Below are 72,089 nucleotides of genomic sequence, written 5' to 3'. Positions count from 1 at the left end.
ATTTTCTTTAGCTACCCTCACAGCTGGCGAATTAAAAAGAGAGCTATGTATGTTATGTAACCTATCGACAGCTGAATTTGAAGGCCTGTAAAACTACGGGACACTGCGTAAATCGTATGCCACCATTAGATCAAAGGAATTATATGAGAAAATGCACCTAAAAGAATTTCACAGAGATTTGCCACCTGGGGTAACATCCGGATACAGAATGCAGAGAATATCAATAACCCACGCCGATAAATCTGGGCAAAGGGGCATGCTGAAATGGCTGCCTTCCAAGACAAGCGACGATGATATAATGGCGATTCTGAAATCTATAAGCAGTCAGGACTCAACACCAACATTTAAGAGAATAGACAAATCACATGTGGTCCAATTCACCATCTCTCTGGAGAAAGAAGATGTGGAGAGTGTCCCACACTATATTATACTAACATATGAGGCCAACAAGGAGAGCAGAGTCCTTATAATCCTCAATGGGAGGAGGGTGCAATGTTGCCACTGCAACACAGACAGGCACCTGCATAAAATTAGTGAGCATTTGAGGACTCGCGATCTTGACGGCGTCCAGCTAGTAGATGGACAGTACAGGGCTATTGAGCCTTGGGATGCAAATGATAAAGAAGAAGTTAGGGAGCATCTTAGTAACAATAGAAATTCCTTAAAGCATTGGGACAGTTATGATGTTGACGGAGAAAGACAAAATGAAATGCTTAGAGAAGCAAGGCATAGAGAGGTAGAAGATGCCTTTGGAGTAGATGGCCAAACTGAAGCACATCATACTACTGCAGCATCACAGCAAGTTAACGAAAGCGTAACAGAAACCACCATAGAGGCCGAAGCCATGGAGACAATAGCGATCAGAAATTCCATGGTAACAGGGTCTCAAAAAGATGGGGATCAAGAAAATTTGGAGGCTGTCGACGAAACAATAAATGATATTCTTCAAGATAACACTAGTTCAGAAAACATAACGAAACTGCTAAAGGAAATTAAAAGCTCACAAAGTATATCAGCAACAAAGGTATCAGGTCAACTGTCATATAGTCAAGCAATCAGTTCAAGTAAAAATCAATTACCTACAGTAAAGCCACCTCAAAGGGTCGTGACCAGGGCCCAACGGGATAGCAAACCAGCGGCTGGAAAGTTTGGCGTTAAAAGACCACCACCATCCAGCCCTCCAGAAACAGATGTTCGAAAGAAAACCCCAAATAATTCATGCTAACTGGCAACATTTAACATCAGGGGGGCTAGGGACAAACACATTATATAAACAACATAATAAATAAACACAATATTGACATCCTACTTTTACAGGAAACTAACATTTGAACTACAGAAGAAGCAAATAAACTAGATGCATAATTAATATCGACAGTCTCGATCAGCCCTCAAGTAAATTAACATTAGAACAGTCTTCTGTTTCCCAGGTTTTTAAAAGTGCACAACCTGAATGGTAGAAAGAGATACACACCTCACCCCCCCCCCCACACACACACACACTTCCCCCCACTCAACCGGACTGGCGGATTTTTCAAGGTAGCGTGCCCTCTTTGCCAAGGGTCAATTTTATGTCATGGAAAGTTTTGGAATGATAGATCAGTATGTGTACTGCAGAGACACTTCTCCCACGGTCGTTTCTATTTCTGTCCATGGGTGGCTACAATGTAAACTTTTGACTCCTCAGCTAAGGACAAAGCACAGTAAACTAAGCAGTCAGGAGAAACCTAGTTGGCACACCTTATTTTAGTCTAGTTCTTATGCCATTTTATTTTCTCCATTTGATTATTATATATGCAATTGATGTTCATGTCTTTGATGCTGTGTAAAATATATCAAATAAATAATTATTACTGATTTAAATGTTTAAAACAATTGAATTAATAAAAAAAAGGAAAAAAAAAAACTGTTTGAGGACTGTATAGATATAGATGTTTGAAAGGGAAGAGTGTTTGCTTTTACGTGTCTCATTGTAATAACATTGCTTTTCCGATTGCTTAAAATTTGTATCATTTTAATTCTCTGTAATCCCAAATTCATTTCAGCTCTACTTTAAAAAAAAACAAATTCCCCATCTCCCCCCCTCGTCCCCTCAGCCCACCACGCCGAGAAAAAAAAATCCCTTGAATCATCATTTAATTAAACATTTGCATTTTCAGTTTCAGGTTGGTTTTTGATTTTAATTTTTTCTTTATATTTAGACGTTTTGTATTAGATCTATATATAAGTAAACCATCTCAAATGAATGAAAGCAGGCTACAAGTAAGAAAGAAATATTATTATTGTAAATCTGTATCAGTCCTCACAAGCCGATGATGAAAACTGTAATACTAAAGCGAACACACAACTGACGCTATAAATTACGTGTCTGAGGCAAAAAAAAAATACAGTATCGTGTATAGACATGCTTATCACTTTAAGAGTGAAAAGTAATGTTTAATATAAATCTACATCAGTCATCATGGACTCAAATGTCGAGTGACGACTTACTACAGCAGGGGTTTCCAAACTACGGCCCGCGGGCCGGATGCGGCCCGCGAGGTCCTCTCATCCGGCCCGCGGAGATCTTTTTGTCCACGAAAAAAAAAGTTGTTGGAGGTGGCTGAGGAAAAAATTCAAAACGAATTGATCATATATATAGCGTTGTGTGCTAAAGTACCATTGCCAACCGTGTTGCAGACATAGGTGAAAACACTGTGAATCAAATAGCGAAAATTGCAAATTTGCAAGCAAGTTTCGTCATTTTTCAATTGCAACTCATTAGTCACTGGACAGCTCTTCCACCTCTCAGCTGCTTGTGTTCATTAGAGGTGTGGATGAAGACATGAATATAACAGAAGAGCTGGCTTCCCTACATAAGATGTATGGCACTGTTACCGGAGAGGATATATTCAATGAGTTTGCTATTAATAACTTGGACTGGACTAACTGCTGTTACCTGACTGTTGATAGAGGAAAGTACGCGAGTGTCATAAAGAAAGGCTTGGTTCGACAACAAATAAGAAAAATATTCTACAACCAATTTTCCTGCACTATATTATTCACCAGCTAGCTGTGTGTTTTAAATATGTGGACATTAGCAGTGTACTGAATCCTGTGTTGAAGATGGTGCATTTGATACGGTCACATGGGCTCATTCATAGATAGTTCAGAGACATGTTGAAAGATACAAACATAGATTAGCAAAAATTACCATATTTCACAGCAGTGAGATGGCTAAGTTGTGAGAAAGTTCTGAGCAGAGTATTGAAATGTATATATATATATATATGTATATATATATATATATATATACTAGCCGTCCCGGCCAGGCCCTGCTCTGGCTTCTGTGAAAAACCTTTCTGTTAAAGACCATTACCTGTGTGTTTAGTAATCATCATAAACCCGGCATTGCCCACCCAAACCACAACCAACCAAAACAACAAAACGCAAACATAACGCTAACACAATTACAAATACAAACGAAAACAAAAACCTAACAACAAACCCAACCACAACCACAAACACCAATACAAACACAAAGAAAAAACAAACAAAAAAGCAAACGAAAACAAAACCTAACAACAAACCCAACCACAAACACCAATACCAACTTAAAAAAAAACAACGAAAAAGCAAACGAAAACAAACCAAATCCAAACGCAAAACCAACCAAAAACACAAATACAAACCCAAACAAAAAAACACAAACAAAAACGAAAAAAGAAAGAACAAAAACGAACCAAATCAAAACGCAACCACTAACGCAAACCCACCTAAACACAAAGAAAACACTAACGCGAACATAAACGCCCGTGGCGGAATCACCTGTTTTAGCTTAATGAACGACTATAGTACCCCAACTTATTCATAGTCTTTTGCACTCACTTAAACGAACGCGCCTGTTTCAATTTAATGAACAATTATAATACTCCAAGCTTATCCGTAAAATACCTACAACATTTGCACTTGATCAATCCCCGCTAATTATGTAATTATTTTTTTTCCCAACACCAAAACAAAGTAATAAAAAGTAAATTATTTTCCACTAATGCAATGGTTTTATAAAGGGAAGTAATTGTGTTTTCCTAATTTATCAAAGGGAAGTAAGTGCTATAGGACTAAATAAAGACATAATTAAAAATTTTGTAAAAGATGATATTTTTTTTAAACTTGTGTTTGATGAACATGCCGACAATTGTTACTATAATTTGAAAAATGAAAATTATTTCCCAACACTTTCAATAGTAATTTTTTAACTCATAAGTTTAGACAAATGCGCGCGATAATCGTCTAACACTTAAATCCATCCAAGACCAACGACAAACATATGCGTTACATACAGAACTGAGCTTTATATATTAAAATATATATATATATATATATATATATATATATATATATATATATATATATATATATATATATATATATATATTCAATATCGTTGGGGGGGGGGGGGGGTAGACGTTCTTTATGGGGTGAGGGGGGGGGAGGCTCTGCCACCCCGAAGAGATGCCTGGAAGAAACTCTGACCCCCGAACTAATATTTGATAGTTAATGCGGCCCTCGGGGTGAAAAGTTTGGAGACCCCTGTACTACAGCAAAGCAGTAGCGGAGGAGTTCCGGACTAGGAGGATTTACGCTACCAATATCACTGTCTGAGGCATATAAACAATAATAATCAAAAGATGGAAAAAGACAGTGTGGACCTATTCCATTTTGTCAAACCAGGGTTAATTATAATAGATTGTTGCACGTAGTTTTTAAACTCCATTAATTTCAAATAAAGTTATACTAGAAAAAAAAAGGTATTTTTTCCCCACACATTGATACCAATTGTGTGTCTCTAGCTTCATTAGTAGCTAAGAATTATAGTGAATGTATTGGACTGGTGAGATGATAGGACTGTTTCGGTGTAAATTGAGGGGTGATGATATACAGGGGTGGTTAGTGGGCCTGTGTCTGTCATGGGGATGGAAAACATTCATGATTTCGATTGAAAACATTCATGATTTCGATGGTAAACATTCATGATTTCGATGGAAAACATTCATGATTTCTATGGAAAACATTAATGATTTCGATGGAAAACATTCATGATTTCGATGGAAAAAATTCATGATTTCGATGGAAAACATTCATGATTTCGATGGAAATCATTCATGATTTCGATGGAAAACATTCATGATTTCGGTGGAAAACATTCATGATTTCGATGAAAAACATTCATGATTTCGATGGAAAACATTAATGATTTCTATGGAAAAAATTCATGATTTCGATGGAAAACATTCATGACTTCGATGGAAAACATTCATGATTTCGATGGAAAACATTCATGATTTCGAAGGAAAACATTCATGATTTTGATGGAAAACATTCATGTTTCTATGGAAAAAATTCATGATTTCGATGGAAAACATTCATGATTTCGATGGAAAAAATTCATGATTTCGATGGAAAACATTCATGATTTCGATGGAAAACATTCATGATTTCGGTGGAAAACATTCATGATTTCGATGGAAAACATTCATGATTTCTATGGAAAACATTCATGATTTCGATGGAAAACATTCATGATTTCTATGGAAAACATTCATGATTTCGATGGAAAACATTCATGATTTCGATGGAAAACATTCATAGTTTATCAGAAATATGACGTAATTCTATACCCCAAGAGGCTAACATAACAAAATCAGACAGCTAATTAACAATCAGCAAATATTACTCCGCAACTATGGCAGAGCTGACACCTCGACAAATCCCTGCCATCTACGCAACGTTATTCGGATTATAATAATCCAACAAATATTGCCGAATATTGCTACTTAGAGGGAGGTAAGAAAATGGCACCAAGAAGAACCTTTGTATCCGTGTCTGTGATGATGAGAAAAACGGTTGAATCTGATGGCTTCCCTTTCACATTTTCGTGGCATGGAACTTTTTCAAACATATCATTGACGATGCTCTCCGTTGTTTTCTCAATGCTTTGGTTATATGGGATATTATCTTTTGTTACAATCCTAACCTGTAACAGGTAGATTACTGTTACTCTTAATCACGAGCTATATATATATATATATATATATATATATATATATATATATATATATATATATATATATATATCTTCCTAATGATAGGCCCTTAAATATATACATATACATGTGTATATATATGTACATATTTATATATATACATGTATATATATATATATATATATATATATATATATATATATATATATGTATATAAAGTTTTATTGTTTGTTTATATTTTGAATAGTATCGGCCTGACCGATAGCAAACCATCACCTTCTTATAAATTGGTGTCAGCAGCTGAAGAGATTTCCACGATTCCTCTGGTGCTTTGGGGGCGGAGCGAGGCTTGCTCTCTCTGAAATACTTCAACATTGTCTGAAAATAAATAAAGCGAGAGTGATCTCTCTTAAACTTCCCCCATTATTCTTATATAATTCTACGTGGGATGGCATCTCGGGATATATACATGCTTTTTAATCAATGTTTACATACTAAAATTTCTAATTATAGAATAGAGGCTCGCAGAAAATAAGAATTGCGCGCCAAGTGAACAGCAAAATATGTGCGTATAATAGTGCGAAATGTTAATACTTTATAAATTCAAATGCTTTTTTGAGAAATCGAAAATAATGTAAAGTACTACTTCCTGTCACTGGAAATTATTCAAAATCTGTCAGAAAATAGATAAATAGATCTTTTACTTATATGTGAAATTTCGTTTACCAATCAGAAAAAGTACTCAAGTTATCGGCTTTTGAAAAACCGAACAAGTTCCAGTTCCGGTTAACGGAAATCACTGAAAAGCTGATACATAACTACACATTTTATGTTATACTTAAATAAGAAATTTCATCATTCTAACTCAAGTTATCGTGGTCACAGACACACATACACACACACATACACACTAAGACATACAGAGAAGATTGCAAAATTTAATTTTTTGAGACTCAGGGTCTCAAAACGTCAAGATTTGTAAAAATATCCATTTTTATTTTAACACGATTACAATACTTCCTCTATACTTTGTATACGAGAAAGTATACAAGACAAAAAAAATCATAAAAAAACGTTTTAATAACAAGCTTTTACGTAATTATGCACTAAAAAAGTATAAAATAAATTATACACTACTATTTAAATTACTATAAAGAAAAGCGTGGGTCTCTTCCTAAATATTAATAAAGGAATCCAATAGATACTAAAGTGACCCACGCTTTTCTTTGTACTTATTTAAATAGTAGTGTATAATTTATTTTCTACGTTTTAGTGCATTGTTACATAAAAAATTATTAAAACGTATTTTATGAATTTTTTTAGTGCTTACATGTTTTTATTTACAATAGAGTTACATGACTAAAACCCATTGCGCGCCTATTGAACGTGATGACGCGTGTGGTGGGGTTGGATATAATTTATTTTCTACTTTTTAGTGCATTATTACATAAAAGTTTGTTATTAAAACGTTTTTTTTTTTCTTCAGTACTTTACATGTTTCATTTACAATATAGTTACATTATTAAAAACCATTGCGCGCCTACTGAACGTGATGGCGCAGCCGTTCACGTGATGTCGCAGCTATTGAAGGTGATGACTCGTGTAGTGTGGTTGGATAGACATGCCTACTAATTCGGTCCAAATTTTAATTAATTCATAAAAAATTAATAAGGCATCCAATTAAGTCAAATTTAATTTCAGATTGCATTGTCTTCATGTCTTGACCCACGTGCCAACTGTGAACCGTATCTGTCAAGTAGAAGTGTCCGAATTTTCGCTCCGGCGTTTCGATCTAGACAGATGGACGACAGACTGACGATAGACTGACGAGGAAGTAAGTTAAATAAAAGCTTGTAAAAAAAAAATCATAAAAAAACGTTTTAATAACAAGCTTTTATGTAATAATGCACTAAAAAGTAGAAAATAAATTATAGACTACTATTTAAATAACTATAAAGAAAAGCGTGGGTCACTTTAGTATCTATGGGATACCTTTACTAATGTTAAGGAAGACACCCACGCTTTTCTTTCTAGTTATTTAAATAGTAGTCTATAATTTATTTTCTACTTTTTAGTGCATCATTACATAAAAGCTTGTTATTAAAACGTTTTTTTTTTCTTCAGTACTTTACATGTTTCATTTACAATATAGTTACATGATTAAAAACCATTGCGCGCCTACTGAACGTGATGGCGCAGCCGTTCAACGTGATGTCGCAGCTATTGAAGGTGATGACGCGTGTGGTGTGGTTGGATAGACATGCCTACTAATTCGGTCCAAATTTTAATTAATTCATAAAAAATTAATAAGGCATCCAATTAAGTCAAATTTAATTTCAGATTGCATTGTCTTCATGTCTTGACCCACGTGCCAACTGTGAATCGTATCGGTCAAGTAGAAGTTTCCGAATTTTCACTCCTGCGTTTCGATCTAGACTGACGACAGACAGAGGAAGTGAGTTAAATAAAAGCTTGTAAAAAAATTCATAAAAAAACGTTTTAAAAAACAAGCTTTTATGTAATGATGTACTAAAAAGTAGAAAATAAATTATACTACTATTTAAATTACTATAAAGAAAAGCGTGGGTCACTTTAGTACCTATTGGATACCTTTACTAATATTTGAGAAGAGACCCACGCTTTTCTTTATAGTAATTTAAATAGTAGTGTATAATTTATTTTCTACTTTTTAGTGCATCATTACATAAAAGCTTGGTATTAAAACGTTTTTTTATGAATTTCTTTTTCAGTACTTTACATGTTTTATTTACAATATTGTTACATGACTAAAAACCATTGCGCGTCTATTGAACGGGATGGCGCAGCTATTAAACCTGATGGCGCAGCTATTGAACGTGATGACGCGTGTGGTGTGGTTGGATAGACATGTCTACTAATTCGGTCCAAATTTTAATTAATTCATAAAAAATTAATGAGGCATCCAATTAAGTCAAATTTAGTTTCAGATTGCATTGTCTTCATGTCTTGACCCACGTGCCAACTTTGAATCGTATCGGTCAAGAAGAACTATCCAAATTTTCACTTCTGCGTTTCGATCTAGACTGACGACTGACGACAGACTGACGAGGAAGTGAGTTAAATAAAAGCTTGTAAAAAGCATGAGCGACGCGCAAAATAAAGGGAGTAAAATCTTGTTTTTCAGGTTGCATCCGCTGTTTCTCAAAGGGACTTATAGTCTTTTTAACTCTCTGGTGGGCCACAACTTGTTTTTTCGCTATAGAGATAAAATAGATAATGCTATTGGTTCGGGTTTGGATTTAGGGTTAAGGCAGGGTTTGTTCAGACTGGGGAGGGGGGGTGTAGAGGGGGGGGGGATCACCCAGAGGATAGTTGACAGACACACACACACACACACACACACATATATATATATATATATATATATATATATATATATATATATATATATATATATATATATATATATATATATATATATATATATATATATATATATATATATATATATAATCAAAACCCAAAGGCTTGGCCCGCTTCTGTTAAAAAATCTAATAAACATTATTTTAGCTAAAGAGACCGAGTTCAAACAATGCTTGATTATTTTAACATGTTGCGTTCGATGTGCGAATAATGCCTGATTATTTTAACGTGTTGTATTCGAAATACGAATAAAGCTTGCTTATTTAACGTGTTTTATTCGATGTACTAACAATACGTAATAATTTTAACGTGTTGTGTTCGACATACGAACAATACGTGATTATTTTAACGTGTTGTGTTCGATATACGAACAATACATGGTTATTTTAACGTGTTGCGTTCGATATACGAACAATACATGATTATTTTAACGTGTTGTGTTCGACATACGAACAATCCGTTATTTGTTTAACGTGTTGTGTTCGATATACGAACAATACGTGATTATTTTAACGTGTTGTTCGATATACGAACAATACGTGGTTATTTTAACGTGTTGTGTTCACTATACGAACAATACGTGATTATTTTAACGTATTGTTCGATATACGTACAATAAATTGTTATTTTAACGTGTTGTGTTCGATATACGAACAATACGTGGTTATTTTAACGTGTTGTGTTCGATATACGAACAATACGTGATTATTTTAACGTGTTGTTCGATATACGAACAATACGTGGTTATTTTAACGTGTTGTGTTCGCTATACGAACAATACGTGATTATTTTAACGTGTTGTTCGATATACGTACAATAAATTGTTATTTTAACGTGTTGTGTTCGATATACGAACAATACGTGGTTATTTTAACGTGTTGTGTTCGATATACGAACAATACGTGATTATTTTAACGTGTTGTTCGATATACGTACAATAAATGTTTATTTTAACGTGTTGTGTTCGATATACGAACAATACGTGATTATTTTAACGTGTTGTGTTCGATATACGAACAATACGTGATTATTTTAACGTGTTGTTCGATATACGTACAATACATGGTTATTTTAACGTGTTGTGTTCGATATTCGAACAATAAGTGATTATTTTAACGTGTTGTGTTCGATATACGAACGATACATGATTATTTTAACGTGTTGTGTTCGATATACGAACAATACGTGATTATTTTAACGTGTTGTTCAATATACGTCTAATACATGGTTATTTTAACGTATTGTGTTCGATATACGAACAATACGTGATTATTTTAACGTGTTGTGTTCGATATACGAACGATACATGATTATTTTAACGGGTTGTGTTCGATATACGAACAATAGGTGATAATTTTGACGCGTTGTTTTCGATCCCCCACAACACCACTGACTGTGACGTAGGCGATCTACAATGTCAGAGGTCGTTGTCTCTGATTCCGAACTAGTTTTTGTTTAAAAATAAAAATGCACTTACATCTCTATAATTCTCTTCGTGGGAAGGCGCTCGTCTGTGTGGCCCTGACATTTTAGAAGCGAACCTCTTAGAAGTGTTTGATTTGGTGGAAGGTTATATTTTTATTCAAAACTCCAACAAGAGCTGGCTAGTTGTTTTAAATTCTAAACAGGGGCAGTGCTACGGCTTGGTTGTAAAATTGACCACCAATTATATCTTCGTTTTACAAAAGTGGTTCTCAATTTTTGAGGGACCTACGGCCCCAACGAACTAAAATATATTTTCGAGGTTCTTAAAATATGGCAATATGCGGAACACAACATAGTTGTAACGGTCAGAGTAAAAGGGTTAGGATCAGGGTTAGGTTTTTGTGTAACCTTAGTATTCTGATTCAAGTATAGAAATTGGGTTGCTGCTTCACACTGTTTTACGACACGATCTTTGAGTTTAGACACACTGATAGGACACGCTGCTTGGACACACCATCCAGACGGTGACCTGAAAGATGCGCAGCAGAACTGTGCACAAAAAAAGTGTGCAAGGGCATTTTTTTTCTTGAATTGAGCATCTACAGACATTAAAAAAGAATGGTCACATGTGAGTTGTAGCATTATAAAACACTTTTCCGCGAAAGATGAAAAAAAATTTAAGCGTATTAGTATAATTAGTTTGTGTTTGCAAACTTTCTCTTTGCGCAGCTTTCCGGTTGCACATATTTTTTTTTTGGGGGGGGGGGGGGGGGGGGGGGGGGAGGGGAACCTATCTAGACAACTACGTTTCATGAAGACATGTGAGTTTAGACACAACTTTTGGACACACGATTTTAAGACTTTATTAAAAGAAGTGTATTTAAAAAAACATCAACGATATTCTATTATAATATTAGTTCAGATATTTCAAGTGTTCAACATACAATCGAGTAGTCGTTATTTACTGACAAGAACAAGACCGCAATATAGTTTTTTTCGTTTGTTAGATTATTTTTAAAAATAATTTTTAACTTATAAGGAAATGTTTAGCATATAAGAGCTGTGTGAATAGTGTATGTACCATATAGTACGAAAATTGCCAGGCAGAGATGTAAGAACTTCTGTAATCCACCTTTCTCTAAAACAAAACATTAAATCTTGATGTCTTCCCGCAACCTACCATCCAATAATATATTTTTACTTTCTCGTATATACGTAGTATAGAGAAAGTATTGTAATCGTGCAAAAAAAAAAATCGAGATTTTTACAAATCTCGACGTTTTACACCTCACTGATACGGAAAAACATAATTTTGCAATCTTGTCCGTATGTCTGTGTGTGTGTGTGTCTGTCTGTCTGTCTGTCTGTCCGTGTGTAAACACGATAACTTGAGTACCGTTACAGCTAGGTTGATGAAATTTCATATATAAGTATTTTATCAAAATCGTAGATCCGTATCAACTTTTGAGCGATTTCCGATAACCGGAAGTGGTACTTTTCCTACTTTGAATTTTTTAAAAGCCTATAACTTGAGTACTATTTCAGATAGATAAATGAAATTTCACATGTAAGTAAAAGATCTAATTCTCTACCTTCTGTTAAATTTTGAGTAATTTCCGTTGACAGGAAGTAGTAATTTACGCTACTTCCGATTTCTCAAAAAACTAATGTAAATTTTAAAAGTACTAATAATATTGCGCACTATTATACACACCTTTATTAGGCGTTCGCTTGGTGCGCAATTGTTTTTTACTGAGATTCTATTCTATTTTTAAAAGTTTTAGTATTTAAAATGGATTAAAAATCATAACTATATCCCCAGTTACCATCCCCTTGTTGTTTTATATAAGAATATTCGAGAAAGTTTAGGGGAGATCACTACCGGTTTATTTTACCCACATATTTATACTTATTTAAATATAATCGTAGCCCTTTTAGGTTCATCAAATATGCAAACTCTCCGAGATAGACAAAGTCTATGTTCAGAAAGAAAAAAAAATCCTTCAAACGATAAGTGAGAGGAGGGTCTCGCTCACTTTAAAAAAAAAATCCTGACTATGGAATCTTTTCTGACCCTAACCATATCCTTAATCTGTATGTATAAATTCCATTTCGTTCTGGGGAGGGTTGGGGGGGTGCGGTAGGCTTTCTCCCGTAAAAACTGGAAGAAACTCTACTTCTTACCCCGACCCCATTTTTCAACACTGGCCGCAAAATGATACATTGAGACAAACGCCGAAGCTTTATTGTCTTTGGGTTTTTTTAATAAGAAATCTTAAGTCAGTGGGGCACTAAAATCATCGCTTGAGACTTTTTTTTTCTCTATAATTTTTAACAAACGCTGTTTAAACTCAACTTAAAAAAAAAAAAACATGTATTGTAAGTACCTATGACGTCATCACACTCAATAGCGACATTACATGTTCTCTGTAATCTTCCTAAGCCAGGACTGTGGTGTCTGCTGTCCGGAAATCTGAATCAGTCGAAACGGATGTCTCGCCCTAACAGCGTTCAGGCTTGTCTCATTAACCACACGTTGAGGTGATCAGATAAAAAACAACACGACAATTTTGTTCCTAGCGCGTACTACACGAACAAAATATAATTATAAGGGCAAAACAATTATTAAATTCTACAATTAATTTCAAAACAGGTTTACTCTTACAATTATTTTGTTTTTATTTCTTATTCTTCTTCTTCTCCTTTCTTACAGAGGCTTAGCTAGGGGAGGGGGGGGGGGGAGACCGCCCCGGGCGCCGACCCTAGGGGGGCACCAAAAGGGGTGGGAATTTTTTTAAAGCTGGTTTTATGCTGCAGTTTTGAATTATAAACAGTCTAAGTTAAGAAATGTAATGGCTAAGCGCCTTTACATACTGAGTTAACTGTTTTCTACCTTGATTATTAACTGTAAAACATATACTCCAGGTTTTCCTAGATAGTGGGGGGGGGGGGCGCTATTTTTCGAGACCGAAATCGGAAAAATTTACACTAGATTGGTGGGTCAATAAGCGTTACCACTTATCAAAACAATCAATTGTATTAAAACGTATTGTACGATTGTTTAACCGCAAAATACGTTAGTGACTTATCAAGATGTTGCAGGGGGGGGGGGAGCTTTTAAGCTTACTAAAATCGCAAAATTACACTGGATTTTGAGTGAACAACCTTTAGCACTTCTTTAAGAAACTAATTGTACTAAAGTGCATTGTACGATTGTGTAACATTTTTTTAAAAGTTAGAAAGTCGGTTACATTAAAACCTGCTCTACAAACTTTGTCCAATATGGTTGGGAAATGTGCATGTGGGGGGGGGGGGGGCTTTTCCGCAAACAAAAATCGAAAGTATTTGTACTGGATTGGTAAGTAGATAACTCATTTCACACTTAGAAAAGAAACCAATTGTATTAACGAGTCATGTACAATTTCACTAGCCAGTGTTGTTAAGAAATGACGCGACGTTAGACTTCAGATACTTTTACTTGATTGCATTACATCTTGCCTGGATCACTGTATTAAAGAGAAATCAATATCACGGATTCTTGAATCGCTATCCGATCAGTAAAATAGCATACTTTGGGAAGACGATATTTTTGCCTAAATTTTAAGAGATAAAAACATAAGTATATTGTACAGAATAGATCATTTTTATTGGTTGTTTAATTACAAGTCCTAATACTGCAATTTTCATATAGTTAAGGCCACTAGACTTACTAAAAGATGTAAAAAATGGCACAACACGACAACAGGTGATGCTTTGTCACTTTGTTCAACCTAACTGATAATTTTAAACTATAATACACTATTATCGAATTTGTTCTAAAGACACATCCAAAAGTAGACCAAATAAGCTTGCATCTTATACAAACTACACTCTAAAGCAGTGGTTCTTAATCTTTTTTGGGGTACCGAACCCTACCAGTTTCATATGCGCATTCACTGAATTCTTCTTAATAGTTTTATCGTCCACATTGACAAAATCTTATCGTGAATCATATGAGTCGGGTGTTTGTCTTGACATCCGCCGAAGCTCTGAGACTTACATACCGAACGCTTGTATTCGATCGATCGAACCCAAGTTAAGAACCACTGCTCTAAGTTCGTTTGATTTTCTTTCTTTTTTTTTTTGTTTGATTTCCTAAGGAGCATAGGCGTAGGACGTAGACAACACTTCGTCAACTCACTTGATTTTTATAAAGATAGAACCCTAATAATCCAGCCTCCCCATTCTCTAGTTCAAACGATTTTTTTTCTGACATTTTTGTCACCTTCTCTTCCTCTTTCTCGTGGACTTTACATCAGCACCTACTAAGTAATGTTATTTACTGTCTTTCTGATATTGTGCCATTAACTACCACTTTTTCTATGTTCTTATTTCATTCTCCATTGTCTGTAATCTAGCTGTAAAAGAGACTTCACATTTAGTTATAGATCATGAATGAATTTTTTTTGACAATGTACTTAAATTCCACATTGGCTTAGAATGTTAAAACGCGCGTTATTGCTGCTGATTATAATTAGAACGTCATGGGCGGTGCCACTATCAGTAAACTGGTTATTACTACTTCTTCAATCGGTACAATTCGTTCTGCATTTGTTGTTGAGTGAGAAGGCAGCGCACATCTGCAAAATCCAAGACTTCGAGCTATTAAAATCCGTTGGATTCCAGTTTGTTTCCTCTAGCTTGTTTCGTTATACCATCAACCAGTCAACGAAATACCCATGTCGGCATTCCAATGCGAACAATACATCTGTCCGAAAAGTTGCTATTGTATGTCACTTGTTTGTCCTTATTCTAACACACTTATAATCCAACTGTGTACCACATCACAAAAGAGATCGTTCCAAAAATAGAACATAAAAGCTGGTCTAAATAAACTAGCGCTTGCTAAAAACCACCCTCTAACTCAGATCCGGCATATTTTTTTCTGACATTTCTAATCTTTTGTAAAAGGTAAATACATCTTAATGGGAATTTAATTGTGCGTAAAGTTTTAAGGAACGAAAATCATACACTGTAATTATTAAACCTTTTCCGGACTGTCACACACACGCTAACACACACACACACACACATACACGCTTACACACACACGCTTATACACACACACTTAAACACACACGATTATACACACACACACATATATATATATATATATAAATATATATATATATATATATATATATATATATATATATATATATATATATATATATATATATATATATAAGTGGGGGGGGGGGGGGCGCCGAATTGAAAGTTCGCCCCGGGCGCCGGGAACGTTCGATACGAATCTGCGTTCTTAACTTTTAGTGTTGGAAGGGATCGAGCCTTATCTGCCAGAGGGTTTGAAAGCGAGACTTTTTCGAATTTATCAACCATGAGCTGTTGCCGACTCGACCACGCTTCCATGACACTTAAGGAAACGTGTCAACTGATTATGCGCCATTGAGGCTATTGACTCCGATTTCAGCGTTCTTTTCTTTTTGGATTTGCTTCTTTGTCCAACAAAGCACAAACTACAAGGCTCGAACTCGAAACTTTTCGGTTTAGCAACCATGAGCTTTACCGACTCGACCACGCCGACCCCTTTGTTTTTATTAAATACAACAGTTTAAATAAACCGGGAGTGATCTTCCCTAAACTTTCTCGAATATTCTAATATGAAATTATGAGGGATGGCAACTCAGGACATAGACAATATTTGTTATCCATTTTTAATTACTTAAACTTTTTAAAATAGAATAGAATCTCGTAAAAAAAGAATTGCACACCAAGTGAAAAGTTTCCCTTTCAAATCTGACGGACTATGGGGCATGTGAAGTAGAGTTCACTTGTTTCTGTGACCTCGGCATATGAAGAGATAGTGTGGTCAGCACTATGCCCAGCCTACTTTACTTTCCCTAACAGGAGTTAGGTATCCATCAGAGTTGGGTGGACTCAGGGACGGTCTACTGACTTGAACTCGGATTCGAACTCGAGACTAATGGGTTAGCAGTCCAGCTCTAGCAGTTTTTCGTGAGGAATTGAAAACTCACTTTTAGCATACAGTTGCTTTAGATCACTATGTTCCGTTCCTAATTTGTAGAAACCGCCCTCGACGCTCATGACAACTGCAATCACGTTTCCGGGATAACTGCGACCACTGTCAACATCTGGAAAACGGATGCGTACATTGTCACCCACTTCACCATCTTTAAATTTTTTATTTGATGTTTTAGCACCTTGAGTTTGCAAGCTAGTATGAGCTGCTGACCTGTGTTCTATGATGTCTTGTTTGTTGTGACATAATCTGCAGGTAATATTTCCTCCGTACCCTTCGTCTGCTTCATTGGCTATTCCGCAAATGGCATGGACATCGTTGCCACAGGATCCACAAGAATGAGCTGCACTACACTATTTTTCACAAACTACACAGAATCTGTTGGCCACATTATTGTCACGCAACTGGTCTGGACGTTCCGCCACGGCAGCAGATGTGTCAGCTGAGGATGTCGTTGCATTTATGGCAATCTCCATTTCTTGTTCAATGTTCTCAAGATCTTCCTCAGTAACTATTTTATCAAGAGCCTCTCTTGGTAGATTTGAAGTGCTAAGTCTGTCTCATGGTCTGACAGCCCTTTTGATCCATTCGCATTGCATATAGAATGCTATGCAAACAAGAGCTAAACAATACGTTACTCACAATGAAACCGCACCCAAAATAATGAAAACGCGATCACAACTTAGTCTAGATAGAACATTGGCCAGGACATCCCGGCCAGTGCGCGGGCTTTGGTCAAGAGAGCCGGCCAATCCGCGCTTTGGCCGCACTTCGGGATTTGACCGTAGCAATATATATATGTATATATATATATATGTATATATATATATATATATATATATATATATATATATATATATATATATATATATATATATATATATATATATATATATATATATATATATATATATATATATATTCATTGTAAATTAGTAAATTTTAGTTATATCTTGTTATTAAATTTATTTACTTCACTGATCTAAACTCACTGTATTTAAACATAAGATAGTGAATAAGTATAGTGATTTTATTATTCAGCAGTAAAAAGCAGGCCTAAATTTTTTAAAATAGTGACGTTTGCGAATGAACACATTAAATTCTATGTATTTCAATTTCTATGTCTTTGATGCATATTACTAACCAAGTACTAAACTATAGTCCTAAATAACCCTGACTCTAATTACCATTTATTGGACAACCTGAATCTTTGCGATACCATGTTATAATATCTTATTTTAAAAATGAGCTTACCACTAATTATTAAATCAATTGTTTTTAGTATTAACTGAGCAGCATACTATGTGCTGCTATTGTCATCACCAGAAATCCAGTATGTTGGCAAAGATTAGTCTCTAAGTTCCCTACAACCTCTTTCCTGTCGAGTGCGGAAAACACTGAAATCATTAATCATTATTTCATTATGCCTAATAGTTTAAAGGTAGTATTAAAGTAGTACTAAATAGCACGAGTCTTAGTTACTATAGGTCTAATGAATATTATTATTATTTTGTATGCTTAATTTTAATGCACAATATTGGTATATAATATATAGTATGTAGTATATACGCTACAGAGTATATACTATATAGGCCTATAAGCCTAAATATAACAGCAGCTTGAATAATGCTCATTATCATGCATTCACTATAAACTATAAAGATAAACAAATATTTCAATTCAATTTAATTCTAAATAATACTAGTAAATAGGCTTTTTTTTTGTGGTAACAAATTTAAAGTATAGGGCAGTATAGTTATAGTATAGGCCTACTAGATTCTATATTTAAGTATGTGGGCTTTTCATTCCAATGCACCACAATAGATCCCACACATGATCTAGCTTGACTTATGATCTAAAGATTTAATAATTGGGCCTAACAAACCGTGAAACTACAATAAAAATCATGTAAATTACTAATTTAACCTTCTAACCTCCGCTTTTGTAGATTCCTATTCTATTTCCTTCAAACTCTTTTTATGCAGCCGTATGATTAGATTCTAAACTATATTCTAATAAAAATGCAATAACTACTAACCAGAATACTAGATCTAAATTTCTATATTCTATGCAGTATGTATTAAACCTATGGGCCTAATATATATCTATATATCTAATTCTCTCCTGGGAGACGCTAGAAAACAAGCTGTAAACGCGCTCCCTACCATCCCCACCCCTACATGGTCTTAGTGAGCTGTGGTTCACTATATGTTTACCTTCGTGTATTCGGGTTTAGTGACGGCTATAAGGGGCAGATAACTTAGTTTGAAACGATTTTAAACGTTGGGGGGGGGGAGGGGGGGGGGGGAGGGGAAAGGAAGGGGGGGGGGGGTTATGGTCCTTTACGAGCTACTTATAGTGTTTTAAAGAAATATTTTCAATGTCAGCGTTGGTACTGTCGAATTCACAAATTATGAATTACTGAAAAGTAGAAAAAACAACAACTAAATAGCGGCGTATGTTATGCCGCGGGCCGGCTCGTTTATTTTAAATTGCTATGCGATGTGTCGTGAACTGTAGGTTTCATGTTATTTTTTAATGGCGGAAATCAGTTTAAAATTTCGTTTCCTTCCTTTTGTTATTCTATTTATAGATTCAAAATGCTTCGAGTCGGAGCAAAGAAAAGATAGGCTTATTATCCTTGACTTAGTTGGGTGATCTCCACAGGAAGTGCTCGGGTCAATAGAGATAGTGATAGAGATATATTTCAAAATCCAATATAGAAGAACCACCAAGGAGGAAAGGCGTAACAGTCAGGTTAGGTAATTAGTGTTTTTTTTTTTTGTAAGCCTCGTTTGCCAGGGAGAGGTACACATTTTCGAACTATATTAATATTTTGTGAACATGATTCCCTTTGACGATAAAAATAAACAATGTGTCGTTTATTTGTTTCCAGACCTCGCTTCAAGACTTTATCAATGAGTACCTAAAATGTAACAATTATAAACGTCTTACTAATAATATAATTAAATTAATTACCAGTATGTTTGGTTATTAATAATATTATATTAAAATTCTAATTTCGTTTAGGACAACTGTTAATGGATTCGAATAAATAATAACAAATTATAAGCTTTTTTAAAAATTCTGGAATTTTATGTAGGCTATATTTTTCTTTAAACTAGCCTGCACCTTGTAGTCTATCAGTCAAGCGTAGCTGTAAGGGCGCCAAATCAAGCGTATCTGTAAGGGCGCCAAGTCTTAGCTGTAAGGGCGCCAAGTCAAGCGTAAATGTAAGGGCGCCAAGTCAAGCGTAGCTGTAAGGGCGCCAAGTCTTAGCTGTAAGGGCGCCAAGTCAAGCGTAAATGTAAGGGCGCCAAGTCAAGCGTAGCTGTAAGGGCGCCAAGTCTTAGCTGTAAGGGCGCCAAGTCAATCGATGTTGATTTCTTTTAAGCGGTCTTTTGAGGTACTCTGTGCCTGAGCATCTTGTGTTTGACATCAGACACCACTTTATTCACCTCGTGAACATTTTTTTTATTTTAAATTTAAAAAACACAAACTCGCTTATAGATTTTCTATATTCTTTTATTTTTTGTTGACTAACAATAATATTTTTAAAAAAAACAGATTCTTAAACATTGTACAGATCTTCTTAAAAAAAAGAAAGGTTAACTTGTATGATTTCTCTAATTAAAATATAAATTTTACCGTTTTAAAAACAAGAACAAAGATTAAAATATATGGTATGCATAAACTTTAAAAACACAGGCAAATTATTTTAAATTAATTATGCAGACAATAAGTAAATGAACTTCCACTTAACGCATATCAATAAACAAAGCTGCATATTGTCTTTGCTGTTTCTATTTTATTTACGATATTTTCACGCAGTTTCTTTCAGGCATTCTTCGGGGGGAAAGCAATGCCATCTAGAGCACGCCCACCATCCCTCTACTCCCTCAACACTTCCAGAAGAAATAGAAAATCATACAACTTATATAGAAAAAATAAGCTTAATACATCAGTGAGATTGCAATCCACCTTGTTTCATTTTACTTTTTCTTTTGTTTGTTCCTCAACAGTATACGCGAGAATCTGTTCAGCGAAGGACCTTCAGCACCTAACTCTGGTACAAGACCAAGTGTCCCTTTGACCAACATGTTGTCTTTCTTTTGGTAGTGACTGTTTCTACTAGGTCTTGTGTTAACGCTCGGAGCTCTAGACAATCTCATCGATTCGTTTTCATGGCTGGATTTATATATATATATATATATATATATATATATATATATATATATATATATATATATATATATATATATATATATATATATATATAAATATATGTATATATATATATATATATGTATGTATATATATATATGTATTTGGTATATATATATGTATGGTATATATATGTATATATATTTTATATATATATATATATTATATATATATATATATATATATATATATATATATATATATATATATATATATATATATATATAATATATGAGTAGGATTTTAAGTTGCATAAGTGGTTACTTTTATAATGATAATAACATACTTTATGTATTTTAATGTTAGCTATATTAGCCACGAGGGCCGTTTTATATATATATATATATATTTGTTGTTTGTAATAAATTAAAAAGCATTTTAAAGAAATACAAGTAAAATAGTATTTAAATTATAAAAGTTAAGAAAGTCATATTTATAAAAATAGAATATGTAAATAAACAGAATTAACTTAGTAAGGTGTGGTTTGTGTGCTTATTCGATTATTCAATTCAAATATTAATTTAAAATATTAGAATATACTTTCTGTTGTCGATCATTTTAATCGATTAGGATGTATGTTCTATATATGAGTATTTTTAATTGAGAATGTTATGTTTGGGCTATAATTAAAGCACTACTGTATCATATTGATTTTTTTCCTCCAACATCGCAGTTACTGTTAGTGTTATGGTCATGGTGAGGGTCAAGTAATCGCGATCAGAAAATCATAACAGCACCAACAAGGGAATGAGAGGAGCAATTTATAACCTTAACATGACATTGTTTTACTTGCGACTAAAATGTCCATTAAAAAAAATGAAATAAAACTTCAAACCTGTCGAGGTGATCGACCTCATCAAACATTTTCTGTAGGTAATTACTGTAAGCCTCTGTAAGTATAAGATGTGTTAGATAATTACTGTAAGTATCTGCAAGTTTAAGATGCGTTAGATGATTGCACTGTAGTTGTTAATCTAACAATCAAACAGACACGTCAGATGCAAGATATTGGTCCAGTTAGTAATCGATGCTCTTTCAGCCCGGGGTTCTGGTATTAAATTAAATGTCTCGACTCCAGTGGTGCTGAACCTTTTGGACGTACCGAACCCCTCCAGTTTCATATGTACATTCTCTGAATCCTTCTTTTATAGTTCTATTGACTGTACTGACGCAATCTGATAGCGAGTCATAGGAGTCAGGTGTGTGTTTTACCTCCGCCGAAACCCTGATACTGACTCATCGAACCAAGGTTAAGAAACACTGCTTGATTCTTTATGAACATGTGCTTAATTAAACAAGCAAGTTTTAATTTTGTGGTCACTAATTAAACTTAAAAGTTAACGTTCGTTAATTTCACGTAATAACAAATACTTTTACATAAATAGTGTGAACTACTTTTTCAGGAAATGTAGGAATAAAACAGCAACATACAGACAACACACACACATATACACACCATATACAGACAGACAGACAGACGCACGCACGTACACATAATATAATATGATACTTCTGTTATTAACGTTGCTAATTACAAACCATGTATTTTAACAGTCCATTTGGTTGCTGGATTCATCTTATTGAGTCTGAAATAAGAAGAGAAAATTTATGTGATCATATAATACAAAAATAGCAACTGAATTGGCTAAAAATAAAGCAAATCAACATGACTAACATGAGATAATAATTTTTTCCCACATCATATGGGCGTCATCGGGAATTTTGTCAAGAGAGCAGAGATTGGGTTGTTTTGATGTGCACAATCCTAACGTAGAATATAAGCTCATCATGCTTATGTACCTGGATGCTTTCGCTAATAACATACGTGGCGTGTAGGCTTCAGATTAAAAGCAACCTTTTTGTGGAGATCTCAGACTCAGTGTTCTAACAACATATATATTGATCATATAATCATGTATCCTTTTTTTCTATCTCTAATAGAGTCAGTGGGCTAGTTTTTGTAACAGGAAATACTCGATGAATTTTTTTTTCCAAATTTTCCAATTCTGGTATGGTGAAATAACATTAAATGAATCCAAAATTGTATGATATTTTGTCATACTATCCTTCTGTCAATATTACTGTTACAGATAGAATACGGAATACTATCCTTAACTCGACCTACCTAGTGTCATCGCTAACTTACATACACATAAATACATTATTGATTAAGAAGTGTTTTTTTTTTCGTTGTTTTTTTTTTTCCCTGAGCCCACCCTCTTAAAATCGATGACTAAATTTACAAAAACAAATCAATGTTTTTAATCCAGTTTGAAATTACTTAAAGCACAACGAAAATAAAGTTTGGTCCAATCTATTTTAAAGTTTGTAGTGGTGCTCTAGCTTGAAGTAAATGTAAATAATTAGTAAAGGACGGCTGTAAAAAAAAAATTGTATACATACATTTCTTCTTGTTTCAGATCCTCAAAGAACATATGAAGAGAATCGCGTTCAAATGTAAAATAGATTGAATCATACTCTCCCTTGTCTTTTCCCGGTATGTTCGTGGCTGTCATGGGACATAACAATGTTTTAGGAGATAACTGTAAGATAAACCATGCAAACTCTAAAAAAAAAAAAAATAAACCATGCAATATTTTCTTTAAGAATTTACTGAACTTGAAGGAAATATAAACTTGGATTAATCACGTACCGAATATATTTTTCTTGTCGGTGAACAATATCTTTTTGAGGAAGGTTAAGCCAGTGAATGGAGGGGGGAAGTGCCAGTTGTTGGAGTATGTCCAAGCTAGGGCGATGCTGGCGTTCGTCCAGAGTTTCTTGGAGTTTTTGTCGATTTCTTCTATAGAAGAGCTGAACACGAGAACCAGAGGAAGAGTTATTTTGTTATTTCAGTCTGATGCTTTCAAGGGGCGATTTTATTCAATGAAGTAGTAAATTTTTTTTATAATGGTAAGACTAACCCGAAAGCATCGAGTTCGAATTCGGGTTCGTCTATAGAACGCGCCTGAGTTCACCAAGCTCCGATGGGTACCTAACTCATGTTAAGGAAAAAAAAACGGCAGGACATAATGCTGAACACACTATCCCTTCATATGCCAGGTGAACTCTACTTCACTTGCCCCATTGAACGTAAGGTTCAAAAGGCAACTTTAAATCACCCTTAGAAATGCAGAGTAAAAAAAAAAACAACACATACATAATTAAGTATGTATATTAAGTGTTGTGTGTATACTCACTGTGTGTGTGTGTATGTGTGTCTGTATGTGTGAGTACCAAACACTTACTTGAACTTTGCGATCAGCAAGTTGACAAGCATAAGGTTAACGATGATCACGAAGATCCCGTATAACAACAACATCATGTACTTTGAGGTTCTCTCCACAAAGGGAATGTGAGAACCGTTCTTACACATTGGTTCTAGAGGATAAAGAACAAAGCACAGTTCTAGTGGACAAACAACAAATCACAGTTATAGAGGACAAACAACAAATCACAGATCTAGAGGACAAACAACAAATCACAGTTCTAGAGGACAAACAACAAATCACAGATCTAAGGGACAAACAACAAATCACAGTTGTGAGAACCGTTATAAAACATTGGTTCTGGAGGACAAACAAATCACAGTTCTAGAGGACAAACAAATCACAGTTCTGGAGGACAAACAACAAATCACAGTTCTAGAGGACAAGCAACAAATCACAGTTCTAGAGGAAACACAAATCACAGTTCTGGAGGACAAACAACAAATCACAGTTCTAGAGGAAACACAAATCACAGTTCTGGAGGACAAACAAGAAATCACAGTTCTAGAGGACAAACAACAAATCACAGATCTAAGGGACAAACAACAAATCACAGTTGTGAGAACCGTTATAAAACATTGGTTCTGGAGGACAAACAAATCACAGTTCTAGAGGACAAACAAGTCACAGTTCTGGAGGACAAACAACAAATCACAGTTCTAGAGGACAAACAACAAATCACAGTTCTAGAGGAAACACAAATCACAGTTCTGGAGGACAAACAACAAATCACAGTTCTAGAGGAAACACAAATCACAGTTCTGGAGGACAAACAACAAATCACAGTTCTAGAGGAAACACAAATCACAGTTCTAGAGGACAAACAACAAATCACAGTTCTAGAGGACAAACAACAAATCACAGATCTAAGGGACAAACAACAAATCACAGATCTAAGGGACAAACAACAAATCACAGTTCTAGAGGACAAACAACAAATCACAGTTCTAGAGGACAAACAAATCACAGTTCTAGAGGAAACACAAATCACAGTTCTAGAGGACAAACAACAAATCACAGTTCTAGAGGACAAACAACAAATCACAGATCTAAGGGACAAACAACAAATCACAGATCTAAGGGACAAACAACAAATCACAGTTCTAGAGGACAAACAACAAATCACAGTTCTAGAGGACAAACAAATCACAGTTCTAGAGGAAACACAAATCACAGTTCTAGAGGACAACCAACAAATCACAGTTCTGGAGGACAAACAACAAATCACAGTTCTAGAGGAAACACAAATCATAGTTCTAGAGGACAAACAACAAATCACAGTTCTGGAGGACAAACAACAAATCACAGTTCTAGAGGAAACACAAATCACAGTTCTAGAGGACAAACAACAAATCACAGTTCTAGAGGACAAACAACAAATCACAGTTCTGGAGGACAAACAACAAATCACAGTTCTGGAGGACAAACAACAAATCACAGTTGTGAGAACCGTTATAAAACATTGGTTCTGGAGGACAAACAAATCACTGTCCGAGAGGACAAACAAATCACAGTTCTGGAGGACAAACAACAAATCACAGTTCTAGAGGAAACACAAATCACAGTTCTTGAGGACAAACAAATCATAGTTCTAGTGGACAAACAACAAATCACAGTTATAGAGGACAAACAACAAATCACAGATCTAAGGGACAAACAACAAATCACAGTTGTGAGAACCGTTATAAAACATTGGTTCTAGAGAACAAACAAATCACAATTCTAGAGGACAAACAAATCACAGTTCTGGAGGACAAACAACAAATCACATTTCTAGAGGAAACACAAATCACAGTTCTAGAGGACAAACAACAAATCACAGTTCTAGAGGAAACACAAATCACAGTTCTGGAGGACAAACAACAAATCACAGTTCTAGAGGAAACACAAATCACAGTTCTGGAGGACAAACAACAAATCACAGTTCTAGATGACAAACAACAAATCACAGTTCTAGAGGACAAACAACAAATCACAGTTCTAGAGGAAACACAAATCACAGTTCTAGAGGACAAACAACAAATCACAGTTCTGGAGGACAAACAACAAATCACAGTTCTAGAGGACAAACAACAAATCACAGTTCTAGAGGAAACACAAATCACAGTTCTAGAGGACAAACAACAAATCACAGTTATAGAGGGCAAACAACAAATCACAGTTCTAGAGGAAACACAAATCACAGTTCTAGAGGACAAACAACAAATCATAGTTCTGGAGGACAAACAACAAATCACATTTCTAGAGGAAACACAAATCACAGTTCTAGAGGACAAACAACAAATCACAGTTCTAGAGGAAACACAGATCACAGTTCTGGAGGACAAACAACAAATCACAGTTCTAGAGGAAACACAAATCACAGTTCTGGAGGACAAACAACAAATCACAGTTCTAGATGACAAACAACAAATCACAGTTCTAGAGGACAAACAACAAATCACAGTTCTAGAGGAAACACAAATCACAGTTCTAGAGGACAAACAACAAATCACAGTTCTGGAGGACAAACAACAAATCACAGTTCTAGAGGACAAACAACAAATCACAGTTCTAGAGGAAACACAAATCACAGTTCTAGAGGACAAACAACAAATCACAGTTATAGAGGGCAAACAACAAATCACAGTTCTAGAGGAAACACAAATCACAGTTCTAGAGGACAAACAACAAATCATAGTTCTGGAGGACAAACAACAAATCACAGTTCTAGAGGAAACACAAATCACAGTTCTAGAGGACAAACAACAAATCACAGATCTAAGGGACAAACAACAAATCACAGTTCTAGAGGACAAACAACAAATCACAGTTCTGGAGGACAAACAACAAATCACAGTTCTAGATGACAAACAAATCAAAGTTCTAGAGGACAAACAACAAATCACAGTTGTGAGAACCGTTATAAAACATTGGTTCTAGAGGACAAACAAATCACAGTTCTGGAGGACAAACAACAAATCACAGTTCTAGAGGGAACACAAATCACAGTTCTGGAGGACAAACAACAAATCACAGTTCTAGAGGAAACACAAATCACAGATCTAGAGGACAAACAAATCATAGTTCTAGTGGACAAACAACAAATCACAGTTATAGAGGACAAACAACAAATCACAGATCTAAGGGACAAACAACAAATCACAGTTGTGAGAACCGTTATAAAACATTGGTTCTAGAGAACAAACAAATCACAGTTCTAGAGGACAAACAAATCACAGTTCTGGAGGACAAACAACAAATCACATTTCTAGAGGAAACACAAATCACAGTTCTAGAGGACAAACAACAAATCACAGTTCTAGAGGACAAACAACAAATCACAGATCTAAGGGACAAACAACAAATCACAGTTGTGAGAACCGTTATAAAACATTGGTTCTAGAGGACAAACAAATCACAGTTCTGGAGGACAAACAACAAATCAGAGTTCTAGAGGAAACACAAATCACAGTTCTAGAGGACAAACAAATCACAGTTCTGGAGGACAAACAACAAATCACAGTTCTAGAGGAAACACAAATCACAGTTCTAGAGGACAAACAACAAATCACAGTTCTAGAGGACAAACAACAAATCACAGATCTAAGGGACAAACAACAAATCACAGTTGTGAGAACCGTTATAAAACATTGGATCTAGAAATCACAGTTGCCCCTATTAGCCGTCACTAATTCAACCCGGCTCTACGATTGTAAACATTCGGCATGAACCACAGCTCAGCAAATCATATACATTATTGTCATGCATGGGGTTTGGAAGCAAGGCAATCACCTCCAGGATAATGTTTCAAACGGTATTCTATCTGTAACAACAATATTGACAGAAAGATACTATTCCATATTCTAACTGCAACAGCAATATTGACAGAAGGATAGTATTCCATATTCTGATATAGCAATATTGACAGAAAGATAGCATTTAATATTCTGATACAGCCATATTGACAGAAAGATAGCATTTAATATTCTGATACAGCAATATTGACAGAAAGATAGCATTTAATATTCTGATACAGCAATATTGATTGATATTATTCCATATTGTAACTGTAACAGCAGTATTGACAGAAATATATTATTTCATACTCTGATATTGACAGAAGGATACTATTCCATATTCTAACTGTTACAGCAATATTGACAAACATGTGTTCACTGGCCCGCCGGTCTGTTTGGAAAAATCCCGGTGGGCCCATGGGAATGGTACGTTCACTTTAGTTTTAATTGTTTTTTAATGTTTCGATTTTACCATTCCTTCACACCAAGGCGTAAAATTCAGAACTCGGTGGAGAAAAATATGCACAATGAAAATTTTATTGATGGGTGGGTGGGGGGGGGGGGGGCTTTTAAACTTTCCGGGAGTCTTGGACATTGCCCAATGATTTAGGGCAAGGCACACACCCAGAGGCGTAGCGACCCTTCCCGGCGCCCGGGAACAAACTTTCGATTTGCACCCCCCCCCATCAAACTTTCGATTTGCACCCCCCTCTTAACTTTCGATTTGAACCCCGCCTCTCAAACTTTCGATTTACACCCCCACTCAATGGGTTTTTCCAACCCATTTTGGCGCCCCCTAAGGTCGGCGCCAGGGGACATATGTCCCCCCCCCCCCACCCCCTCGCTACGTCTCTGCACTCACCCCCAGGATAATATTCCTGGTAGTCCATCTCCCCAAACGTGCTCCAGAAGGCTATCCTGAAGATACACCAGACGTTGAGAGTGCCTTGTGGGTTCATCACGGTGCTTGACGCCACGGCAAAGGACGCGAAGAAGGCAGCCACGACGATGAGAACATACACCATATCTTTGGTCTGTAAGGGACATACACATACAACAATAAGGACATACACATACAACAATAAGGACATACACATACAACAATAAGAACATACACCATATCTTTGGTCTGTGAGGGACATACACATACAACAATAAGGACATACACCATTTATTTGGTCTGTTAGATAATTTTTAACAATAAGGACACACATTATTTTGGTCTGTTAGGACATATGCACATAACAATAAGGACATACATCATATCTTTTGTCTGTTACATACTATACATACTGTTACATACTATGAATAATGATTTACACCATTTATTAGGTCTGTAGAATGAATGCAAATGGCAAATTACTTTTAGTACATTTGCCACCTCTTTCTTCTAAACACGTGATACATTGATATAATACTATATACATTGAGATAATACAACATATATTGATATACTAGCCGTCCCGGCCAGGCCCTGCTCTGGCTTCTGTGAAAAACCTTTCTGTTAAAGACCATTACCTGTGTGTTTAGTAATCATCATAAACCCGGCATTGCCCACCCAAACCACAACCAACCAAAACAACAAAACGCAAACATAACGCTAACACAATTACAAATACAAACGAAAACAAAAACCTAACAACAAACCCAACCACAACCACAAACACCAATACAAACACAAAGAAAAAACAAACAAAAAGCAAACGAAAACAAAAACCTAACAACAAACCCAACCACAAACACCAATACCAACAAAAAAAACAACGAAAAAGCAAACGAAAACAAACCAAATTCAAACGCAAAACCAACCAAAAACACAAATACAAACCCAAAGAAAAAAACACAAACAAAAACGAAAAAAGAAAGAACAAAAACGAACCAAATCAAAACGCAACCACTAACGCAAACCCACCTAAACACAAAGAAAACACTAACGCGAACATAAACGCCCGGGGCGGAATCACCTGTTTTAGCTTAATGAACGACTATAGTACCCCAACTTATTCATAGTCTTTTACTCTCACTTAAACGAACGCGCCTGTTTCAATTTAATGAACAACTTTAATACTCTAAGCTTATCCGTAAAATACCTACAACATTTGCACTTGATCAATCCCCGCTAATTATGTAATTATTTTTTTTCCCAACACCAAAACAAAGTAATTAAAAAGTAAATTATTTTCGACTAATGCAATGGTTTTATAAAGGGAAGTAATTGTGTTTTCCTAATTTATCAAAGGGAAGTAAGTGCTATAGGACTAAATAAAGACATAATTAGAATTTTTGTAAAAGATGATATTTTTTTAAAACTTGTGTTTAATGAACATGCCGACAATTATTACTATAATTTGAAAAATGAAAATTATTTCCCAACACTTTCAATAGTAATTTTTTAACTCATAAATTTAGACAAATGCGCACGGTAATTGTCTAACACTTAAATCCATCCAAGACCAACGACAAACATATGCATTACATACAGAACTGAGCTTTATATATTAGATTACAATACACTGATATAATACATCTTCTTTACAGAAAATATAATGCAATTCAACTTACAATGTACCCCATTTACTTAGACTAAACAAGTAACACTTAAATGTAGCAATAAAGTATAAACAGTAAAGTATAAAGTTATTTTTGATCTGCATAATGGATACACATCATCACTTGCCGCCTGTATAGTGTTGTGATCCTTCTTGTTTAGAAATGGATACATGACTGAATTACCTACATCGATAGACCTTGTTAAGATTTATTTTCTCACAGCCAATGAAGTAATGAATATTGACTCCTAAATTACAATTCCAGCCGAATTCGCTTTCCATGACGAGAGTCAAGTACCCATCAGAGCTGGGTGAACTCTCGGAATCCTTGCGGTCGAGCCGGGGATTCGAATTAGAATCTTTCGGGGTTTGCAATAAAGCGCTCTACCATTCGACCACCAAAAAAAAAAAAAAAAAAAAAAAAAAAAAGAAAACAAAAAAAATTCTTCAAACTACATTTACCATTGAATACATCATTGCCAGGACCTTTCCTAAGTTAGGCGAGCCGTAGCAATATTTCAACATCTCGACCGTGCAGACTACAAAGTCGTAGCTGTAGATCAGCCTGGACAATGGCATCAGGTTGCTGTCGCTGGATGGCAGAAGTGCGAGGGCGCGCAGTAGTGTCGCCAGTGTGTACAAGACCAGTGTTATGAACCCCATAATTTTGAATTCTTTGGAGGGGTATTTGTAGAAGCTGTTACGTGAGACTGCGATCTATTTAGAGAAAACGTTTTCATGTGTGTAAAACTTCACTGAATTTACGGTTTTTAAAGAAAATGTATGCATTTTAGTGATCCTTTACTGAAATGGTTGAAAGAAAATGTATGCATTTAAATCCTTTTCTGATTTTTTTAAAGAAAATGTATGCATTTAAATCCTTTACTGAAATAGTTTAAAGAAAATGTATGCATTTTAGTAATCCTTTACTGAAATGGTTTAAAGAAAATTATGCGTTTTAGTGATCCTTTACTTAATTAAATGGTTTAAAGAAAATGTATGCGTTTTAGTGATCCTTTACTTAAATGGTTTAAAGAAAATGTATGGTTTTTCTATATAATCAACATGGCTTTTTAAAAAAAAAAATATGAAAAGACTGAATGAGAGTCATTATTACGAAATAATTACACACGTGTGAAAGTGAATGTGTTTGTTCGTGTATGTGTGTGAACGAGTGCGTGAAGACTCAAGAATGTGGGTTAAAGTTTGTTTGTGAAGACCTTCAATATCTGGTGTGTTCTATAATTACCTACCAAGTAATGTAATGAGATGCCGTTACAGACTACCTACCAAGTAATGCAATGAGATGCCGTTGTAGACTACCTACCAGGTAATGTAATGAGATGCCGTTACAGGCTACCTACCAGGTAATACAATGAGATGCCGTTGTAGGCTACCTACCAGGTAATACAATGAGATGCCGTTACAGACTACCTACCAGGTAATGTAATGAGATGCCGTTACAGGCTACCTACCAGGTAATACAATGAGATGCCGTTACAGACTACCTACCAGGTAATGCAATGAGATGCCGTTACAGACTACCTACCAGGTAATGCAATGAGATGCCGTTGTAGACTACCTACCAGGTAATGCAATGAGATGCCGTTACAGGCTACCTACCAGGTAATACAATGAGATGCCGTTACAGGCTACCTACCAGGTAATACAATGAGATGCCGTTACAGGCTACCTACCAGGTAATGCAATGAGATGCCGTTACAGGCTACCTACCAGGTAATGCAATGAGATGCCCTTACAGGCTACCTACCAGGTAATACAATGAGATGCCCTTACAGGCTACCTACCAAGTAATGCAATGAGATGCCGTTGCAGACCTTCCATACCAGCACCAGAGACTCGGTGATGTGGAGTGTTTTCTCATCCAGCCACAACATCAACATCAGGCCGTAGATGTTCAGAAACAGGAAGTTGAACAGCTAAATCAAAGGGAAACAGGAAGTTGAAGAGATGGAGCAAAGTGAAACAGAAAATTGAAGAGCTTAATCAAAGTGAAACAGGAAATTGAAGAGCTTAGTCAAAGTGAAACAGGAAATTGAAGAGCTTAGTCAAAGTGAAACAGGAAATTGAAGAGCTTAATCAAAGTGAAACAGGAAATTGAAATGACGGAGCAAAAGTAAAACAAGAAGTTGAAGAGATGGAGCAAAAGTGAATAAAAGAAAACTCACGAAATCGATATAAAACTTGAATTTTGGGGTGGACAGCTTATTTGTTAGCTAAAGCAACAAACACAAAACACTAAGAATTAAATGGCTGTGTTTTGTGTAATTATAATTATATATATTTAAGTTTAACGTGAAATTAAGCATATCGCTCGTCAAGTACAAAGATCGCATAGAGACTATATATATATATATATATATATATATATATATATATATATATATATATATATATATATATATATATATATATATATATATATATATATATATATAAATGAGTTAAAGGTAGGGGTACATGCCATTTTATATTTGCTCTTTTCCTCTTTAGCAGCTATCTGGAATAACGATATAGCGAATTAGTTACTGTTTTGTCATGATATAATAGATCTACAAAAACGTCTATACAACGACTTGGGTGTCTTAAGAGTTAAACCAATATGTATCTTGAAATTCCACACGATTTGGTCCTTGCTGATTCTGTCCTTAAGCCCAACGTACAGAGTGATTAGGCTATCTTCACAGTAAGTATTCATTAAGCTGATAGTAGGCACACGCCTCATTACAGTTGTATTCACGCCTCCTTAATGTACAGCAGAAGGTTTATAGTGTGTAAACGCCCCTATAAAGTAGTAACACGCCGCCTTTAAAATGTATACACGCCCACTGTTCAGTCTGTACACGCCCACTGTTCAGTCTGTACACGCCCACTGTTCAATGTGTACAAGCCCACTGTTCATTCTGTACACGCCCAATAATCTAAACCTGGATACACGGAGAAGGACACATCCACGGCCCTACCTGTTTGTTCCACGCCTCCCCTTCCTTCCAGACCCTCTTACTCAGGTCGTGAACCGCCTCCAGTTCTAGAATCTTCTTGTTGGCCGAGTCTACGGCCAGGTCGTAGCAGCTCTTGTTGCCCCACTTAACGAACTTCCGGCCAATGAAGTCCACGGTCAAGGCCTTGTTGTTGTCATAGCATTTGTTGATCGCTTGCTTAGCAAGGTGGGTAAAAAACCTGGAAGGAATTTTTTGATAAATGACAAAAGTAGAGTGTAGTCGTACTTTATATGTACAATGCGAGCACTGGGTGAATATTTATTTAACATCTGTATTCAATTGTTTTAACCGCAGAAACTCACTGAAAATCATTCTCGTAACTGTCCTCGTCTTTTTGCTCTTCGTACTCTTTGTCGCTGGATTTAGGTGATAGAAATGTATAAATTTCACATTATATATATATATATATATATATATATATATATATATATATATATATATATATATATATATATATATATATATATATATATATATATATATACATATACAAATATATGCATATACCGACATGCATTATAGACACACATACCTGTACGTAATTCATGTAAAATGTTAACACACAGGACATGAACACACACAGACACTTGCCTATGCACACAAAAACTAAACGCATAAAAGCACATACATACACACATTATGGGCACACATACTTACAAATATATAGAGTAACGTGTGGAAACAGACTCAGACTGATACGTGCATAAATACTTGCATGTGTACATGCAGACACATACAGACCTATACACATATAAACACACATAAAAATATACTCCATCACAAGTGTTCTTCATGTGCAGCTAAACTGTGAATATGCTAAAACCACCACTAGCTGTGCCAACAAAAAAATTTAATCGGATTTTAACTCTGTAACTCTCTCCCCACCCACCATCATTACATTAACACTGCCTCGATAGAATGTTCTCGGAAATGTGTTACCCTCAATATTTAACTACATTTAACCTTAAAAATAAATCTACCATTATTTACAACGAGAAAAATGGCCGGTTGAGGAAGGATACAACGGGCGCTAGGCTGATAGTGCTGTCTCTTTTCTCTAAACTAAAACCACCCCACCCCCCCCCCCCACACACACGCACCACCCCCCCCCCCTCACCCCCCCCCCCCCAAAAAAAAAAAACATGTCTACCGTCCCATTCAACGAAATATAATTATATACTTTTTCCAGTGTCCGCCCCCTCCCCGAAAATTCTACCCCCGCCCCCGAAAATTTCAAGTACCCCCACCCCTCTCCGGGGAGGAAAAAGTCTGAAAGAAACACTGGTGTCGCGCTTAGCCACTACCCGAAGAATTGCATTAAAGAAATTGCAAGAAAACCACTTTTTAGATTAGACACATTAATTAGGCGGTAATTTTATTATAGAGTATCGATGAAGAAATTTCTTTTGAGTTGGGGGGGGGGGGCTCAGACGTTCTTACGCGGGGGTGGGGCTTCGCCCCTACCCGAAGAATTGTATGAATGAAACTCTTCACGCAAACCACTTAGATTAGACAAAATTTCCTTTTTATTCAATGTTTACTCGAGAATCAATGACGTCATATTACTGTGTACTCTCCGGCTTGATATTATTTTCTACTCTATGCTAAACCACTTTTTAGAATAGACACATTAGTTAGGCGGTAATTTTATTATAGAGTATCGATGACGACATTGCTTTTTAGTTGGGGGGGGGGCGGCTTAGACGTTCATTCTCGAGGGTGGGGCTTCGCCCCTACCCGAAGAATTGTATGAAAGAAACTCTTCACGCAAACCATTTAGATTAGACAAAATTGCCTTTTTATTCAATGTTTACTCGAGAATCAATGACATCATATTACTGTGTGCACTCTCCGGCTTGATATTATTTTCTACTATATAACGTCATACTTCGTTTTCGTTTAACTATGCATGTTTTTAATGTACTTATGTTTTCTCTAGAGCGTTCTTGTCAGACAGATAGACAGATACATAGATAGATAGATACATAGACAGACAGCGAAACTATTATTATAGATAGAAAAGAAGGAAATTAGAGTTACCTCTCATCTTTTTGTTTCTGAAACCTTTGATAATTGTAACCAGCAGCTAATAAAGCTCCAGGAATGTGACCCTACAGGAATATATTTTTATACACACATATTAAAAGGTATACATAGATTTTGAATCATCTTACACACATTGGTTTATGGTAGTGATTTAATTAAAATTTAAGTTTAAATCTAATTTTAAGTTTGTCATAGCAGGCAGTATGGGATGGCGTGGCCTAGCAGTAGAGAGCTAGACTGTTAACCCGAAAGTTTTGGGTTTGAATCAGGGTTAAACGAGCAGAGGCGTAGCAACCCATTTCGGCGCCCTGGGCGACCTATTAAATTTGCGCCCCCCCCCCTATATTTTTATATTTATTCAACCCCCCCCCCCCCCCACCACACACACATCAGTCACAGTTATATTTTTTTCCCGTATCCCACAAGCAAAGTAGAAAGCCGTCCATAGAAACAAGTAGCTTTCTATTTTCTTAAATTCGACTGTAATGCAGCTCGGAATAAGCTTGTTATTTTAGTGCAATGCGTACTATTATACACAGATTGTTTGCCGTTCACGTGGTGAGCAATTCTTTTTTTCTATGAGATTCTTTCTATTTTTAAAAGTTTAAGCAATTAAAAATGGATTAAAAATCATGTCTATTTCCCGAGTTACCATGCCCCGTAGTGTTATATAAGAATATTCGAGAAAGTTTATTTTAAATACGATACCTCAAGCTTCATCCAAAGAAAAATAGCACATTCCATGTCTCTCTTCAAAATGGATGTTAAATACAATCTCTGCACGAAGTCTTTACTGTCTAGCACACAAAAAATGTACAAAACTAAGTACATATTTTTTGACAATCGTACTTTCATAATTTTAAAATAATCTTTTCAAATTTAAAAACTTTGAATTGGATTCTCTAAATTCATAAACATTTTTAAAAAATTAATTTACTATTATCTCGAATTATATATATATATATATAAATATATATATATATATATATATATATATATATATATATATATATATATATATATATATATATATATATATATGTATATATGTATATATATATATATATATATATATATATTTATATATATATATATACATTGTTAACTTACCGACATATTTTTCAAACTTCAGAATTTCATCAACAATCGTAACTTTCTGTTCCTCTTTTTTATCTAACTACGAAAAAGATGTAAATGTTAAAGGAGTGCCTTGTTTCATGTTAGCAAACATTGACCTCAGTCTGTTCACTAGAACTGACCGAGGTCAGGGTCCAGTGATACTAACTTTAACAACGTTGTATTCCCAAAGTGGACAACAAAGCAGAGGCGTCGCGATGCGGGGCGTGGGGGGGGGGGGGGGGGGGGGGGGGCTGCGGACCCACCGGGTGACACCAAGATAAAAAAAAAACTATAAGATATATATAATAAAAATGTGTTTGCCAGTTCAATGAATGGTTGATTAGGGTTCAAACGTATTGAAGTACATAATGACGATCCCGACAAGGGGAGTGGGGGTTGACACCGTGACATAAACGTGCAAACTATAGAGTAAACAATGTCATATCCAGATGCATTAACAACTAATTATAGATTAACATCGTTAGTATTAAATGTGAACACTTAAAAGCTTTGACCGGGTGAGTGGGGGGTGGGGGGATGTGACACCAACAGCAACATTTACTGAGAAGAAAAAAAAATGGGGATGGGAGGGGGCGCACTGGGTGACACTCAACCTAGCGATGCTTCTGCAACAAAATTAGGTTTACTTAGCAAGAGTACAAAGTGTGGTAAGATAACGCACTCAAAAACCAAAACACACGTGCGACTTCATATTCCTGTATAATCTATCAACCTCAGCATTAATTTTTCGTTATTTCTACTCTGTTGTGAGTTACTTTTAGGAATACGTAATTGTCTATCAGGGCCTCTTTTTTTAACAAAAATGTGAGAAAAATCTGAAGAGAATATACTAAAAATGTGAGAAAAATCTGAAGAGAATATGCTAAAAATGTGAGGAAAAAACTGTAGAGAACATACAAAAAATGTGAGAAAAAACTGTAGAGAACAAACTAAACATGTGAGAAAAATCTGAAGAGAACATATTAAAATATGAGAAAAATCTGAAGAGAACACTAAAATGTGAGAAAAATCTGAAGAGAATATACTAAAAATGTGAGGAAAAAACTGTAGAGAACAAACTAAAAATGTGAGAAAAATCTGAAGAGAACATACTAAAATATGAGAAAAATCTGAAGAGAACACTAAAATGTGAGAAAAATCTGAAGAGAACATACTAAAAATGTGAGGAAAAAACTGTAGAGAACATACTAAAAATGTGAGAAAAATTTGAAGAGAACATACTAAAATATGAGAAAAATCTGAAGAGAACATACTAAAAATTCGAGAAAATTCTGAAAACATACTAAAAGTGTGAGAAAAATCTGAAGAAAACATACAAAAATTTCGATCGCTTTGGGCATTAAACCTTCATCGATGGCCACGTTAAGCTCGTCCAGAAGTAAACAAAGACAAACAAGCTTTTCCTCCCACCGCTGTCGATAGAAAAAAAGAAATTAGTTAATTAATGTGATGAGCATTGAACCATTACTTTGATGCTGTTCTACGAACTTCAGACACTATTAAAAATCAATTATAAGATTACAATATAATAAAACAAATATAAAAACATTTTAAAAGCTTTAAAGTGCACCGAAAATCAGAAATTAAAACAATTTTTTTTAATACAAGCATCGGTCACTCATGAGATCTTTTACATAGTTTAGGAACTAAAGCAATTTTAAAAGCTTTTATTTAGTTCGCAACGTCTGTTTGTTTTATTGTAGTTTGTGGGTTTGTGGCAAATCTTGTAACTCATTTTTTCCCACGTTTTCTTTAACTTGCTTTCTCTGTTTGTGTGTTTGTCTTTCCAATCAAATCTTGCGATCGAAATTTCTGGCACTTCCCAGTTAGCTAGCGCGCTGAAATTTTCAGGGAAGCTTTCTTTTGGATGACCATTGAATATTCAATTGTTATTATTACTAAATTGATCAATGGAAACATTTTATTGAGCATTTTAGACCGCTATATAATCTATATATATAATTCTCCTCTGCTAGCCATTACAAAAAAAACCAGCGACGCGTACCTCGCGCGCAGTGAAGCGAACGATCACATGTCGCCACAGGCTTAGGGGCAGAGAATTTAGCTTGAACCGAGTTTAAACTTACAGGAGGTAGGCCAGTTTGGGGGAGACGATATGGTCGAGTGGTTGGGCACACGATTGCTATCCCACTCGACACGGGTTCAAATCTATGTGTTCTAGTCAGTAACGTATTCAAACAACGTGTTTTTTACGAGTTGTCTTTTTACGAGTTGTCTTTTTACGAGTTGTCTTCGTTTACCCAAAAAAAGTGAAAAGATAAAATCGATAGCAAGATTTTAATGCAAACAAACAGACAAAGACTAAAAAGTAGAAAATAATAATCATTAAAAAAGTTTTAAAAAACCCACGTTTTCTGATTGAACTAAAAAGTAGAAAATAAATGCTATAGGCCCTACATCACAATAATGCAAGCGATCACTCTACTATAAGCGAGCAAAAACGTGGGGCGCCGTGATTTTCTTACAGTTTCTAATACTGTTGACTCTCTACAAGCTCCCTAATAAAAGTCAATAGTATTATCTAATCAATAGTAATATAACTTTTACTTCGGCGCCCCACGTTTTTGATCGCTTATAGTAGAGTGATCGCTTGCATTATTGTGATGTAGGGCCTATAGCATTTATTTTCTACTTTTTAGTTCAATCAGAAAACGTGGGTTTTTTAAAACTTTTTTAATGATTATTATTTACACACTTCTAATGCAGCGATTTCGTTCAAACTTTCCAGATACGTTTCACTTTGATGACAATACAAGTCTATCTATTATTTAATTTAATTAAATGTTTAATTAGTCATTAAAATTAATTAAACTGTTTCGGGACAAAGGGGAGATAACAAAATTAAATCACTCCATATATTACTATATTCGATAACAGAAGGGGAGATAAATAGCTAGACGCAACTACCCTAACAGTCTGGTGAGTTGTGGTTCACGGGAGTGTTTACAATAGTTGAGCCTGTCGATCTAGTGAAGGCTATGAGGGGCAGATAAATGATTTTAAATGATTTTAAACTAAGAGGAGGTAACAAGATCTACTCGACCAGTAACACAGTTAAAAGAGTTATCTGCCACTTCTTAGTTCGTGATCGACGCTCGGGCAAATAAACCAGGAGTGATCTCCCCTAAACTTTCTCGAATATTCTTATATGAAACAACGGGGGATGACAATTCGGGATATAGACATGATTTTTAATTCATTTTAAATTCTTAAACTTTTTTAAAATAGAATAAAAATCTCGTAGAAAAAAAATTGCACACCAAGTGAACGCCAAATAAAAGAGAAATAAGGGAAATAATCAAAGTCATTAATGTAAATCAGAACACTTTATAAATTATATCTTTCTCATTATCTTAAATAAAGATTTTTCTTTCGGAAATTTAACATATAATAATTTTCTACAAACAGAGCTTAAAATCTTTTTTGTGGCACCAAACTGAAATATACTATTATAAAATAACTTAAAATATCAAGCCATAAGTAAAGTTTAGATTTTTGGGAATATGTATGTAGGAAAGTAACTTCGATCAATGCCATTTTCCGATTATACAGGGAGTAATCTCCCCTAAGCTTTCTTGATTATTCTTATTTAAAAAAAACAGGGGATGGAAACTCGGGACATAGATATGAATTTTAATCCATTTTAAATACTTAAACTCTTTAAAATAGAATAACATCTCTTAGAAAAAAAAATTGCACACCAGTAAACGCCAAATAAAATGTGCATAACAGTGCGGAATATTATTATTACTTTATAAATTCACATGCTTTTTTTGAGAAATCTAAAATAGAGAAAATTACTACTTCCGGTCAACAGAAATTACTCAAAATTTCACAGAAGGCTGAGAATTAGATCTTTTATTACCATGTAAAATTTCATTTATCTATCTGAAATAGTACTCAAGTTATAGGCTTTTGAAAAATTGAAAGTAGAAAAAGTTCCACTTCCGTTTATCGGAAATCGCTCAAAAATTGATACGGATCTACGATTTTGATATAATACTTATATATGTAATTTCATCAACCTAGTTTTAACGGCACTCAAGTTATCGTGTTTACAGACACACAAACAGACCCGCATATATACACACATACACACAGAGACATACGGACAAGATTGCAAAATTATGTTTTTCCGACTCAGTAGAGCTGTAAAAAATCGAGATTTTCAAAAATCTCGAATTTTTTTTTTGCACGATTACAAGACTTATATACGAGAAAGTAAAAAGTCAGCGAACTGAGACCAAATATTCGGCGTGAACACAGCACAGCAGACGGATTAGTTTATATAGCTAGTTATCTCCCTTTATTATCGAATTTACTAATCTTTCAATTAAATTGTAATGACTAATTTAATATCTCGGGGGTCGGCGTGGTCGAGTCGGTAAAGCTCATGGTTCAAACCCTCGGGCGGATGAGACTCGTTAGCTGAGGACAGCTGCTCTTCTAAGAGATACAACTCCAAAATCAAACAACTGCTGCCTTGAAATTTGTTCTTGGTTGGACAAAGGCTATGGAAGAAAATCCAAAAAGAAAAGCAGGCTGAAATCGGAGTCAATGGCCTCAATGGCGCTTAACCAGTTGACACCAGTGGCGTAGCCAGGATTCGATTTGCACCCCCCCCCTTTCAAACTTTCGATTTGCACCCCCCCCCCTCAAACTTTTTCTATATACCGAGGGGTCTATGGGGGGGGGGGTTATGACCCCCCCTAACCCCCCCCCCCCCCCCTCCCTGCCTAAGCCACTGGTTGACACGTATCCTTAATTGTGATGGAGGCGTGATCGAGTCGGCAAAAAGCACAATGTTGATAAATTCGAAAAAAAAGTCTCGAGTTCAAACCCTCTGGCAGATAAGGCTCGATCCCTCCCAACACTAAAAATTAAGAACGAAGAAGAAGAAAGATTTATATCTAATAAGACTAAAAGTTAGATATCCTTGCAGTGTCATTCAAGAAGAACGTATCTGGAAAGTTTGAACGATATCAGTGCATTAGAAGAAGGTTGAAAATTGCGTTACATGCAGTGTTTCTTCCAGCCTTTTTTCTCCGGACACTGTTAAAAGTATATATTTTCTATATGAATTATATAAATTTCATTTCGTTCGGGGGGGGGGGGTAGAATTTTTTCGGGGGGTAAAAGCCTCCCCCCCCCCGAAGAGATGCATGGAAGAAACTCTTGTCACATGATTAACCAAACTATCAAAAAGAAATAGGAGAAATCATTGACGTTGATTTATATTTATGTCAGTAAAATCACAAACTCACCGCAACATCTGGGTACCTAAATTGCTTGGACATAATTGCTGAAATAATAAGGAAATTTTAAATAAATCACAAAATACTGCAATGGAATAGAACTTTCACTATCTTAGATGGTAATTAGTATAGTCCTGAATAAATATTATAAAACTACATTTTTTAAGGAAGCATTTTTTACTCATTTATTTATATATCTTTGTTTTACTACAATTTCATGCAATGCTGGTTCATCTCAAAGACGTCACTAGTGTAATGTCACTTGCATAACGTCGCTGGTATAACGTCGAAGGTGTGTCGCTGTTATAACGTCGATTGTATAAAGTTCCTGGTATAACGTCGTTGGTGTAACGTCGCTGATATAAAGTCGTTGGTATAACGTCGCTGATATAACGTTCCTGGCGTAACGTCGCTAGTATAACGTCGTTGGTATAACATTGCTGATATAACGTCGTTGGTATAACATTGCTGATATAACGTCGCTGGTATAGCGTCTCTGGTATAACGTCTCTGGTATAACGTCGTTGGTATAAAATTGCTGAAATAGCGTCTCTTGTTTAACGTCGTTGGTTTAACGTCGTTGGTTTAACGTCGTTGGTTTAACGTCGTTGGTATAACAACATCGCTGATATAACATCGCTGGTATAACGTCTCTTGTTTAACGTCGTTGGTATAAAATTGGTGATATAACGTCTCTTGTTTAACGTCGTTGGTATAACATCGCTGGTATAACGTCGTTGGTATAACGTCTCTGGTATAACGTCTTTGGTATAACATTGCTGATATAACGTCGTTGGTATAAAATTGCTGATATAACGTCGTTGGTATAACATTGCTGATATAACGTCGTTGGTATAAAATTGCTGATATAAAGTCTCTTGTTTAACGTCGTCGGTATAACATCGCTGGTATACCGTTACACAAAAGACATCGCTTGTACACATCTAGGAAAGATAACTCTGCCTCATCAACTCACCTCTGATGACAGCTTTCAAAATCTGCTGCAGCATCCCAGCCTGGTTGCCTCGACAGGACGACGGGTGGACGTCCGCCTGCTCAGACTCGCCGGTGACGATTACAGTTATAGGAGCTTCGGCGGTGGTGTCTGGGCTAGGGGGGATGAAGGGTGGGGGGTGGGGGGTAGTTGGATGGTGTACAGATGGGGGTGAATCGTGATGGTACGATCTGTTTGTAATGTATGAGCGCTGTTGTTGTTATTTTGTTATGTTTTTGTTGTTGGTTGTTGGTTGTTGTCACCCCTACCCCACACCCCCCCCCACCCCTGTATAGTAACATTTTATTTTTGCTGAAGTATATGGTTCACTCTTGTAGAACAGAAACGTCTATTTACTTACTTAAGTCTTACAGAAATGTGTATTTACTTACTCGTATAGTACAGAAATGTCTATTTACTTACTCGTATGGTAAAGAAATGTCTATTTACTTACTCGTATGATACAGAAATGTCTATTTACTTACTCGTATAGTACAGAAATGTCTATTTGCTTACTCGTATGGTACAGAAATGTCTATTTACTAACTCTTGTAGTACAGAAATGTGTATTTACTTACTTGTGTGGTACATAAATGTCTATTTATTTACTCTTGTAGAACAGAAATGTGTATTTACTTACATAGGTTCAACATCAGAAATAGTCTCAAAAGTTGTTCTCAAATAATCAGCCTCTTTAGAATGCTACGAACAACAGAGAAAATAAGTTTAATAATAATTGAGAACTCTAGTTAGGAAGTCGAAAAGAGTTAAGAACAATATGGTTTTACTTTACAATCGCCAGACGTATAATGGTAAATTTAAACATGTGTCTTTGGACTAAAAATATTCACCTCGAACACGAGTACAGAAGAGTTCAAGTCTCTTTCCGTCATGATCAGGGCAAGCTGATATTTGAGTCTTTCTGCAAAAAGAAAACATAGCTCTAAAAGTATCGTAAATATTGTTAGTCTTTCGCTAATTATGTGTCTGTTATCACTTTTAATTAGCCATTAATTGTCGTAATTTGGGAGGCACAGAGGAGGACACACGTGCTAGAATTAATAGAGCCCGTTGCGCTTTCACAGTTCTGCGACCCATGTGAAAAAATTCTGCCATCTCCAACACAACAAAAATTAGGATGCTTTACTCAAATGTCAAGGCAGTTTTGATATATGGAACAGAGACATGTAGAGTCTCCAATGCAAGCACAGAGAAGACCTTCATGAACAAATGCCTTAGACAGAAATTGAAATTGAGGTGGCGGGACAAAATGCCGAACTTAGAATTACGGAGAAAAGTAAGGCTGGAACCTATGACTGTGCAAATAAGGAGGAAGTGGCGCTGGGTGGGACACACGCTACGAAAGGCTCACCCAAATGTGACACGCTAAGCGCTTGAGTGGAACCCCCAGTGAAAGCGGAAGAGAGGGCGCCCAAGACAGACCTAAAATCTTCTTGAAGAACTGAAGCCAACAGGGATGTCTTGGGAGATGACAAAATTAATAGCCGGGGATCGGAAGAAATGGAAGGAAATGGTGGAGTCCCTATGTTCCATAAGGAACAAAGAGGATATATGTGTAATAAAATTGTCGTAATTATTTAGACTCCCGCTAGGTATGCTATTAATTTATTTCTTTAAAATAAAATTATACCAAAATGTGTGCAAAATACAAACAGAAATCCTAGTCTACGCCCTTTCCGCCCCCTTTATAAGTCCGTATAACAAAATATTTAAAAAGCGATAAACAATCTAAACTCTCTTCGGTGTATGTAACATGTGCTAATAAGCTATTTAAAAGGTTACTTGTTACCAGTAAAGGACTGGACCTTACGCTTCCAGTCTTCAGGGGTGCAGATGGTGTAAGTTTCGTCCGAAAGGCTCCGAAGAATTTTAGATTTCCCCTTTCCAAAAGCACTGTTGATGAGCTTGCCCTTAAATTTATATGCAGACATCTGTATGTGATTAAGGCATATGTATATGCTATATTGTTTGTAAATACGTGTGTCTACGTTTGTACGTATGTATAAAGTACGTTGCCTATATATATATATATATATATATATATATATATATATATATATATATATATATACCTCTCTATGTTATGTATATATTTGTGTATCTGTGTTTATGTGTATGCACGTATACGAGTAGATTTACTCTACTTTTACCCAACACTTACCTCTGTTTTATCTTTGGAGAATTTAGTCCCTACTTCTATGACGATTGGGCGAATATCTTTCTTCTCTCGGCTGTTTTGATACGGGTCAGGTTCCACCCCGTCCTGCTGAGAGTCCCCACCAGGGAACACCTCTGCCTGGCCTATGGGCACCCCACGGCATCGTTCAAAAAACTTTTCCAGCAAGTCTGGCGCGTAAAGGAAACAACACAGTCATTGGATCAGTATTTATCCAGTATCTGATAGCCGTAGCTTGACTGTAATCCAGAGGCGTAGCGGGAAGGGGGGGGGGGGGCATATGTCCCCGGGCGCCGACATTAGGGGGCGCCAAAATGGGTTGGAAAAATAAATTGAAAGCTTGAGGGGGGATGCAAATCGAAATCTTGAGGGGGGTGGGGGTGCAAATCGAAAGTTTGTCCATGGGAGCCGGGAAAGGTCGCTACGCCTCTGCTGTAATCCCATGACAACATTGGATCAGTAACGTTATTTATTGAGTATATGATAGCTAATCCCCAGCTTGACTGTAATCCCCTGACATCACAGTCATCGGGACTGATGACTTACCTAGTTTAGAGATGACTTCAACCAGACATTTATACATTAGCCTATCGTCACTGTTTCTTTGATTTGTGGCGTCATATGAAGTCTCTTGTGGATTCTTAGAGGGTATATATATATATATATATATATATATATATATATATATATATATATATATATATATATATATATATATATATAAAGTTATAAAATTGTATTTATGACTGTCTCAAATATAATTAAACCCTAAGTGATTACAATGCTGAGTATGTGTTTTGCAAAGGGACTACTATTATTGGTTCTATTCAGAGGCGTAGCGAGGGGGGGGGGGGGCGGGGGGTGCGGACCGCATCGGGTGACACCATTTAGGGGGGTGACACCAAGGCAAAAAATAGCAAAATATATAGAGAAGAAATCGAAAGGTTGAGGGGAGGGTGCAAATCGAAAACTTGAGGGGGGGGGGTGCAAATAGAAAGTTTGAGGGGGTGGGGGTTCAAATCGAAAATTTGAAAGTTTGTCCCCGGGAAGGGTCGCTACGCCTCTGGGGGTGTCACCATTAAGTGCCGCACCGGGTGACACCCGACCTCGCTACGCCACTGGTTCTATCGAATGACACGCATATTTTTACGATAGGAATAGCTTATTGTTTGGAAAGGGAAACAACTTAAAATAAAAAAGTAAGGTAGGTAACTTAAAAACACAAATAATTGGTAAAAAACAACTCAATATAACTCATTACATTTATTCAAGTAACTGCTCAGCTTAATTATGAGTATTTTGAGAAAAATATTTTTTTATCACGTATTGATTAGAATTTTTATATTAATAAAAATGTGAATTTTTAAAAGTTAATAAAGTTTTTTCCCAGACAGTATTTACTTTTGTTATGGCATTTCTTTAAGTTTGATACGATTCAAAATTTGATTTACTTAAAAACTAATAAAAACGTTTAAGGCCAAGAAGGTTCTATATTCTGTATGTATAAATACTGTATCATGTACACTCTCTCAAACCGCCCTATTATCAGAAATGTGAAAGGACCCGTCCGAGAAGGAGATATCCTTACTATTCTTAAATCTGCAAGAGAAGCTAGAAGACTGCGATAGGTCACTGATAACATGTGGTTCGATGATGCACTGCAGCTTTTGTTTACAATTTTTTTGAAAATGTCTTAAGAATAAAATATTCTTATTTGCAAAAAAAAAAAAAAAAAAATACTGTATCATGTATAGAAATGCATATCACTTTAAGAGTGAAAAAAATGTTTTATTTAAATCTACTTCAGTCATCATGGACTCAAATGTCGAGTGACGACTTACTACAGCAAAGCAGTCGCGGAGCAGTTCCGGACCAAGAGGATATAGGCTACCAATATTAATGTCTGAGGCATATAAACAATAATAATCAAAATATGGAAAAAAAGTGTGGACCTATTCCATTTTGTCAAACCGGGGTTAATAGGGCTGGTAAGTAGGTCACCAACAAGTTCTATGGCCCATGCAGGTGTTATTGAGCCGTATAACTGGTTTGTGACCTACTTACCAGTCCTATTATAGTGAATGTATTTGACTGGTGAGATGATAGGACTGTTTCGGTGTAAATTGAGGGGTGATGATATACAGGGGTGGTTAGTGGGCTTGTGTATGTGGTGGGGATGGAAAACATTCATGATTTTGATAGAAAACATTAATGATTTCGATGGAAAACATTCATGATTTCGATGGAAAACATTCATGATTTCGATGGAAAACATTCATGATTTCTGAGAAATATGAGGTCACTTGTTATAGTGATGTAGTGTAAAAAAAAATGAAAATTTCTATCATGTAAATGAATTTCTATTGCTCAAGATGTGTGATAAATAAGAGTTTTACTACAATCAATAATTAATCAATACATTGATGATATATCGTTGCATAATGTAGCATAATTGTTAGAAACTGTCATTTTGCAGAATAAACGTTATTTGATAAAATAATGCAGTTCCCTCACTATTTATGCCCTCAAAGCATCATGTAATTTTTTTAATCAAAAATCTTTTACAAAATTAATTTATGCAATGAAGGATTAATGAAGTGTATGGACTGCGGTACTACACATAAACATGTCAATGTGTTGTAATTTAATTCCACCACAAACACACACGTCCATAGATGGTGAGCAATGTTAAACCAAAGTTCAATAGCAGTAGCGTTTCTTTTATTTCTATTCCCTCTATGCGAGAACTGGTAGAGGAAACTACTAAAGCTACGCCCCAGTAAATTAATGTAAACAATGGTCCAATCCTTTGTAGGAACTTCAAACACAGTCACTTTGGACCTACCCGAGGACGAATACCCGATCCTACTCTTAACGTATTCTATACCCCTAGTGCTAATGAACTCAAGAGGCTAACACAACATAATGAGACAGCTAATTAGCAATCAGCAAATATTACTCCGCAACTATGGCAGAGCTGACACCTCGACAAATCCCTGCCATCTACTCAACATTGGACAAATTCCTACCATCTACTTAACATTATTCGGATTATAATAATCCAACAAATAACTCGCCTAATATTGCTGCTTAAAGGGAGGTAAGAAAATGATGTCAAGAAGAACCTTTGTATCCGTGTCTGTGATGATGAGAAAAACGATGGAATCTGATGGCTTCCCTTTCACATTTTCTTGGCATGGAATTTTTTCAAACATATCATTGACAATGCTCTCCGTTGTTTTCTCAATGCTTTGGTTATATGGGATAGTTTCTTTTGTTACAATCCTAACCTGTAACAGGTGGTCTACTGTTACTCTTAATCACGAGCTATGTATATGTATATGTATATGTATATATATATATATATATATATATATATATATATATATATATATATATATATATATATATATATATATATATATATCTATATATATGTATATGTATATATATATATATATGTATATGTATATGTATATGTATATGTATATGTATATGTATATGTATATGTATATGTATATGTATATGTATATGTATATGTATATGTATATGTATATGTATATGTATATGTATATGTATATGTATATGTATATGTATATGTATATGTATATGTATATGTATATGTATATGTATATGTATATGTATATGTATATGTATATGTATATGTATATATATATATATATATATATATATATATATATATATATATATATATATATATATATATATATATATATATATATATATATATACATAAATATATACATATATATATATATACATATATATATATATATATATATATATATATATATATATATATATATATATAAATATATATATATATATATATATATATATATATATATATATATATATATATATATATATATATATATATATATATATATATATATGTGTGTGTGTGTGTATATATGTATATATATATATATATATATATATATATATATATATATATATATATATATTTTATTGTTTGTTTACATTTAGAATAGTATCGGCCTGACCGATAGCAAACCATCACCTTCTTATAAATTGGTGTGAGCAGCTGAAGAGATTTCCACGATTCCTCTGGTGCTTTGGGGGCGGAGCGAGGCTTGCTCTCTCTGAAATACTTCAGCATGGTCTGGAAATAAATAAAGCGGGAGTGATCTCCCCTAAACTTCCTCGAATAATTCTTATATACACTAGTATATATAATACTTATATATGAAATTTCATCATTCTAGCTGTAACGGTACTTAAGTTATCATCATCACAGACACACAAACACACGCACATACACACACACACACTAAGACATACAGACAAGATTGCAAAATTAATTTTTTTCCGACTCAAGCAGGTCTAAAACGTCGAAATTTATGAAAATCTCGATTTTGATTTTTTGCACGATTACAATACTTCCTCTATACTCCTTATACGAGAAAATAACAAGACAAATGCGCGAATAAAGGGACGTAAATCTTTTTGTCAGGTTGCATCTACGGTTTCTCAAGGAGACTTATAGTCTATTTATCTCTCTGCTGGGCCACAACTTGTGTTCTCGCTATATAGTGCTTTAGGTTCGGGTTCGGATTTAGGGTTAAGGTCAGGTTTTGTTCAGTATGGGGAGGGGTGGAGGGGGGGGGGGGGGAATCACCCAGAGGGTAGTTGACACACACACACACACTCACACACACACACACACATATATATATATATATATATATATATATATATATATATATATATATATATATATATATATATATATATATATAAGTAGTATATTAGGTCACTTTTGGGTCGCATTTTTGGCGCAGGTGGTGGTGGGAAGGTACAATGACATATAGCAAAATACTCGGGATGGTGAGGAGCCGGAAGGTACAATGATATATAGCAAAATACTACGCCAACTGGCGCATCGGGATGTGGAGGGTGGGTGAGCAGGATACGCTGCAGGTACAACGAGATATAGTAAAATACTACGCCAACTGGGGTTGGCGGAGGTGGTGGGGAAGTAGGTCAGGGTGAGTCACCTTTTGGTGACCTTGTGACGTAATCATTGACCTTGTGACGTAATTAGTGACTTTGTGACGTCATCACTCACCTAGTTACGTAATTTTAATGCGTTTTTTAATTAGATTTAATGAGTTTTTAAAATGTTAATTAATTTTTGACCTAGTTACGTAATTTTAATGTGTTTTTATTACGTAATTGTTTAATTTGTTTGATTTAAATTGTTTAATTACTTTGTTTATATTGTGTAACTTTTTATTAACGAGTTACGTAAAAGGATTATTTGTTTACTTTTTAATTATTTTTATTTTGTTTATTTTTAATTTTTTAAATTTTTAAATTTTTTAAATTTTATTTTATAATTAGTTTAATTATTTTAATTAGATTATTAGTTTGAAATTCATTTTATTTCTTTGATTTTATGTTTATATTGTGTAATTTTTATTAACGAGTTACATAATTTGATTATTTGTTTACTTTTTGTTTAATTTGCTGGTTTGTTTATTTGCTTGTATGTATGTTTTAAATAAAAGACTAACACTAGAGTGGACTTTGTATAGGGACCATTCTCCAACACAACGAACGTTACAAAAATAGAACATCCACTAAAGATAACGATCAGCCACAGCTGTTACGTATCGACCCGCCCGCGAAGTTTTCCGGGCTGCACGTTTTTTAATGGGAATGTATTGATCGCAGCCGCTGGGCCATCACACCTAATTAAATTTTGTTATGCATCACCGATTTTTCCCCGCTCGGTTTGACGGGTCATGGTAATTAACGACGTACATTAAGTGCCTTTCCGCGAAGTACGTAGGTCATTATGCAACAGCTGTTGTGCGACAGCTGGTGGTGTAATTAGGTTGAGCAACCGGACATTACCTTGTTGGTTTTCTAGTACGCGTATGCTACACGTATATATACACACACACACACACACACGATTATTTGTTTACTTTTTTAATTGTTTAATTTGTTTGTTTACTTGTTGTTTAATTTAATTACTTTGTTTGTATTTTTATTTTGTTTATTTTTAATTTTATTTTATTTTATAATTAGTTTGAATTTAATTACTTTGTTTATTTTGTGTAATTTTTATTCAAGAGTTACGTAAATGGATTATTTTGTTTATTTTAAATTTTATTTTATAATTAGTTTAATTATTTTAATTAGATTATTAGTTTGAAATTCATTTTATTTCTTTGATTTTAATTACTTTGTTTAATTTAATTACTTTGATATATTTCTTTTCTTTGTTGTTTAATTTGTTGGTTTGTTTATTTGTTTGTATGTATGTTTTAAATAAAAGACTAACACTATCATGTACTAGAACAGTCTTTGTATACCAACCTTTAACCAGCCGTCCTACAGCTGTTACTTATCGATCCGCCCGTGAACCTCCCAGCCCGGAGATTTATGGGTTTTATATTGATCGCAGCTACAGGCCCATCACACCTAATTAAAGTTGGTCATGCATCGTGGATTTATGCCGGGTTCGCTGGCAACAGCTGGTGCTGTAATTAGGATGAACAAACGGGCTTTTTTACTACCTTGTTGTAACTATTCGATTATAGCGAGGGTCAGCAAAAACAAAATATATTTAAGGGTTGGAATTTTCTTTCAACCACCGTTAAGTCAGGTTTGAGACGAAACGAAGTCTCGATAAGTTCGTGTTTTTTAATGGGCGACAGGGCGACTTGGTGCGTTGGTACGTAGGTATGCGGGGTTAAGGTTCTATAACTCTATATATTTAAATACATTTTTTTTTATTCAAACGAGTTTACTCCACCTAACGTAACCACATGTAAAGATGGATTTCCTATAGATCTGTAATGAATTAGGCCTTTTTGATTATGATTTGTTGCCCAGGTGTTGACATGATACGTTTTTTTTTTTTGAGATATACGTACACACACACACACACACACACACACACATACGCGCGCGCGCGCGAAATTCATACTAGGTCGATAAAGGCGGAGAGAACTTATAGGTATACATTATCATGGTGACAACAAAAGCGATCCTTATTTTATTTATATGAAAGCGTGTTTTCCAAAAAGTGTCACCATGCCGTTGTCATTTTCGCAGCGGGGTTTATTTTAAGTACACCTCGTGCACGCTTGTTTACATTTTAAAACTCGTGTCGCGTGTCTTCACTAATAGAGAAACGAGAGGAAAGACAACTGTTCTAAAATTAGAACAGCCTTGTTTACAGCCACGAGTATTGTGAAAAAAATTCGAGTCAGAATCCTTAACTAAACAGTCAATTTCTTTAACAAGTTAAAAAAGAATTTAGGAAGACAAGGGTTAACAACATTAGACGCCACCGTTTTTGTTTCCTGTGACGACAAGGCACAATACACTTTTTTATTTTATGTCTCAAGTAGAGGGGTGGGATATTTTTTCTTTGTAAGCGTGTTGTAAACAATGGGTAGAGGAAGCGATTACTAGGTAAGAGGGGAGAGAACGTAACGTACATCGCGATATTTGAAAACATGGCGATGTTTAACCTCAACCAAAAAAGGCAATGAACCTAGAAGGAAGACGAATATATATCTAAGTCTTGCAGCAGATTACCTTCCCATGTTCGCTTTAGTATTACAGTTTTCATCAAACTTCTTTTTGACTTGAACTTCGTTAATTTTTAAGAAAGTTTACTTATACATAATTGTGACCTACTTAGGTCGAGTCAGGTTCCATTTTTATTTTGACATTGTATAATTCCTTATAGGGAGTGATGGTGCAACTCCTGGGGTTTTTCCACTGTCTTACCAAGGGTGTCTAAGACGTAGAAATTTTCCATTAAGATCTGATTGAATGATTCTGATCAGATGACCACCCCATAGCTCAGTGGCTAGGATCTCGGCGCGCCACGGCGGCGGCCGAGGTTCGAATACTCGGTGAGAAACTGAGTATAGTCTATGGTGTCTAGTGGTTTAGTGGCTTAGTGTGGCACAGTGGTTAGGAACACCACTAGTGGCCTAGTGGTTAGAACCACATAAGTGTCACACAACAGGAAACACAACCAGCACGAGAACAGTAGCTCAAGTGGCCTTGAGTGATCTGTGAGTCTCCATAGAGACTTGTCGCAGGCAGTTTACCTTGATCAGGCAGTCTACCTTGATTAAGCGGTCTGTTAGGACCAAGCCGTCCCTATTGTCCGGCAATAGATTCTGACCATTTGAACGTGAGAGAACTTAAGTCCTGTGTGTGCTATGCTTTCTTAAGTTGTTTTAGTCTTCTAGTATAATATTACTTGTCGCCAAGTGATTCACGAAGCTATAGCAGTGTTGTGTGACCTGTGGCTATTTTTATACAGTGTTGAAATTTGTGATAGTGTTTTTTCTTACGCTTTGTAAGTTGGGTTTTGATATTTTATAAATTAAATATTTTATCTCGTTTAACCTAGTGTTCTGCCACAACTGTGTTCGCTTATTAAAGGTTGTATGCAGATTGGATGAGTGTTAACTTCAATAGTATCACTAGTTTTCCCTAGACATCGAGATCGAGCCCTAGTGTGTTGTTGTGTTAGTGTTCATCCATTTAGGCTTTTAGTCATTTGCATATTACCCCGAAAAAAGAATCCGGGGACGTTCACCATCTATCTGGCTGATAGATAGGTAAACGTTACAAAGTGGGGTCTCGCCGAGATTTAATCTGTCGTTCCAGTTGTTGGTTATATCAGTAAGCACTAAGTTTAGTTTGATTTAGTTGTTTTTCTATCCAGTGTAGCGCCGTGTTCTTACAACGCGCGCAAGGCTAGAGGTATCTAGGTCAATAGCCAGACGTGTCACGATAAGAGGTCAAGTACACGGCCCAACGCTCACTGTTAAGTTAGAGAATCTAGGCTTGTTGTGTTTTGAAAGTTAGTGTTATGGAGTCTTTCTTATCTAATCCCACTTTTGAGGAGGTCGAGAAGTTGAGTAGAAAAGTTTTGATTAGTGTTGTTAAGGAATTGAAATTGGATTATTCTGTTACGCAGAAATCAGAGGTGTTGAGAGATAAAATTGTTGTTCATTTTATTAATGAAGGGGTATTTGATGAAAGCTTGTTGGCTGGTGTGTTACTCCGCGAGGAGAAACCTCTAGAGAAGGTAGAATTAGAAGCTAGAATTGCTTTAGAGAAGGAGAAAGTTGCTTTAGAGAAGGAAAAAGTTGCTTTAGAGAAGGCTTTAAAAGAACAGGAGTTAGAGGCTAAAATTGCTTTAGATAAGAGGAGGTTGGAATTAGAGTTTGGTCAAGTTAGTGATGTTACTTCTCTGGTAGATCCAAAAAAGTTGTCGGTGGGGCAAGTGATTGCCAAATTCGGGAAATTAGTTCCTAAATTTGATGAAACAGATTTGGTCGTTTTCTTTAACTCATTTGAGAGTTTAGCGAAGACATGTGAATGGCCCGAAACTTCCATTACTGCTTTATTGAGCTCGGTCCTTACTGGGAAAGCTGCAAAAACATACCAGGCACTCTCTCACGACGTTCAAAATAACTATAGTTTGGTCAAGACTGCCATTTTGAAGGCCTACGAACTGACGCCCGAGGCCTATCGGATAAAATTCCGAACACTCCGCAAGTTACCCACTCAATCATATGTGGAATTTCTCTTTGAAAAGGAGAAAATATTCTCAAGGTGGCTACACTCTGAGGAAGTTTCTGAGTTTGAGAAGCTCAGGTCACTTATCCTAAGGGAAGAATTCCTAACGTCCCTGCCTGAAGAGATACGACTACACATACTGGATAACAAGATAATTGACATCCAGAAGGCTGCTGAGTCGGCTGACACATATATGTTGGTGCATAAGAAACCACCAGTGTCAGGAAACCGCCTCAACCCCGTGCTTCCCCTTTTTGGCAGCAATCCTCCTGTTGGCCAACACGTGAAGGCATTACAGTCCAGAGAGAAACCAAGATCAACTCTCAATCGTCGAGCAGTATGCCAGTTCTGAAAAAGACCTGGTCATCATGTCAAGGACTGTTACAAACGTCGTCAATATAACAGAGAGGTGGTGCGTACTTCTGCGCACTATGCTCTATCCCCTCAAGCAGCCAGTTCAACTATGAACTCTAGAATTCTAAAGGACTCTAACCCTAAGTGTCCGCAAGAAGGTAGTCAAATCTCCACACATTATGTGCAGTCACATTTTGACTGTTCACGCCACCATCCAGTTTCTTCCGAGTCTACCGATCTCGAGGGATCGAGAAAAGTTGACTTTTCATCTTTTATTGCCGAAGCCATCATTAGCAAACCAGGTGATCCGTTGTCTCAGAAGAATATCACCGTCCTAAGAGACACAGGAGCGTCACAATCACTCCTTTTGAAAAGTTCAATGGACATTACACCTGAGACGAACACCGGAAGGATTTCCATTATCCAGGGAGTGGGGACAAAATCTACTGTCGTCCCTCTACACAAGTTTGCCCTGAAACATCATCTCGTCGAAGGTGAAGTCATTTTAGGTGTGATAGATAGTATTCCTGTCCCAGGAGTACACCTACTTCTAGGGAATGACCTTGCGGGAAGCAAAGTATACCCCTGTACGGTTTCAGACCCTTTGTCAACAGTTCCAGATAATGATAATGAACTGTATCCTGCATGTGCGGTGACAAGAAGCCAGACCAAACAATTGGCTGACACAACGTCTGAACCACACCTACCATCATCGTCAAGAAATTCGACTCCCAAACTGGAGTCTATGCTTCCAGAAAACACAAGCCTGGGCTTACCCCTGAGGATATCTCAGGAAGACATCATTAAAGCTCAACAAGTCGACGCGGAACTCAAAGCAAAGGTCGAAAAATCTCTCTCATCTGACGATGGAGAATATTTCTCCGAGAACGGCCTCTTCTTTCGTCGCTCTATACCAGTGAATGCCTCACCAGCCGAACCATGGTTGGGTAAAAACCAGCTGTGGGTCCCTCCACCTTATCGGCATGAAATACTTAAGCTGGCACATGACCATCCAATGTCAGCGCACCCAGGAGTCACTAAAACGACGGCGAAGATCAAAGAACTGTTCTTTTGGCCCAAAATGAGAAATGATGTGTCGCGTTACTGCAAAAGTTGCACGAACTGTCAGTTGGCCGGAAAGCCAAACCAGACAATTCCTAAGGCCCCTTTGAGTCCGATTCCTGTATTAGAAGAACCTTTTTCTAAAATCGTCATGGACTGTGTAGGTCCCTTGCCTAAAACCAAGGCGGGCAACGAGTACCTACTTACCTTTATGTGTTCAAGTACCCGTTTTCCCGAGGCGATTCCCTTACGGAACATTAAGGCAAAGACTGTAGTCAGAGCCATGACCCGGTTCTTCACTACCTTTGGATTACCTAGAATTGTTCAAACAGATCAAGGCAGCAACTTCACCAGTCACCATTTTCAGGAAGCACTAGCCAAGCTAGGCGTTTCCCACATCACCAGCTCAGCCTACCACCCTCAGTCTCAAGGCGTACTTGAGAGGTTCCACCAAACCCTCAAAACCATGCTAAGAACGTTCGCTAACAGTAACACCCAATGGGATGAGTCTGTTCCTTGGATTATTTTCGCCGCGAGGGACTGTGTCCAGGACTCTTTAGGCTACTCTCCTTTTCAACTGGTGTTTGGACATTCTGTCCGTGGTCCCCTGAAGCTGATACACGAACGGTGGACAGGTACCAGCGATCATCCTGTGGAAAGCTTTGACGATTTTCACGTTCGACTGAAAGCCGTGTGCGAAATCGCTCACAAGAACTTAAGAAGGGCCCAAGTGAGAATGAAAGGACTGTATGATAAGAGTTCTCGTAAACGAACATTCAATCCAGGCGACAAAGTTCTTGTGCTAGTGCCTAATCTGAACAATGCGTTATCCTTGAGATATTGTGGACCCTTTACTGTGCATTCAAAATTAAGTGATTTGAACTATGTTGTCAATACGCCCGACAGAAGAAAGAAACAGACCGTGTATCATGTTAACTCACTGAAAAAGTATTATGATAATTGTAACAATTTTCATTCCACAGCTAAAATTACTTTACCTGTATGTTCAAATGTTTCTGATGATGTGATACATGATAAATTGAAACCCCCAAAATTGGTAAATTCTTCCTTTTTAGATAATTTGAATGTCCACCTTATGCATTTGTCCACAGAGAAAAGCCAGAGATTGTCTCAGTTATTTGAGACATTTCCCTCTATTTTTGGGGATGTCCCCAAAGAAGCGAAGGTTCCACCTCATGATGTAGACGTAGGTGACGCAAAACCCATTAAACAACACCCCTATAGAGTTAACCCGGAAAAAGCTGTTTTGATAAAAGATGAAATTGATTATATGCTCAAGAATGATATCATTGAGCCCAGATTTCAGCAAGCCCTTTAAACTTGCCATTGATGCTAGCAACTTAGCCATTGGCTCAGTCCTATTTCAAGAAGGCAACATGGGGATTGACCATCCCATTGCTTTTTTTTCCAGGAAGTTAAATGAGAACCAAAAGAATTACTCTACTATTGAAAAAGAAGCTTTAGCTTTGGTTTTGTCATTACAACATTTTGAAGTCTATGTCACTTCTTCAACCAATCCAGTCAGAGTGTTTTCTGACCATGATCCCCTGAAATTTACCTCTAAGTTAGGACAGACAAATCAGAGAATATTGAGATGGTGCTTATATTTCCAAAATTTTAATCTGGAAATTTCACACATTAAGGGTAGTGATAATGTGGTGGCTGATTGTTTGTCAAGGATGTAAAATCTTATTGCACACATTGATCATGTGACATGTTTTGTGGTTCATTGGGACCATACACTAGTTTTGGTTGGGTGACACTCACATGAAAATGAGTGGTATGAGTTTGAATTTTTCAAAATGTCAATCCTGTTGAAAATTTTGTTTATTTTCAGGTGAACCTTAATTAAAGGTGGTTTTTGATTATATGTAATCTTTTATAATAATATGTCTCACATGACTCAGTTGATATTGTAGCTAGTCATTGAAATAAAGGTCTTACCCTGGCGGGTTTACCACTTTTAATATCCACATGGAAATATTGGAATACCCTTTTTTGAGGGATTTTGATGTATAATTACTTTTTGAAGGGTTACTCCCCTTTCACCAATTGTAAAAGTTTGAGTTACTTCCCTTTTATGTTCAGGGATATTTTCATCTGGTATTAAGATTTTGATTGCCTACATTTGTAAAACATTTTTTTTATTTGCATTGCCAGATTGGTTCCTTATGTATGTTTTGTGGAACCTATCTGTCACTTCCAAAAAGGGAGGGGATGTGACCTACTTAGGTCGAGTCAGGTTCCATTTTTATTTTGACATTGTATAATTCCTTATAGGGAGTGATGGTGCAACTCCTGGGGTTTTTCCACTGTCTTACCAAGGGTGTCTAAGACGTAGAAATTTTCCATTAAGATCTGATTGAATGATTCTGATCAGATGACCACCCCATAGCTCAGTGGCTAGGATCTCGGCGCGCCACGGCGGCGGCCGAGGTTCGAATACTCGGTGAGAAACTGAGTATAGTCTATGGTGTCTAGTGGTTTAGTGGCTTAGTGTGGCACAGTGGTTAGGAACACCACTAGTGGCCTAGTGGTTAGAACCACATAAGTGTCACACAACAGGAAACACAACCAGCACGAGAACAGTAGCTCAAGTGGCCTTGAGTGATCTGTGAGTCTCCATAGAGACTTGTCGCAGGCAGTTTACCTTGATCAGGCAGTCTACCTTGATTAAGCGGTCTGTTAGGACCAAGCCGTCCCTATTGTCCGGCAATAGATTCTGACCATTTGAACGTGAGAGAACTTAAGTCCTGTGTGTGCTATGCTTTCTTAAGTTGTTTTAGTCTTCTAGTATAATATTACTTGTCGCCAAGTGATTCACGAAGCTATAGCAGTGTTGTGTGACCTGTGGCTATTTTTATACAGTGTTGAAATCTGTGATAGTGTTTTTTCTTACGCTTTGTAAGTTGGGTTTTGATATTTTATAAATTAAATATTTTATCTCGTTTAACCTAGTGTTCTGCCACAACTGTGTTCGCTTATTAAAGGTTGTATGCAGATTGGATGAGTGTTAACTTCAATAGTATCACTAGTTTTCCCTAGACATCGAGATCGAGCCCTAGTGTGTTGTTGTGTTAGTGTTCATCCATTTAGGCTTTTAGTCATTTGCATATTACCCCGAAAAAAGAATCCGGGGACGTTCACCATCTATCTGGCTGATAGATAGGTAAACGTTACATAATACACTACGTCTAATGACAAGTTTTTATTTTTACAACTCAATGTATTTTCTTTTTCTATACCTTACATTGTCATCTTAATTTTTGATCACCTTAGTAAAAATTTGATTAAGATTATAAACTTCAAGTTTTAAAAAACAACAACGTCGTGTCAAATGACACACCGTTTAAAATGTCTACATTTAAAGTTCACCAAAATAATGACGTAAAAACTAAATATCATATGACATTAGCATACATATCATTCAATCTAATCACTCTAAAGTACAAATCAATAATTTTTATTGATTAAGGGGCTGGGTGAGTTATTTTTATCACTATTCGCCCTTCCCCTTCCTTTTGTCCGCAACCCCTTTCCCCTTCTCCCATCCAACCTTGCGTCATCACACTAACCTCAATACCAACCGCTAGATACACAGACCGTACCACTACCCATTCTATTCCATTTAAGAGACAAAGGCTGTATGACAATCCTACATTTATCTACGCTCAACTAATATCACAACCCCTAGACCACGGGTTCCCAACCTGGGGGTCGCGACCCCCCTGGGGGTCGCGAAGGTCTTTCTGGGGGGTCGCCAACTGGTATACTAAACTTTAGTAATTTGAAACAAAACATAAATATTTAGAATAATTTTTGAAATTCGACTTCATTAACATCACTGGAAATGTAATAGAGAAGAAACAAATCGCATTGTACAAAGTTGTTCTCAGTCACGAATCTATGAAATCTTCACCGGAACACACCAAAAAAGATATGGAGTTCTTTCGTCGGTAAGAAGCTAGTTGCAAACGCCAGAAACTTGATCGAACAGGAAGTTTTCACCAGCATTAGTGCAAGCATCAAATAAAGTCGCAATAGAAAATGCCAAGCAAAAAAAAAATTAAAAAATAGGAGAAAATCTCATCAAACGCTGCATGTACGTAAATGTTAAATAACACATTTTTATTGAAATTAAGCTTTCACCATTGTTTGCTTTTCAAGTTGATAAATCAACAAACGTGAGTTCGTGTTGCAGTTGCTGGTCTGTGTCTATATTCATGCAGATGATAGCAAAGAAGAGTTGCTATTTTGTGAAGATAGCATGGAGAAAATAAATACCTTTTTTAAAAACTGGATGATTAAAATGGGTTAGAACGGCTGTGGGGGTTTGTACGGATGTTGCACCATCTATGTTTAGCTCAAAATCGGGCTTTCAGAAAACAGAAAAGATTTAGCTCCCTAACCACTGCCCTAACCAATCGACATCAAGAGCCCATTGCTAGTATAAGTCGTAAATTATATAAAATCTGGAGCCTTCAAAGAACTGAGCAAAAACGTTAATATAGATCACGAGGTTCTACTCTTCTACACTACAGTACGCTGGCTGTCAAACGAAATGTTGTAAATTGTGTTTTTGAATTGAAATCTGAAATCAACTTGTTCTTGGGAGTGCAAAGGAAAGAAGACTTTTTGGTATACTTAAAACGACATAGAGTGGTTGGAGAGAGTATCATACCTGGCAGATGTGTTCGAACATCAAGATAAGCTTAACCTGAAGCTTCAGGGAAAATGAACGAATATTATAACTTTCCATGATAATCTCGGGGCATTTTTATCAAAGCTGCAAAATCGGTAAAGAAACCAAATCGTGGAAATATTGTAAATTTGAGAAACTCTGCTGTGTGGTAGATGAATCTGATTGTGAGATAATTAAAATTTTGAAAGAAGCGATTTCTGGGCATCTTGAATCTCCTGAAAACGAACTGCATGGCTATTTCTCTGAGCTGAAAAAAAGAAGAATCTGCATTTACGCATTACCCATTCTCTTCTTCCCTTGATGTTGCCTGCATTCCCGATGAATTACAAGAATTGCAGAATGATTTCGAGCAAGATGAAAAACTGCTGGCACAATTTTGGTGTAGTATTCACCATTCATACCCAAACGTAAAATTGATTGACTTTTCGATAATATATTTTCAACACTATTCTTCGATTAAAAACAAAATTAAGATAATTATAATGACATAGGTTGGCGTTAACAAAAAATGTTTTTAATTAAAAAGTTAACCACGAAGGTTTAGTGAATAGTATGCAATTTTACTCATGCTATTAAAATAGTTATCAAGAGTAGTTCATATTGAAAGTCTACTAGAAAATCTTATTTTAGTGCTTATTAATTTCCATACTAATTTCGGCTTTTTAATTCTATGGGGGTCGCGGGTCACTTACTTTTTATAAAAGGGGGTCGCCACTCGAAAAAGGTTGGGAACCACTGCCCTAGACACTACTCCAACAGACTGGGCTATGTAACTTGTAGACGCCACTCCTCGTTGAATATCTCTTGCACCCTACCTACCTATGTCCACCGCCCTCGCCCTATCCCTAAACAGCCGCTTGATAAACACACCATACCACTACCCACACTATTCCCTTGGACAGACAAAGGACAAAGTAACAGACAAACATTTATCCCCCATCGTTTACTGTCACAAGTGACAACGTTCCCATCCAACTCCGAAACATCCATGCCCCAATTTCGAAACCAGCCTCGTTGAAAACTCCCCTGACCCTAGTTTAACTTTGCCTCACCGATTCCAAAACAGTCCTGTACCAAACATCCATGTACCAATTTTGAAACCTGTCTTGTTGAAAACAAAAAGACCGTCCCACTCTAGTGTAAACTCTACCCCGACCAACTCCGAAACAGGGATGGTCCTCGTTTGAAACCTGCCTCGGTGAAAACAAAATCCTTCCCACTCTAGTATAGACTCGGCCTCTAACACTTCCAAAACATCCCTGTACCAACTTTGAAACACACCTCGGTGAAACCCAAACTCCCACAACGCTAGTTTAAACTCTTCCCTAATCACTTCAAAAACATCCCTGTACCAACTTTGAAACACGCATCGGTGAAACCCATACTCCCCCCGACGCTAGTTTAAACTCTACACCAATCGATTCCAAAACATGCCTGTAACAACATTGAAACCGGCCTCGGTGAAAACAAAAACCATCCCACCATAGTATAGACTCGGTCCCTAACACTTCCAAAACATGCCTGTACTAACTTTGAAACCACCCTCGGTGAAAACTTCACCGACCCTAGTATGGACTCTATACCTACCGAGTCCAAAACATGCATGTTCCGAGTTCAAACCCAACCTTCACCGACACTAGTATGAACTCGGCTACCAACAATTCCAAAACATGCATGTTCCGAGTTCAAAACCAACCTTCACCGACACTAGTATGAACTCGGCTACCAACAATTCCCAATCATGCATGTACCAACTTTCCAACCTGCCTCAGTGCTAACAAAATTCCCCGACCCTAGTATGAACTCGTCTGCCAACAATTCCTAAACATCCATGTACCAACTTTGTAACCTGCCTCGGTGAAAACTTCACCGACCTTAGTTTAACTCTCCCTAACAATTCCAATGATGCATGTACGAACTTTGTAACCTGCCTCGGTTAAAAAACCCCCGTCCCTAGTATGAACTCGGTTACCAACAATTCCAAAACATGTATGGTCTAGCTTCGAACCCTGCCTCGGTGAAAACGTCACCGACTCTAGTATGAACGGTGCCCCTAGCCAACTCCAAACCTTCCCTGGGCACCCGAATAAAAAATAACTCACCCAGCCCCTTAATCAATAAAAATTATTGATTTGTACTTTAGAGTGATTAGATTGAATGATATGTATGCTAATGTCATATGATATTTAGTTTTTACGTCATTATTTTGGTGAACTTTAAATGTAGACATTTTAAACGGTGTGTCATTTGACACGACGTTGTTGTTTTTTAAAACTTGAAGTTTATAATCTTAATCAAATTTTTACTAAGGTGATCAAAAATTAAGATGACAATGTAAGGTATAGAGAAAGAAAATACATTGAGTGGTAAAAATAAAAACTTGTCATTAGACGTAGTGTATTATGTATAAGTAAACTTTCTTAAAAATTAACGAAGTTCAAGTCAAAAAGAAGTTTGATGAAAACTGTAATACTAAAGCGAACATGGGAAGGTAATCTGCTGCAAGACTTAGATATATATTCGTCTTCCTTCTAGGTTCATTGCCTTTTTTGGTTGAGGTTAAACATCGCCATGTTTTCAAATATCGCGATGTACGTTACGTTCTCTCCCCTCTTACCTAGTAATCGCTTCCTCTACCCATTGTTTACAACACGCTTACAAAGAAAAAATATCCCACCCCTCTACTTGAGACATAAAATAAAAAAGTGTATTGTGCCTTGTCGTCACAGGAAACAAAAACGGTGGCGTCTAATGTTGTTAACCCTTGTCTTCCTAAATTCTTTTTTAACTTGTTAAAGAAATTGACTGTTTAGTTAAGGATTCTGACGCGAATTTTTTTCACAAGGGACGATACTCGTGGCTGTAAACAAGGCTGTTCTAATTTTAGAACAGTTGTCTTTCCTCTCGTTTCTCTATCAGGGAAGACACGCGACACGAGTTTTAAAATGTAAACAAGCGTGCACGAGGTGCACTTAAAATAAACCCCGCTGCGAAAATGACAACGGCATGGTGACACTTTTTGGAAAACACGCTTTCATATAAATAAAATAAGGATCGCTTTTGTTGTCACCATGATAATGTATACCTGTAAGTTCTCTCCGCCTTTATCGACCTAGTATGAATTTCGCGCGCGCGCGCGTATGTGTGTGTGTGTGTGTGTGTACGTATATCTCAAAAAAAAAAAAACGTATCATGTCAACACCTGGGCAACAAATCATAATCAAAAAGGCCTAATTCATTACAGATCTATAGGAAATCCATCTTTACATGTGGTTACGTTAGGTGGAGTAAACTCGTTTGAATAAAAAAAAAATGTATTTAAATATATAGAGTTATAGAACCTTAACCCCGCATACCTACGTACCAACGCACCAAGTCGCCCTGTCGCCCATTAAAAAACACGAACCTATCGAGACTTCGTTTCGTCTCAAACCTGACTTAACGGTGGTTGAAAGAAAATTCCAACCCTTAAATATATTTTGTTTTTGCTGACCCTCGCTATAATCGAATAGTTACAACAAGGTAGTAAAAAAGCCCGTTTGTTCAGCCTAATTACAGCACCAGCTGTTACCAGCGAACCCGGCATAAATCCACGATGCATGACCAACTTTAATTAGGTGTGATGGGCCTGTAGCTGCGATCAATATAAAACCCATAAATCTCCGGGCGAGGAGGTTCACGGGCGGATCGATAAGTAACAGCTGTAGGGCGGCTGGTTAAAGGTTGGTATACAAAGACTGTTCTAGTACATGATAGTGTTAGTCTTTTATTTAAAACATACATACAAACAAATAAACAAACCAACAAATTAAACAACAAAGAAAAAAAATATATCAAAGTAATTAAATTAAACAAAGTAATTAAAATCAAAGAAATAAAATGAATTTCAAACTAATAATCTAATTAAAATAATTAAACTAATTATAAAATAAAATTTAAAATAAACAAAATAATCCATTTACGTAACTCTTGAATAAAAATTACACAAAATAAACAAAGTAATTAAATTCAAACTAATTATAAAATAAAATTAAATTAAAAATAAACAAAATAAAAATACAAACAAAGTAATTAAATTAAACAACAAGTAAACAAACAAATTAAACAATTAAAAAAGTAAACAAATAATCGTGTGTGTGTGTGTGTGTGTATATATACGTGTAGCATACGCGTACTAGAAAACCAACAAGGTAATGTCCGGTTGCTCAACCTAATTACACCACCAGCTGTCGCACAACAGCTGTTGCATAATGACCTACGTACTTCGCGGAAAGGCACTTAATGTACGTCGTTAATTACCATGACCCGTCAAACCGAGCGGGGAAAAATCGGTGATGCATAACAAAATTTAACTAGGTGTGATGGCCCAGCGGCTGCGATCAATACATTCCCATTAAAAAACGTGCAGCCCGGAAAACTTCGCGGGCGGGTCGATACGTAACAGCTGTGGCTGATCGTTATCTTTAATGGATGTTCTATTTTTGTAACGTTCGTTGTGTTGGAGAATGGTCCCTATACAAAGTCCACTCTAGTGTTAGTCTTTTATTTAAAACATACATACAAGCAAATAAACAAACCAGCAAATTAAACAAAAAGTAAACAAATAATCTAATTATGTAACTCGTTAATAAAAATTACACAATATAAACATAAAATCAAAGAAATAAAATGAATTTCAAACTAATAATCTAATTAAAATAATTAAACTAATTATAAAATAAAATTTAAAAAATTTAAAAATTTAAAAAATTAAAAATAAACAAAATAAAAATAATTAAAAAGTAAACAAATAATCCTTTTACGTAACTCGTTAATAAAAAATTACACAATATAAACAAAGTAATTAAACAATTTAAATCAAACAAATTAAACAATTACGTAATAAAAACACATTAAAATTACGTAACTAGGTCAAAAATTAATTAAAATTTTAAAAACTCATTAAATCTAATTAAAAAACGCATTAAAATTACGTAACTAGGTGAGTGATGACGTCACAAAGTCACTAATTACGTCACAAGGTCAATGATTACGTCACAAGGTCACCAAAAGGTGACTCACCCTGACCTACTTCCCCACCACCTCCGCCAACCCCAGTTGGCGTAGTATTTTACTATATCTCGTTGTACCTGCAGCGCATCCTGCTCACCCACCCTCCACATCCCGATGCGCCAGTTGGCGTAGTATTTTGCTATATATCATTGTACCTTCCGGCTCCTCACCATCCCGAGTATTTTGCTATATGTCATTGTACCTTCCCACCACCACCTGCGCCAAAAATGCGACCCAAAAGTGACCTAATATACTACTTATATATATATATATATATATATATATATATATATATATATATATATATATATATATATATATATATATATATATATATATATATATATATATACTCAAAACCCAAAGTCTTGGCCCGCTTCTGTTAATATTTTTAAAATCTGATAAACAGACCGAGTTCAAGCAATGCTTGATTATTTTAACATGTTGTGTTCGATGTGCGAATAATGCCTGAGTATTTTAACGTGTTGTATTCGATGAACGATTAAAGCCTGGTTATTTAACGTGTTTTATTCGATGTACTAACAATCCGTGATTATTTTATTGCGTTTTGTTCGTCATACGAATAATCCGTAATTATTTTAACGTGTTGTGTTCCATTTACGAACAATACATGATTATTTTAACGATTTATGTTCGATATACGAACAATCCGTTATTATTTTAACGTGTTGTGTTCGATATACGAACGATACATGGTTATTTTAACGTGTTGTGTTCGATATACAAAATATACATGGTTATTTTAACTTTTCGTGTTCGATATATGAGCAATCCGTAATTATTTTAACGTGTTGTGTTCGATATACGAACAATAGGTGATTATTTTAACGCATTTGCATTTGCGCAATATTTATTTGCGCAGTTTTCCGTTAGCGCATTTTTTGGGAACCCATCTTGTGTTCGATATACGAACGATACATGATTATTTTAACGTGTTGTTCGATATACGTACAATACATTGTTATTTTAACGTGTTGTTTTCATCCCCCACAACAGCACCACTGACTGTGACGTAGACTATCCACAATGTCAGAGGTCGTTGTCCCTGATTCCGAACTAGTTTTTGTGTAAAAATAAAAATGCACTTACGTATCTATAATTCTCTTCGTGAGAGTGCGCTCGTCTGTGTGGCACTGACATTTTAGAAGCGTACCTCTTAGAAATATTTGATTTGGTGGAAGGTTTATATTTCTATTCAAAACTCCAACAGGAGCGGACTAGTTGTTTTAAACTCTAAACAGTGGCTATGCTACGGCTTGGTTGTAAAATTGACCACCAATTATATCTTCGTTTTACAAAAGTGGTTCTAAATCTTTGAGGGACCTGCGGCCCCAACGAATTTAAATATATTTTCGAGGTTCTTAAAATATGGCAATATGCGGAACAAAACAGAGCTGTAACGGTCAGAGTAAAAGGGTTAGGATCAGGGTTATGTTTTTTTTGTCAAGTTAGTATTCTGATTCAAGTTTAGATATTGGGATGCTGCTTAACACTGTTTTACGACACGATCTTTGAATTTAGACACACTGATAGGACACATCGCTTAGACACATAATCTAGACGGTGACCGGAAAGATACGCATCAAAAACTACGCACAAAAAAAGTGCGCAAGGGCATTTTGTTTTCTTAAATCGAGCATTTATAGACATTTACACATTAACAAAGAGAGACTACATGTACATTGTTGCTTTATAAAAAAACTTTTCATGAAATATGACAAAATTTAAATGCATTAGTATAATTAGTTTGTATTTGCGCAATTTTCTGTTTGCGCAGTTTTCCGTTAGCGCATTTTTTTTTTGGGAACCCATCTTGACAAAACATTTCATGAACACATGATTAGAGAGTTTAGACACAACTTTTGGACACACGATTTTTTGAGACTTTATTATAAAGAAGCGTATTTAAAAAACTAGTCAACGATATTCTATTATAATAATAGTTCAGATGTTGCAAGTGTTCGGTACACAACCTAGTAGTCATTATTTACTGACAAGAACAAGACTGCAATATAGTTTGTTCCGTTTGTTAATTTTAAAAATAAGTTTTTACATATAAGGAAATGTTTAGCAAACAAGAGCTCTGTGAATCGTGCATGTACCATACAGCATGAAGTGCCCGGCAGTGATGTTAAAACTTCTGCCTCTCTACCTCTCTCTACAACAAAACATCAAATCTTGATGCCTTCCCGCAACCTACCATCTAATAATATATTTTTACCCTTATATTTATACTTATTTAAATATAATTGTAACCCTTTTACTTTTAGGTTCCTCAAATATGCAAACTCTCCAAAATAGACAAAGTCTATGTTCAGAAGGAAAACAAAAACAACCTTCAAAGGATAAGCAAACAATGAAGTAGTTAGGGGAGGGGGTCGCTCCCTTTTTTTTTGTATCCTGACTCAACATCTCACCATGAAATAATTTCTGGCCCTAACCATAGCCTTAATATGGACTCTACTTCTTAGTAGTGTTTCTTTCAGACTTTTTTAAAATTTCTCCAGTGGGGGTGGGGGCACTTTATTTTTTCGGGGGGGGGGGGGGAGCGGACTAAATTTTCCGAGGGGAAGGGTGGACACTGGTAAAAGTATATTATATTTTATATATAAATTCCAATTCGTTCAGGGTGAGGGGACGGTAGACTTTCTTTGTGGAAGGGGGGGGGGGGGCTTTGTCCTTCCAAAGAGATGCCTGGAAGAACCTATGCTTTTTACCCCGTCCCCATTTTTCGACACTGGCCCCAAAATAATACAGTGAGAAAAACGCCGAAGCTTTATTGTCTTTCGATGTTTTTATAAGAATCCTTAAGTCAGTGGGGCACTAAAATCATCGCTTGAGAATTTTTTTCTATAATTTTTAACAAACGCTGTTTTAACTCAAATTAAAAAAAAACACATATCTATTGTTAGTAACTATGACGTCATCACACTCTATCGCGTCATTACCTGTACTCTGTAATCTCCCTACGCCAGGACTGTGGTGTCTGCTGTCCGGAAATCTGAATCAGTCGAAACGGATGTCTCGCCCTAACAGCATTCAGGCTTGTCTCATGCACAACACATTGCGGTGACTAGATAAAAAATAACACGACAATTTTGTTCCTAGCGCGTACTACACACACAAAATATAATCATAAGGGCAAAACACTAATCAAATTCTACAATTTCAAAACAGGTTTACTCTTAGACTTATTTTGTTTTTAATACAACAGTTTAGATCACCAATAAACTGTCCGCAAGTATAATCTTTTTAGAAAAGACTGATACCGAAATGTACTTCCGTCTTTGTCTCTGAAGTCTTTTTTTCCATGCCGAAGTTTGAACTGTGAGTAAATTGACTGTTGTTAGTGGTTCTCAAACGATCTAGGCCTATGCAGACGCAGGGGTTAGCAATTGGATCTAGCTGACTGCAAAAACGTTAACGGCCTTAACATTTTTTTTCGTTTATCATTTACATTAATTTAATATTCAAATTTTCTCTGATTATTAAGTAGCTTTACGATTACTTGTCTTAATTTTTAAAATATGCATATTAATGAAGGCATACAGTAATTCTTTATTGAATAGGGTAAGGCCAATGACAAATACATTAGAATCACTGACTTAAATATTGCTATTTAGTGGGGGGAAAAAGAAAGAAAAAAACGTTGTGTGGTAAGAGAATTGGTTGGGGGGTAGCGTTTTTATGGCAAACATAAGGTATAAAGAGATGTGTAACACAGAGGTGTAGGAGGGGGGGGGGTACATGTGTTCGGGCGCCGACCTTAGGGGGCGCCAAAATAGGTTGGAAAAACAAATTGAACGTTTGAGGGGGTGCAAATTAAAAGTTTGAGGGAGGGGGGGGGGTGTGCAAATTGAAAATTGAAAGGTTGTTCCCGAGGGGGGGGGGCGCCAAATTGAAAGTTTGTCCCCGGGCGCCGGGAAGGGTCGCTACGCCTCTGGTGTAACATACATTTTGTCAATAGCAAATTTTTAGATTTTATTTTTCATTTACATTTTTTTTTCAATCTGTGAAACAAACAGAACTTGCTATCTGGATGTCATTATAATTAAAGGAAAGCTTAGGTTTTTAAAACAACAAATAATTGTAATAATAATAAAAAAGGTAATAAATATGGAAGATCAGGAGTAGTGTCTTCTAACTTCTAACTGCTTTACCAGATCAGTATCACATAGACATACAACATAATACGCACATTGTATAAACAACCATACATATAATGTTTTGTATTGTATGTACACCATCCTAGAGGCCAGGTATACATTTTATTTTTATTTTCTAACGTCTTTAACGCAATTAACGGCAAGAGAAAAAAACGGTATATAATTTAAAAAATATAGAACTATTGTTTACTCCAGTCCAGCATATATTTTTAAAACATCGTTTGCGAATGGCTGAAATCATTCGCTGTGTTTAATTTAACAGGATAACCGGTCCCCCCCCCCCCCCCCACATTTATTTTTAATTATTATGACAGGCTACTAACGCTACTAATTGGGTTGCATAACACTCTAATTAAACGGCAACCAGGAAAATAAAATAATTGACCTATTCGTTAAAAAACCGAACGGCGAAAAATGAAACGAATTTTTTTTTTTCAATGCTGATGATGAGCTCTACTGTGTGAGTCATCTACAACATCCGGATCATGTTTACGTATTGATGATTCAGCTTCCCCTTAAGCGACCAATGACCTTTATAGTATAAGTTTTTAAAATCAAAACGGAAAATAAAACATTATTTTACAAATAAATCTATTATAAAGTGGACTAGGGATGGGACGGCGTGGTCGGGGGTGGGGTAGTGCAAAATTGCTAACTCTAAAGTTCCGAGTTGCTGTTGACAAAGCTGCCTAAGTCAGTGAACAGCTTCTCCCTACAATATTGCCCGGAGTTGCAAAAAGACTATAAAAACACGCCCATAAACATATTGCTCTTGGGTCGAAAAAAAAAAACACACTAGGGGAATAAATATAAAACAGAAAACAATGTTTCATCTAGGTGGATTAAGACAGGCCTAGGTACGTTCGCAAAAAAAACGCGACATTATGCTATATATGTCTAACTAAAGAGAGAGTAAGCTAAACACAACATCCGTCGGGAGGGGAATAGGGGGGCAGTTTTTCTTCAAGACTTTGTTCTCCGGGGGAGGGAGGGCACTTGACATTTTCGGGGGGGGGGGGGGGCTAAAATTTCGGGGTGGGGGGGAGGGGCTGGGGCGGACACTGTTCAAAGTATATATTTTGTATATAAATTCCATTTCGTTCGGGGGGGGGGCGGTAGACTTTCTTTGGGGGTTCTACCGCCCCCCCCCAAGAGATGCATGAAAGAAACAGCAAAACAGCAAATCGTAACACATTGGATGCTTGGTCATGGCTGATACATCTCATACACCTTATCTAGCAGGCTCATACAGGCGCCTTCGAGTGAGTATGTTTGTGCGAGTGTGCATCTGTGTGTGTGTGCAGAGGTATATGCAGAGGCGTAGCGACCCGTTACGGCGTGTGGGGCGAACTATCAGCTCCCCCCCCCCCTTATTGGGGCACTTATTACCAGCCACTTTACCTTTTTATTATACTGTCACACTTTTGATGTAGAAAACAGTTAAATAAGTCCATAAAACCAAACACAGCGGTCTGTTTTCTTACTTTGACTGTAGATAATTCAGTAATGAAGCGAAAAAGTATCTTTTTGATACCTTTTCCGGGGGGCTGACACTGGTAAAAGTATATGTTTTCTATATAAATTCCATTTCGTTCGGGGGGGGGGGGGGGTAGACTTTCTTCGGGGGGTGGGGGGAGGAAGGAGGTGGAAGAGATGCCTGGTAGAAACTCTGTCGTCCCCCCCCCCTCCCACACACACACACTAAACAG

General features: G+C 36.1%; 2 protein-coding genes across 3 annotated transcripts in view; both read right to left on the bottom strand.

The window, feature by feature from the left end:
* LOC131938204 (transient receptor potential cation channel subfamily M member 2) overlaps window positions 1–11,050 on the bottom strand; it is a 47,542-nt gene extending 36,492 nt beyond the window's left edge. The window contains exons 1-3 of the mRNA XM_059296118.1: window positions 10,906–11,050; window positions 6,303–6,404; window positions 5,852–6,016 (exon numbers count right to left, since the gene is read on the bottom strand). Of these exons, the coding sequence (XP_059152101.1) occupies window positions 5,852–6,016; window positions 6,303–6,404; window positions 10,906–10,956 (318 nt within the window). The 5' untranslated portion in view covers window positions 10,957–11,050. The remainder of the gene's footprint in view (window positions 1–5,851; window positions 6,017–6,302; window positions 6,405–10,905) is intronic.
* Window positions 11,051–20,479: 9,429 nt separating this feature from the next.
* Window positions 20,480–69,243, bottom strand: LOC131938197 (transient receptor potential cation channel subfamily M member 2). 2 transcript variants are annotated; one of them, XM_059296111.1, is made up of 27 exons: window positions 69,163–69,243; window positions 49,436–49,537; window positions 48,516–48,680; window positions 45,937–46,030; window positions 45,376–45,560; window positions 45,004–45,124; window positions 44,045–44,115; window positions 43,834–43,895; window positions 43,176–43,309; window positions 42,209–42,246; window positions 38,240–38,335; window positions 36,894–36,960; window positions 36,492–36,580; window positions 35,778–35,848; window positions 34,040–34,093; window positions 33,699–33,915; window positions 33,200–33,235; window positions 32,904–32,951; window positions 32,523–32,654; window positions 31,177–31,431; window positions 29,028–29,199; window positions 24,366–24,498; window positions 23,771–23,931; window positions 23,521–23,626; window positions 22,657–22,703; window positions 21,953–22,007; window positions 20,480–21,081 (listed from the first exon to the last, which is right to left on the bottom strand). In XM_059296111.1, exons 2-27 carry the CDS (start codon window positions 49,532–49,534, stop codon window positions 20,886–20,888), a joined length of 2,904 nt encoding a protein of 967 aa, XP_059152094.1. In that variant the 5' UTR covers window positions 49,535–49,537; window positions 69,163–69,243; the 3' UTR covers window positions 20,480–20,885. The 2 variants fall into 2 exon arrangements, with proteins under 2 accessions (XP_059152094.1, XP_059152093.1); XM_059296110.1 differs by lacking the exon at window positions 69,163–69,243 and adding an exon at window positions 67,304–67,450.
* Window positions 69,244–72,089: the final 2,846 nt, after the last annotated feature.

The sequence above is a fragment of the Physella acuta genome, unplaced genomic scaffold (genome assembly GCF_028476545.2).
Source record: "Physella acuta isolate Inbredline_101_S28 unplaced genomic scaffold, ASM2847654v3 ptg000237l, whole genome shotgun sequence".
Taxonomy (NCBI): Eukaryota; Metazoa; Mollusca; class Gastropoda; family Physidae; genus Physella; species Physella acuta.
Note: the sequence above shows the minus strand (reverse complement) of the source record. Positions and strands in the feature narration are given on the sequence as shown.

What these genes read in the sequence shown, in the direction of transcription:
- LOC131938197 (XM_059296110.1), bottom strand. Translation starts at nt 67,354, where the DNA reads ATGTCAGTGCCACACAGACGAGCGCACTCTCACGAAGAGAATTATAGA. An exon ending in TCACAGACACGGATACAAAG is followed by an intron (nt 46,031 to 48,515) that starts GTTCTTCTTGAC and finishes ATACCCTCTAAG; the next exon opens with AATCCACAAGAGACTTCATA. An exon ending in TGAAGTCATCTCTAAACTAG is followed by an intron (nt 45,561 to 45,936) that starts GTAAGTCATCAG and finishes TTTACGCGCCAG; the next exon opens with ACTTGCTGGAAAAGTTTTTT.